This window comes from Anabrus simplex, chromosome X (genome assembly GCF_040414725.1).
Source record: "Anabrus simplex isolate iqAnaSimp1 chromosome X, ASM4041472v1, whole genome shotgun sequence".
NCBI lineage: Eukaryota > Metazoa > Arthropoda > Insecta > Orthoptera > Tettigoniidae > Anabrus > Anabrus simplex.
In genome coordinates, this window is record NC_090279.1 from 54,750,887 (window position 1) to 54,822,975 (window position 72,089).

The 72,089-nt window shown below is 39.0% G+C and overlaps 1 protein-coding gene across 1 annotated transcript; it reads right to left on the minus strand.

Annotated features, from left to right (window-relative positions):
- Positions 1-27,434: 27,434 nt before the first annotated feature.
- LOC137503053 (uncharacterized) lies at positions 27,435-59,607 on the minus strand. The gene is made up of 5 exons (XM_068230463.1): positions 59,592-59,607; positions 56,964-57,093; positions 48,743-48,838; positions 28,485-28,567; positions 27,435-27,565 (listed from the first exon to the last, which is right to left on the minus strand). The coding sequence occupies exons 2-5, from the start codon at positions 57,027-57,029 to the stop codon at positions 27,481-27,483; spliced, it is 330 nt and encodes a 109-aa protein (XP_068086564.1). The 5' UTR covers positions 57,030-57,093; positions 59,592-59,607; the 3' UTR covers positions 27,435-27,480.
- Between the last annotated feature and the right edge of the window lie 12,482 nt (positions 59,608-72,089).

Sequence of the window (72,089 nt, forward strand, 5' to 3'; positions counted from 1 at the left end):
TCGTATATTTGTGGTCTTCTTGAATTTGGAAAAATTTATTTACAGCGTTCCAAGAGATGCCATCCGGAGAAGACTAGATAAACTAGCCGTACCAGAATACCTTACTGGCAAGATCAAAATGTTATACAATATGTTACCGAGCTTTCGTGGACAACAGGGAGGTGAAAGAAGGTGCGGGCTGAATGGGTATATCTACTATATGAAAGATTAACATACATCTTCAAAAATAATGGTTATATATCTTTTCAAATCACAAACTTAACAAATTTTTCACTGAGTGAAATAACAAGGTTGCGGGTACAAATAGCAGTTTGGAAAATTACAAGTGCTGAGCTTCCAGCTCCACATTCACAATTTTACAAAATCCCAAATGTTGCGTTTAGTTAGACTAAGAGAGAAATCTCCCAATTCAAGAGCACCTTGCTCCAAAGGTTACACATTTGCAGCCTTCCGGAGGCACCCCTCAAATTACAGTAAATTTAGCAATGTCAGAAAAGAATTTTACATGTTTTCCAACTTTAACCAAGGAGACTGTGCTCCCGATATCTTACATCCCACTCAAGGTAACATTACACAAAAATCTTACAAATTTCTGGCCTCTCCTTGCCCAACCTAAAATTTACAATGTGTACACAGGGGTATCTATTACCCAAACTACTGGGCCTTCGTAGAACGGAAAACAGGTTAAATTACTGGCCCGAACAAAAAATGAATGGAGACGTACACATGCGCTCCTAGAAAATTTGGTTTCAAAACCCTACTTGAGCTTGTGGCCCGATGATGCAGAGGCTAATCCCACGCCACTGAGGTGACTAGAAGAACAAATTAGTTGGTAATTTACAGGAGAAAAGAGGATACAAAATCGTAGTCACCTCAAAATAAATTGAAGGGGAACTCGAGAGGGTAACGCACTCTCTATCCCCGATTTACAATTTAAGTCTTTATGAAATGTTACATTAGCCGAAAGAATGTTTACATTTTAGAAAACAGGATGTTACATAGTTAGAAATTCGAACCTTCCCCTCGTGTAAGTCTGCGGAGGTAGCTACAGAGATATAAAACTGGTGGCCATTACCTGGGCTGATACTGCCTGCCGAAGAACGAGGCGCCCCGCCTCCTATCTTAACACACACACTCTCAGAAATAAGGCGATCTATAAGACCAGGTAGCTTGAAAAAGCCTCAGCTTATATACCCGAGGAGATGGTTCGAGATGGTTCTGGACTAAATCCGGATACACCATCTGATTTTATTGGATAGTTTTTAAAGTTACAAGGAGCCAGTGATTGGCTAAAAAATAATTAAAGAAAATTGTATTGGCCAGATTCAAAAGCTGGCGGGATGAGAAGGAAGTGTTGCAAACCATGAAACATCAAAATAAATGAAAGTTCATTAGTTATGAAAACCTATAAACACAAAACTTCTTTGAATCACGAATTCTTCCGTCTTACACGAGAGTGCATAACCTCAGTTTTTTGTAAGGACATCTGTGGAAAAAAGATCAAACTTCTTGACGTAAATCAAAGCAAAACAAATAAATACAGACAGTTCAGGCAACTTCAAAATAACACATTACTCAATAATTCAATGCTGGCATCTTCTGGTCAATATCCTAACTTCATGCCGTAGCTGTTTCACGTTTTATTTGTTAGATAGAGTTCCTTCGTGCACTTCTTTTAAATGAGCGTTGTTGAGATGTGCCTCCCGCTACACGATAAATGCTACACTTGTAACAGAATTGGTGATGATCATTGAGAATATTTTGAGACAACTTGGGGAACACAACTGAGGAGTGCTCTTTCACATTTGCTGTTTGTGACAGATATGGATGCTCTAAAGAAGGATTTGAAAGAAAAGAACTAAATGCCTTGGTGTCCGCTGATGATGTAGCTATTTGAGGGGTGGAGGGGGGATGCAGAAAAGGAGGTACAAGACCGGCTCAAGAAGTGGGTAGCCAAAAACTATTGCCAAGAAAATGAGTAGAGATAAAACTGTTTGCCAAATACATCCTGAGGGAAATTCATTATTAATTTATAGAATGAGGAGTAAGTGACTGGTATCATTCATCCAAGGAAATGTTCGAAAAAATCTAAGTTCTTTGAAAACCTTCAAAAACCAAAAATCGATATGTAATATGCCACCTGGGCGAGAGCCCAACATGCAGATCATTGGTGATGAATGACAATACATTACAACACTCGAAGTACCTTGGGAGCGTGGTCTCAAACAAGCGTGGAGCAGGGAAATAAGTACGTAATAGAGTGGCCAAAGGGGCTAAATGCTGTAAACTCATACGTGCCCTACATGCAGATCATTGATGATGAATGACAATGCATTACAACCCTACAAGTGCCTTGGGAACGTGGTCTCAAACAAGGGTGGAGCAGGGAAATAAGTACGTAATAGAGTGGCCAAAGGGGCTAAATGCTGTAAACTCATACGTGCCCTACGTGCATATCATTGATGATGAATGACAATACATTACAACCCTACAAGTACCTTGGGAGCGTGGTCTCAAACAAGGGTGGAGCAGGGAAATAAGTACGTAATAGAGTGGCCAAAGGGTCTAAATGCTGTAAACTCATACGTCCCCTACATGCAGATTATTGGTGATGAATGACAATATATTACAACACTACAAGTACCTTGGGAGCGTGGTCTCAAACAAGGGTGGAGCAGGGAAACAAGTACGTAATAGAGTGGCCAAAGGGTCTAAATGCTGTAAACTCATACGTCCCCTACATGCAGATCATTGATGATGAATGACAATACATTACAACACTAGAAGTACCTTGGGAGCGTGGTCTCAAACAAGGGTGGAGCAGGGAAACAAGTACGTAATAGAGTGGCCAAAGGGTCTAAATGCTGTAAACTCATACGTCCCCTACATGCAGATTATTGGTGATGAATGACAATATATTACAACACTACAAGTACCTTGGGAGCGTGGTCTCAAACAAGGGTGGAGCAGGGAAACAAGTACGTAATAGAGTGGCCAAAGGGTCTAAATGCTGTAAACTCATACGTCCCCTACATGCAGATCATTGATGATGAATGACAATGCATTACAACCCTACAAGTGCCTTGGGAACGTGATCTCAAACAAGGGTGGAGCAGGGAAATAAGTACGTAATAGAGTGGCCAAAGGGGCTAAATGCTGTAAACTCATACGTCCCCTACGTGCATATAATTGATGATGAATGACAATACAATACAATACAACACTACAAGTACCTTGGGAGCGTGGTCTCAAACAAGGGTGGAGCAGGGAAATAAGTACGTAATAGAGTGGCCAAAGGGTCTAAATGCTGTAAACTCATACGTCCCCTACATGCAGATCATTGGTGATGAATGACAATACATTACAACACTAGAAGTACCTTGGGAGCGTGGTCTCAAACAAGGGTGGAGCAGGGAAATAAGTACGTAATAGAGTGGCCAAAGGGTCTAAATGCTGTAAACTCATACGTCCCCTACATGCAGATTATTGGTGATGAATGACAATGTATTACAACACTACAAGTACCTTGGGAGCGTGGTCTCAAACAAGGGTGGAGCAGTGAAATAAGTACGTAATAGAGTGGCCAAAGGGTCTAAATGCTGTAAACTCATACGTCCCCTACATGCAGATCATTGATGATGAATGACAATACATTACAACCCTAAAAGTACCTTGGGAGCGTGTTCTCAAACAAGGGTGGAGCAGGGAAATAAGTACGTAATAGAGTGGCCAAAGGGTCTAAATGCTGTAAACTCATACGTCCCCTACATGCAGATTATTGGTGATGAATGACAATAAATTACAACACTACAAGTACCTTGGGAGCGTGGTCTCAAACAAGGGTGGAGCAGGGAAATAAGTACGTAATAGAGTGGCCAAAGGGTCTAAATGCTGTAAACTCATACGTCCCCTACATGCAGATTATTGGTGATGAATGACAATATATTACAACACTACAAGTACCTTGGGAGCGTGGTCTCAAACAAGGGTGGAGCAGGGAAACAAGTACGTAATAGAGTGGCCAAAGGGTCTAAATGCTGTAAACTCATACGTCCCCTACATGCAGATCATTGATAATGAATGACAATACATTACAACCCTACAAGTACCTTGGGAGCGTGGTCTCAAACAAGGGTGGAGCAGGGAAACAAGTATACAGGTTCTGGGAGTCTGGTTGGTCCGACTGTATATCAATTCACCTCCAACCCCTCCCAATCCCTGCATTAGGCCTTTTGCAACCCAAGGTTCTTGAATGAGAGCCAGATCTCAGTCCCTCATCACCACACACAGTGCTGCCGAGGCATCCATACTGTGTTGAAGATTTATCTGGACCCCTCTTATTCACACTCTTGGACCTGGGTTTACCCGTTAGTGGTTTAAAGGTTACCTGATTTAGGCCGCAGAAGACCTTAAATTGGTTTGCTTCTAGCTTCTTATAAGAGTCGGGGTCCACCGAGAATGCCAGAGTTTGGCCTTTCTCGGTCACCTTCCGGCTCATAAGTATCCAGTCACTAACCTGAAGTCCTTGGTGCTGTGCCTTCATTTATTCTTGATGGTTTCCAAATCGTTTGTTGCTGGGACCCAGACAGACTCTTGAACTCCTCGGGAGATCTTTGGAGTCTACAACTTGCAACTCTATTCCCTCCCAAGGGCTGCCTAATCTGTCTACAGCTCTGGATAACCAGTGTTTAGTTTCTTCATTCTCAAAGATCATCCAGAAGATACCCTGTGAGAAAGTATTATCCCAAAATTGTGGTGAAACCAGTTCAGGGTTATCATCCAGCAATTCTAGAATATTCCGTTTCACCAGGTCTGCTTGTTCCTGGTTATGTTTTTGGTTTTTAGCCATTACGACTACCTTGATGCCTTTTACAGACTCCCTGTAGCTCGGAGGTTGCGTTGATTCGCTTCTTCGATGCTTTGGTTTAGGAATGCTTGATTCTGAGTGAGGTCTTTTGGAAGTTGAGGTCTTTTCGCTCCTGGGTGGTTTGTTTCCGTCTAGGTCTCTTCCCTCATCTTCCTCTCCTTCGTTCGCTTCTTCCTTTGTGCTCCAGAGAGGTTTTTGTGTTTAATCGTAGTTCCTGGTTCTGTAACCTTTCTTGGAGTTATTTCAGTCACCTCCATTTTCGAGTCTTCTGATGACGACAAGTCTGTGGATAAATCCACTCCTTGTATATTTGAGTTTGAGCTTTCGCTTACGGTTTGTTCTACGGTATCCGTCTTGGTCCCAGGAGTACCGGAGAAATAAATTGTCCACTCAGACAGAGCTCCATTCATCCCAGTAAGATTACTTACTCAGGGAGGTCACCCAGTTTCCCTGAGGTTCCGTTAATGACACATCACCCATGTGACATGCACACATTCGGCACGGATTAAGGCAAGCCACACTTAACACCTTGGGCTTGGGGAGGTGGCCCACGATCCCATATTCAATATATTCAGGGAAACACCTGTCCGGCTCGTCACTGGTCAACTGACGCTACCGGGCAAGTGCCGGCTATCCGCCACCCGCCGACGAGTCACGATACCTGCTCCAGGTCCAGCGTATGGGTTTGCGGGATATCACTACTCGTCAGGGAGCCCCCACTGCGGAAGTTAATGCAGTTCTTACCATGTTGTTATTCATGTGTTTTGCTCCTTCCTGAATTATTATCAGGTACTGTAATGAAGGGAAAAATTTCATCCATGCACTGTGTACAGTTTTTAATCTTCGCATTAGATCCATCACAATCATCCGAACCATTTTTAAATCGATGCTTGTAATCACGTTGACAGGGTTTGTATAAAGCTACATCGATTGACATCTTACAGTGGGGAGGAACGATGTCCCGAAAAGCATCTACGACAGGAGCAGCGTACGTATATAAGAATCCTGGTGGTAAACAATGAATCAGATGTTTTGGTATCTGATATAAGGTTCTATGTTTATAGAACATCTTAATAGCCTCACTTACTTGTGTTAGATCAATAGGATTTTGCTTATTAGCATGCGAACAGCGCGCATTTTCACAGTTTTGTTTGTTTTCAAGAGGATTGTTTGTAACCGTGTAGTCTTTTCTTCTTTCTGTTCCATAGTGCACGATGTAGAAGCACAAAGCAATGTTCATAATAAAGGGCTATCTTTATTTATAGTCTCAACTCATATGAATAATAAGACAATAGGCTGTTGTGTTAGCAGGAATGTTTTCAGATGTTTCAAATTGTAAATGAATATCGACAGGAGATTGTTTGATAGATTATTCATGATAAGAGGACTCTCATTCGGAGCTTTATTTTTAAATTCTGCAGGCGAAAATAGCGGACGATGATTGGAATTTACAAAACATATCATAGAGCAACCCAAATTTATTTTTCTAAAAAATAATGTCCATGTTTTCGTATGGATACGTAATTCCGTTGAGATATAGTCTAATATATCTTACTTTGCAGTGATCAAACTGTGAGGAATATTTTTCATGGTTGAATTTACGACGGGTTTGAAATCCAAAAATAATATACAAAGGCTTTTTTTCAGTAAAACGTGACGTTTTAACAGTCCAGCTATGCTTGTTTATAGGTGGTAACAGAGGATATTCCTGCAGCTCCCAACTCCGAAAACGTAGAGGTAAGGGTGTATCATTTTATGCAATCTTGAGCAATCGAAGTTTTTCTCGATCAGATACTGTTACACGTGGAATCCTGCACAATATACGATGAAGTGTAATTTTCGAGTCTACTGGTGATTCTGCTGCTTTAAAAGAAATGTAATCATTTCGATCACGGATCAGAATTAGCTGTTGTTTTGCGTTGATTATAATACGTTTAAAGTCTTCTGCCAAGCCGATAATATGTTTAAGTGATTATATACCTGTAAAAGTTCCGTCCTCATTAATCATCCAGTTGTTAGTTGCTTTTGGACACCACTCTGCCATCCGTAAAAGTTTACTTTCTTCATCACAAAGAGAAGAGTAGAGTCTCATTGCACGTGTAATACCAACTTTCTTCGATCTATGTCCACATTATTTACTTCATTTAGCGCTTCAGAAAAGAGTAGAGCTAGACCAAGGTTGATTAGTTGAGATGCGCTTAGTCCACTTCCATCTGACTTATTCAGTCGTCCTTCAATATAGAAGTAGCTTACATGTGGTAGGGTGTATACATCTTGCCGATTCAAGATAAAGCGAATTTCATCATTGTAATTCAATCCAAACGTAAAAGGTTGATAAGAATGAAGCTCACTTCGTAATACACCTTCATGAGTTTCTACTGTGTTCATAATGTCTAGCATTTTTTCCATTTTGTTGTAGTAGCGTATAACCTAAATCTTGGAGTATCTGCTTATGGTTAACTGTTAACTCGTTGAGTCTTCGCAAACATGTATTATGTCTTCGGAATATACACAGTGTTTTATAGATTTTTTCATACTAGTTTAAGATGAAGTTTGTAAGCTACGTAGGTGTGCCGATCTAAATTAATAAGCTGATTATATTTATTCACAAGCCTAAGAGTGATGTTACTAATGTGGCTTACAGACACTCGATGAGAGAGAATTACTGACGGTTTCTCACGAATAGTATAACCACTTTCCTCTGTAATAACAAAGTCGTGCAAGATGTGTGAATGCTGTTGATTACTATTCAAGTCTGTAATAATATTACAAGTAATGTTCACACGATGATCATCAAAGACTGTTATAGGCTGATCGGACTCGTAACGTACGTTCAGTATGAGCTCCCTTAGTAAAAATCCAAGCAATGGTCCAATCGAATTAGGTTGTGATTTGTAGTCAATCTTAAATAATGACTCAAGAACACATTTATGTGTGAGGTTACATACAGTAATTGAGAACTTGTAATTACTAACACTAAAACTCTCTTCAGTAAACTGATCAATGAACTTTCTCTTAATGTAGTCATGAATATCGTCTACCGAATAACTGCCTGATGGAAGCGTGAGTATATACTCATTGTAATAGAACATGTTTAAACCATCATGCACATTATGGATTTTATTGTAGCTTTCAAACGACACAAGTCGAAGACTATGTAGCTGATAACCGAGTTCGATCGGAGGATTAAAGTAGACGGTTGTTTCAGGTCCTTCTCCGCGTACAGCGAACGTTCTTTCACCGTTAGTCATCACGTGCACACTGTTGCTCTTTGTCCGCACATGCGTGTATTGAATTTTCGCACACGGTTTTTATTGTCAACAATGTTTGCACTTGTTCCGAAATAACGTATGAGCTCGAATGGAGGAGGTAAGTCTCGGTAGCTATCGAAAGACTGTACTTTAGATTTACGTTTTACGTAGGCAACGTAATGAGTTCCAGGCCCGCGACTGTTGTCTAAGTTAATTACAACACACTCACGTTCACGTGGGCATGCTAGTAGTTGATCGTGCATATACACACCTCGAAAGTAATGAATTCGTTTTTATTTACCAAACGTAAAGACTTCTTCGTGGGTTAGAGCTCGATGTGGCAGTGAATTCAGTGGACGTTCTTTGGAGATATATAGAGGCGACGCCCTTTTCTGTACGCCTATGCCTCGTAAAGTAATTGCCTCCTAGGAATTATGACGTTCACTCTATTTCAACCGTTGCTTCGCTCCTTCTACAGCTTTAACAGTTCCTGCAATAGCACTAGCATCACCCAGCTAAGACCCTAAAGCTGCTAGTCCAGCAAAGAGTGCAGGAAGTAATCCTCATTTTGGTACAGGAATAATTCGTGCACGTTTACAAAACAATGCTCCGCCCTTTGGAGAAATTCTCGCCCTTTCTACGCGTAAAGCCTTAGTAGTAGCTACACGCTGATTGTATTCCCCACGAATAGCTTTTTATGCAGCCTTTACAACATCTTTCCATCCAACAGTTTTAGTTTTCCTCTTCATATCGTTTGGATATCGTTGTTTCACAATTCTGTACACGACTTTACTCGTCAAGAGCAAATTATGAACTGCGAGTTACCTGTTGTTTCGTTTGATATATATTACTATTGCCTAATTTATTATTCAGTTACCATGAAGATTATAAAGCAGTAAGACACACTACCTGTTAGTGACATTGTGCTACATCTCTTACCTAGTTCTAGTACAACTCCTAAAAGACATCCTGGAACCTTGTTTCCTTTTACTATTCGATGTATTATATCTGGCCCATCGGGATGTGGGAAGACAAATCTTTTACTCACACTCATTACTTCTTTAAATGACATACGCTTCGAGAATATTTACTTTCTCCAAAGTCACTCTATCGACCGCTATATACTATTCTACAAATTGTAATGCACGATCTGGTTGATGGAATAACATATTTTGAATTTAATTTACACGAGTAAGTACCATTAACGGATAATGTCCTTCCCAATTATTTTATGATCTTTGACGATGTCGCAACAGAACAGCAAAACGTTTTTCGTGCATCCTTTAGTGTGGGGCGAAAAAAATTAAGTGAAATCTGGATCGGTATAAGATGTAATATAAAATGAATGATGGGGGTAGAAACTGTGAGTCACTTAAAAGAAAACAGTGCGTAATTTTATAAATGGTAGTACGGCACACGCAATGATAGGTAAGGTCTCATAATGTTTATGAACAGTGGAGAACGGTCAAATGGGTCAGTTTTTAAACACTGTACAAAGTCACAACACTATCGAACAACATATGAAGATCTATAAATATGTTGAAGTCGAAGACGAGTAGATTTCATATGCATTGTTTTTCATGCTTTTTATGTTTTGATCGGCTGACGATGACCTGGACTAGGGTCGAAACCGGTCCCATTTCTAATTACTATTAAATAAGAATGTAACCACTACATTTCTTTCTCTTATGTATTGAATAGGTTGAACCTCTTTTTCAATTATTCTATTTTAACGTTAATACTTTCAATACGGAACAATGAAATTTTTATCTTTAAATGCATGTATTTATATCAAACCTATTCTCGTGGGCCTAAGCAGTTGATACGCGAGAACGCAAATATTATTGTGCATTTTCGGCAAGATGAGCGCAACATGCGGCATGTGTATGATGATCATGTTAACACTGATACGACATACAATGACTTTAAACGTGTGTGTGGTACATGTTGGTCATCACATCGTTACGGCTTTTAAGTTATTGATAAAGAATGTGATGTTCAGTATGGACGATATCGCATGGGTATCGATCATTTATATGCATTAACACAGAGTTACAGTCATCACTCAATCAAAAACCACCATAATGTTAACATCTAGCAAGGAGATTACAAAACATATAATCCGTGCTCGAAACAATATTCGACGGGAATTTAAAGAGCTTGAACGTATTCAAGCAGACACTGATTTATTTTTGAAAACTCAACTAGGTACACAACTGAAAGATATTTTTAATTCTTCTTCATTGCCGCAGTCTACTACAAATTTTGTTTCTATGCAAACATCACATGATAAAGGGAAATATAAACAAGAAAAACATAAAGAAGAGAAGCATAAACAAGAAAAGCATAAAGAAGAAGAGAAGCAGGATGTGGGAGAGAAGCAGGATAGCGATGAAGAAGAAAATGGGGAAGAAGAACATAACGATACTTCACCATCTGCTATATGGGCCACTAAATCATGGCAGTTAAAAAGTTTATCTCTCTTTTTATTAAAACAGTCTTGAGTATAAAAAAATCTTAAGGTAAAGTATAATGTTAAATATGGAGGCCTTCTGCCCCACTAATAGACTTAGTGTTTCACCTCTTATTGTTCTACATATGTACAAATCTTCCCCTCTAGTAAGGTTTACCTTATTCCGTCACGTGGCAGCCATTATCTTAACCCCGCCTCCAACACCATGCCTGCCATCACACACTCACCCTCTATGCAGTCCGCCTCATACCAAACCTAAACGCAGAAAATACTCAACTCCCACTCTCCACAAAACAATCTCAGTCGGCAAGAAAATTGCTGTTTCAATGCCCTCTCTGGCATCGGCGGCCGAGTCGTTACATCTGGCGAGCGATGCTGTCGTGGGATGAGGGCCCACTCTGCTCTGGCCCAGTCTCCTTCATAACAGCATGCTGGAGCACCATCCTTCCCGGCGAGGGCTGAGGCCTACCCATCTTGGTGCAGTATCTCTACCTCTAGTCTGCCGTGATCTTCACCATGGTAGCGGGAGAGGTTTATCTGATGGTACTTGAGGGAGGGGGGGGGGTCCGGGGCATCGGCATCGGCGGCGACGGCCGACCTTGCCGTCAAATTTGAACCTTATACCCCAGACACCTACGACTTCAGGAAGACTTCAAGATTGATTTTGACTTAAACATTTTCTTCTAAAAGAACCTTTTCAAGAAAATCTCTATCTGCAAAAAAAGTTATTTTCCTCTAACAAGCAAATTTCAAAGTTTAGCCGTGAGGAGAGACCTTTCGGGCGTGCGGGGTTTTGTACCGCGAGGGTACACCCGCACAGCGCATTCAAATCAAGCACCTTCTGAACTGACATCTTACTCTTAAAACTTGAAATAACTAGTGCAAGTAGTTTGTACGTTGGTCAACAGATGTAACTACTAAAATGAAAAAAGTAATTTGTTACTTTAAGGTTTCCTAAACTGAGTTGATTTTCCGTTTTTTTGTGTACTATAGTTGTCAACACTTCAATCTCTTGCCGCCAACTTTAAAATTAACCAATCAGAAATTTTGGGTATTTAATTTTCAACCAATCAGGATATTCTTGTACATATTTAATTAGGCAATAAAAATTGACCTGTCTGGCCAGGTGTATCCTGCTACGATAATTGAGTAGACCATACAGCCAGCGTTTCAACGCCGAGTGTTGGGCGGCGGGAAATAACCCAGCCAAGTGATGGGACCAACGGCTTCGGGCGGAGGAGTCCTCTTAGTGAGGCGATGAAACCTCAGTGGAGGAAATGCCACTGGAATTCATAACTGCAAGGGTATGACCCATAGTGAGGGGCTTGTGGGCAGCGTCTGTTCTCCAGGTTAGGGGCGGCAGTTAACCTGATGTGCAGAAGGCAACGGTAAACCTCTGCAGAAGCAAATTCCCAAGATTAGCAGTCATGGAGAGAATCTTGAGCGAAACTGTACATACTGATCATGGGCTTTGGAACCCAAGATCCGGCAGGAGAGGGGATGGCTGCAAGGCCTCTCAGGTCATCATCCAACGAAATTCCTGCTAGAAAGTGCGTAATGAGTTCAATGTAGGGACTTGGAATGTGAAAACTTTGCTAAGAATAGGAAAACTAGTAGAAATCAAAATCGCAATGCATGAAACAGCACTTGATATTTTAGGAATATGTGAAACAAGGTGGTCAGGAAACGGGGACATCTGTTCAGACGAATTTAGAATAATTTACAGTGGAAGTGAAAATTCGCGAATGAATGGAGTTGCTATTATCTTGCGAAGAAAATGGACCAGTCACGTGATCAACACATATCATGTAAGTGACAGATTGACGATGATCAAAGTGAAAGCCACTCCAGTTGATCTAGTGATCATTCAGGTATACTGCCCAACTTCAAATATTTCCGATGAAGTGGTAGAGATAGTCTGCGAGCAAATTGAAAGCTTGTTGGAACTCATAGGAAATACAGATAATGTGGTCATAATGGGCGATTTCAATGCCTCTGTTGGTTCACATAGCAACTTGAAATATGCTGGTAAATTCGGACTAGGGAACATGAACAAAAGAGGTCTGAGACTCTTAGAATTTTGCGAACCGCATGACATGGTTATAACAAACACATTCTTTAAAGTACCTGTCCGAAGAAGATACACATGGAAAGCACTTGGAGATAAAGCACGATATCAGATTGATTGTATATTAGTCAGACAGCGATATCGAAACCAGATTAAATGCAGCCACAGCTATCCAGGACCTGATGTGCACAGCGACCAAAATCTTGTAGCAGCCAAGTGTGACATTAAGCTAAAGAAGAATATGAAACTGACCCAGCACAAATGGAACACATAAAGATTAAAGAACACTGACATACAGAAGGTATACAAAATGAAATCTAATCAATTAGCAGGCACTTTTCATGACAGTGCAAAATGGGAGGAAATAAGGAATGGTGTAACTTAAGCTGCTGAGGAAGTGCTGGAAGAAGACAGTTACATCCGAGGAAGCCATGGGTAACTGTTAAAATCATAAATATTATTCGCGAAAGGAGAGGAGAGTAGGGAATAAGGAAAGGTACACAGAAATTAGAAATCAGATCACAACAAAGTGTTGCAAAGCAAAGGAGAACTGGGTGAAGCAGACAAGCAACATTATAGAAAATGACATAATCAAAGGACAGGTGGAAAAGGCATATTTCAATACCAGAACCCTAAAACACAAACAAAAAACAGAAGCTCCATAGTCAGAGATGAAATGGGAAACCTCCTGTTCAACACCGAAGAAATCTGTGAACGTTGGAAAGAATACATTGACGACCTGTACCAAGGAAACGATGTAAATAATACAACCAGATACATTGAAAAAGAACACGAGGTAGATGAATGAAGAAGGGGTCCCTCAATCACATTTTCAGAGTTTAATGCAGCACTACACAGTCTCCAGAAAAAGAAAGCACCCGGTCCAGATAACATTCCAGCAGAACTTCTGAAACACTAATGTGATGATATGAAACATAGCCTTTTTCAGCTGGTGTCAGGTTGCTATGAGAATGGCATAGTTCCTCCTGACTTTATTAAAACCAGAACTGTTGCAATACCAAAAAAGAGGAATGCCACGGACTGTTCAGATTATAGAACTGTCACTCTCCTCTCTCATGCTTCAAAACTACTGCTCAATATCATCAAGAATAGAATTAAAGGGAAGTTAGAACACTATATCGATAATGGCCAGTTTTGATTTCGATCAGGGAGGGGTACTAGGGAAGCAATTCTGACATTACATTTAATTCTGGAGAGAAGAGAAGAGTAGGAAAGTATAATTGACCTTTGTCGACGTAGAGAAAGCTTTTGATCGAGTAGACTGGGAACAAATTTTCCTTTCCATAAAAAAAGCAGGAATTGATTGGAAGGAATACTGAATTTATCCAGAATGCAGATCAATGATTTAGAAATCAGTGGGACAAAGAAAATTGTCAAAATAAGAAGAGGAGTTAGGCAAGGATGTCCACTCTCTCCTTATCTGTTCAATATGTTCATCGAAGAAGCCATCGCAGTCATGAAGGAGAAAACAACGTGGATCAAAATTAATGGCAAGGAAGTGCACCCTATAAGATTTGCTGATGGTATTGCCATACTAGCAGAAACAGGTAAAAGTATGCAGAGAACGATCAACATATAAGCAGAAACTTTAGGCAAATGGATCCTCAAAATTAATACACGGAAAACAAAAACCATGACTATATGTGAAGACAAGAAAACAACCGCAACACACTTCAAAATTGGCGCCGATAACATTGAACAAGTGAAACAGTTTTGAACCTAGGAACGCTGATCACGAGAGATAAACGGACCATTTCAGAAGTCACGAAGAGGATAGCATTGGCAAAGAGAGCATTCCAAGATGAAAAGCATCTGCTAGTCAACAAACATATAGATATTCGAACTCGGAAGGCCTTTGCAAAAACCTTTGTATGGAGCGTGCTTTTGTATGGTTGCGAAAGCTGGACATTGGGAATGCAAGAAGAGAAAACCAGATGTAATTGAAATGCAGAGGATAAGTTGGACTGAAATGAAGAGCAATACCGAAATCCTTAGAGATAAGAGAAGAACGGAATCCGATAACTGGAAATGAAAAACGGAAAATAATTATTGGTCAAATTATTCGGCATGAGGAGTTCATTCTAATACCTTTGAAGGAAGAATTGCTGGAAAAAGAGGAAGAGGAAGACCCAGAGTGTCTTACTTCGAGCACCAGCTTCTGCGGATGAAGTGCAAGACCTACGCTGAGTTGAAAAGACTGGCTCAAGATAGACAACTGTGGCTGCAGGGACAAGGCTTAGCCTTTAGGATATGATGATTATGATGAAGAATAAAAATTGGGGGTGTATCGGGCATTAGTCCAGATCACTCTCGAACCTTCCTCTCGGGTGTAGAAGCTGGCAATTTTTCGAACAACTCTGTCTTCTTGATCATCGAGTGTACTGAGTGTATGCTAATAGTGGAGGTGAGGGCGTTTCGCCCTTCATTGAGCAGTCCAGCGCAATAAGGTAATGGCAGCCAGTTAATCATTAGGTGAGAGCCTTTGAAAACTAACATGATGGGAAGGTTTCTTGTCTCTAAGAACATAACTTTAACTTTCCGATCTTCAATAATGTAAACTTCTTCAAATGTAAATCTCAAAGTAGCCTAAAAACTTAGCTGAAATTCCGGAATAGAGAGTGCGACACCTTCTCGACTTCCCTATCAACTTTAATTTGAGAAGACTATGTTTTTGGGGTCTCCGAAGACCGTAGAAGTAGTTAGTGGGACGTAAAGCACATAACATTAAATAACTATGTTTTTTAACCGTTTTCTCTCTGTAGCCTTCTAACTTAAATTTTCTCCATTTAATCGCCTCAGTAGAATAGGATTAGCCTGTGTAACTTCGGGCCAGAAGCCCAAAAAGGGTTTTAATCTTGTGTGCATAATTCAAGGAGAGCAAATGAAGGCCTCCGCATCATTTTGATTTTTGATCCAGTAACTTTCACCTGTGTTTCTTTCTTCCAACCAAGACCTGGTAAAATGGATATTCGATACTCCTGCTGAGTGCTGAAGACAGTGAAATGACATGGGGAAATCCGTCTCCTTAATTCGTGAATGTATCAATCAATAGTGGTCTAGAAAGCCAAGAATAACGGCAGAGAGGATTCGCCGTTCTGACCACACGACACCTCGTTATCTGCAAGTCTTTGGGCTGAGCAGCGGTCGCTTGTTACGCCAAGGCCCTTCAAGGGCTGTAGTGCCATGAGGTTTGGTTTTTCATGGATCAATAGTGCTCGAGTATATTTGTAAAATTTCGTGCTCAGGTTGTTTATTAACTAATTTTGTTGATTTTCTCATTTATCCAGCTTTGTATCTAAACTACTGTACCTGAAATTTTGTTCAGTCGCTGAGCAACTATTTTGTTAATATTTTGGCACTTGAAAAATGGAAAAGAGGAAAAAAGTAATATAACCTTATTTTTAAAGATTTTAATGAATCTTTTGATTGTAGTAGGTAGACCCATTTATGCCCGCACGTTCCTTCACCTCTGTCCACCACGAAAACACCATAACAATAAAATTCATATTGAATGTTTGGCCTTCATAGATGGTCTAGTTAATCCATACAACAATAGGGAAGGATGAATTCAGTCCCTGAAAAAATTTCAGGCAATTGCATCTGAAACGAATCCAGATCTGATATAAGAAAACCCGATACATGAAAGGATCTACTTGATACTTACACAAACAAAATCTGGTAACTCAGTTTGGCAAAATTACTCAGGTAAATAATTTCAAATACTTAGGGAAATCATCCAACCATCTGCATTAAATCATGAGGCAACAGAGAGAGATTTCTATATTACAAGTAGGCCATAGAACCACATAGAAGAGGTACGACAAAAATCAATTTCTCAGAACGATAAATTAACACAATATAACACTGTAATAAAGCCTGAAGCATTACACACAACGGAAGCCATAATAATTGGAGAAGGATCACTAATCTAAAATTATCGAAAATCAAGAAACAGAAGTCCTAGGGGAAATCTTTGGCCCAGTATGCATAGAACGAGTGCGGATGAATAGCTCCCCGGAGTTATACCAACATACTCAGAAAATATCAGACATAATTGGAAAAAGCCGATTGAAATTTGATGGCCATATTCAGAGAATGGATGATGAAAGGCTCACTAAAAAGATATTTAATAATGCCTCCTCGATAAAAGTGAAAAATAACTCGATAATCAAAACTGAAAAAGACCTTCAAAACTTCAGCATATCAGATGACATTATATGGTTCACGCCTAGCTTTAGAACGTTGGTGAACATACATGAAATTGCTAAAAACCCAAGAAGAGAACACCACTGCATGGACTGAAGAACGGATAAAAACACAGCGAGAAGAAAATAATCTGTGAAGAGAAGAAAGCACACTCATTTGCAAAATATGTACGATCACGCTCTTGGTTGGGCACAACATTTTGATATAGTAATAGTAAGTAATGGAACATGTAATAGTTACAATCTGTGGGGTAAGCTTTGTTCTGTGAAAGGCAGTCTGCAATAGATTTGAAAGGAGGTGATAGCACGGAATTCGGTCTAATGAGGTTTGGGGTCGATATTGAAGTCATTGTCATATGCGTCTGAAGTACTGTATTTCCAACCAAAGTGAGAAACTTCGTAACTGACCGTAACTGTCGGTGGTAGATATGTTTTATTTGTCCATGAAGTTAAGAAACCATGTGACTCAGTTACTGAGACATGTTCCTAGTACATATTCCAGAGTTTATAGTGTAGATAATGCACAGGTTTCTTTGTAAAAAGGCTGAGGGAAAATCGTCAGGACAGAATATTTTGAAATATGGCAAGGTCCATGGTTTAAACATTGAATAGGACCCTATATCCAGAGGGATCCTTTGTTCATCTAATAACTCCATTGATATCGGTGAAACGCATATCATATTCCACAGATCCCATTAGACTTGAGTTCATTTTTGAAGGCAATAATGTTGACCGATAAACTGTCTGATAATACAAGGATTTGGAGGTAGATTTGTGCTGTAGTAAAGGGCCGTCCATGGCAAGATTTGTTGGCTCACCTGTAAGACAGTGGAGAGACCTGTTAGAGGAGATAACAGGTGTTCACATTTATATGAGGTGGACGCTGTTCAGAAATAGAAGGGCATGCTACATTATTGATGTTAAAATAAATGGGGAGTTATTTGAATTCAATTCTATTGCTTAGGGAAATGATGGAGTGGATTCTCAGTAACAGTTCCGAACATTTGACGTTGTATTCCAGTTTCGGTGTTTCTATAACACAGTCATACTTCATATTCCCACTGAGCATTTAAATAATTATTTTGGTGTCAGAAGGATGTCCTTAGATAATTAGGATTTCCACTTCTTGATATTTCCGTAGTGCAGCTATGTGTTAAATATTGTCGATGGTGTGTCCTCCAATGGAAACGTAGGATGGTGGTTGCAGTGCATGGAATGGATTCTTGGGAATTGCTCGAATGTGCTAGGACTGTGAAATGATTTAGCTAGCCAACTGCCCCTAGATGAGAGGTAAGTATTCTAGTCTGACACAAAGACTCAATATTGCCGGGTATTCCATAAAATGTAGCTGCAGTCGCTTATGTGCAGCCATTATCCAGTATTCGGGGCACAGTAGGTTCGAACCCTACTGTCGGAAGCCCTGAAGATGGTATTCCGTGGTTTCCCAATTTCACACCAGCCAAATGCTGGGCTGTACCTTAATTAAGGACACGGCCACTTCCTTCCCACTCCTAGCCCTTTCCCGTCCCGTCAGTGCAACGTAAAGCAACTAGCAAAATAAAAGATGTAGTAGCACTCTGCCATTAGTCCATAGGATACCCATCATTTATGGCCATGTTGTTCATAGAGGTGTTGTAATAGTTTGCAAGTTTATATTTTAATAGGACTATATAAGTGGATGTAGTTGAACTCCATGACCAATAATATTTAAGGGCTTCCCATGGGTCAAGTTTATTTTGAGGTTTGTTTGAACCTTATAAAAAATGAGAGCATGAGTAAAATTGTAGTGGTATAGGGTTTCTTTTCACAAGTTTTCATGGATTTATTCCAATCACTGACTTCATAATGTTGTTTTCGTTCATGATATAACTTCATACATTTTATATAAATAATACTATTTTATGATGTGTGATATTACACCATTAATTCACTGGCACTTGAAGTCCTCTTATTTTGGTCATCAGGCACGTTCAATTAACTTCAGTGAAAGGCCAATTTGGTCATCAGGCATGTTTATTTAATCTTAGATATTTATTTTATTGGATGACCATGATAGTTCAGTTAAGTGAATTGGAGGTTACTTATATTCAATTGAGGGTCCAGGTAAATCGTTGTATGCGGATGGTCAGTTAGTGGACAGCCTACATTAAAAAAGGTCTGGAGATCACTTCCTGATAATTAGACGATCGAGAAATCAGAAGCATAACGCACAGTTGTTTATGGAGGCAAGCAGATTGAATCTCATATTTTTGTTTTCTAGTTAACCACAACGTGGTTTTCTGTAAATAGAATTCAGGGCTTTCTTTTATGGTGGATATTAATTTTCATCCTGAAATCGTCCAACCACACAATTATATTGTTATTGACCCCAGACCACTGCTTTTGGCCATATATGTAAACACACCCGCCATCATATTTCATTGTTTTTGATTGAATAAACATAGGTTATGTAAGCTCTTAATTTCAGTAAGTAGGCATTCCTTGATACCCGATAGTTACGTCTGGAAGTGACGAAGAGTCATTAACATCCGCTGAGACACAAGATTTAACAATTCGAACTGAAGACCTGCAACAGGCAAATATAAGTTTGACATGACAAAAAGGGTTCAGTACTAAGTATGTCTCTTTAACACTAACAACATTGAGATATAACAGATTTTAGTGATTTGAGGTTTCATTAGCGAGTGGCCAATCATCTGCCACCCAGTAAACAAAGATGGAGAAACTTGGATTATACTGTAGCTCTCAACATACGAGTCTTTACTTGTAGACGCCTCCACGAGAACAACGGGATCTTCATGAATAACTATGGGCATTGAAGCAGAACTTTCAATTTGCATTCAGAACAGGTTGACAGACACAGTATTATCGTACCAGAGCCGAGGGAGCAGGTACAGTTTTGAGCTACTTGTCTACTCATAATTAAAGGAACACACTTGTGACATGTAGCAAAAGAGCAAAGGTGTGTTCAGTCATCAGCAACAATTTCATCAACTGTATACCATATTATGACTTGATTCGGTACTTATTTATTCCCTTGAAATGTTTATTCGAAGGTTTGAATACTTTTTCATGCTCTTCTAGCATTTCACCACTTGGTGTTGCCATATGACTCTTCTCTGTTCATGATGATTACTTCTTATCCCCGCATCTGAACGGCTCCCCAATGAGTGTTACTGAGCACATTTCTACTGAAGTCCGCAAACAGAAAAAGCGTCGTCCATGGCTGAGAACAAGAGGGTGTCATATATCTGTGATTGATGAGGAGATAACTTATGAAAAGTACTTTGATCTTTTCCCACACGGACCTGGCATCATGTTACCTGAAGATTCTATCTCAGCGAAAAAGACAAAAAGGGATGGACCGCACTCCGGCGTACATCAGGAGGTGTGCCTGAAACGTGCCGTTCTGGCTGAAGAAATTATTACTTCTCTGCTGTGTGCGATCGCATGTGCCTGGTTACATCTCCAGAATTGGAGAAGGTCTTGTGAAACTCCGAACTCTCTTGCACATGTTAGTTAGATGTAAAGCAAAATAACATTATTATTTAATCTCGTGTGGTTTCTTTCGTGAAGTGACGCTTGTGCGCCGTCTCGCCATTGTACACTGACACCGTGCGAACGATTTGCCACAAATCACGAAGCAGTGCAGTATCTCTCCAATGCGGTTCACATGTACTCGGTTAAGTTGTGTGATTCTTTGAACATTTTTCGCATTACTGAGCACTCGTGTGATATAACAAGCGTGTGCATTCGGATGAGAACTGTTGGATAGACTTTCTGGCTTAAGATTTACTACTGACATTTTCTAAATATGGCTTCTCGTCTGTATGTGTCTGCGTGTGTTTCGACAGCGCAATTAACCCGGAAATGTGCATTATACAAACCCTGCACCAGGTTGGCTACATGCCTGGGTGGGTCGCATGTGACCTACTATGTTGACACCTAGATGAAGGATTAGCCAAAGACATTGCATCAGTTTTGCTTGCCGCACGAGTGAGTCCGCAAGTCACGTGCTAGCTGGGATTTAGTGCTGAACGACTTGCCACAAACATTACAACAGAATGGCCTCACACCTGTGTGAATCCGCATGTGATATGCTAGGCTGGCTATCTGTATGAAGGATTTGCCACAGACATTGCATAGATGCAGTTTGTCGCCCGTGTCAGTCTGCAAATCACGCGCTAGATGGGATTCACTAGGCAATGAATTGCCACAGGCATGGCACCAGTGCAGCTTGCCGTCCGTGTGAGTGGGTGCATCACTTTCTAGCTGCGACTTGGTACTCAATGCCTGGCCACAGATATTGCACCAGTTTTGCTTCTCTCCTGTGTGAGCCCACATGTGATCAGTAAGATGGACTTTCCGGTTGAAGGATTTACCGCAAACATTACAGGAAAAAGGCTTCCCGCCTCTATGAGTACGCATGTGTTTCGAAAGATTACCTCCAACGGTGAAGAGAATACCACAGATATTGCATCGGTAAGGGTTCTCGCCTGTGTGTTTGCGCATATGTTTAGCTAAGCCTCCTTTCTGAATGAAAGATTTGCCACAGACAGTGCAAGTGTGCGGCCTGTCGTCTGTGTGTGTACGAACGTGACGTGCTAGGCTGGATTTGGTTCTGAAGGACTTAAAACAAACATTACATTTGTATGGCCTCTCACCTGTGTGAGTACGCATATGATATTCTAGGCTGTCTTTTCGGATGAATGACATCCCACAGACATTGCACAAGTACTGCCCACCATCTGCGTGGACCCTGAGGTGATTCGTCAAGCTTTTTCTTCTGCCAAATAGCTTTCCACAGTGATCGCACTTGAAGGGACGATCATTTCTGTGACTCTTCAGATGTCGCAAGAGGCTCAATTTCCCGGCCAGGATTTTTCCGCACGCACTGCACCTAAAGCAAGGTTCTCCGCCATCCGGAGGTTGATGATCTGTGTTGCTCACCTCGGGGCTCGATCTACAGTAAGAAATTAAAGCCGTGTTACCAGTAGTTCAACAGCCAACTCCACTACAACTCTCACACAAAAGTATTGCTACTTAACATTCCACTCACTGAGATCCCATTCAATTAGCTTGTTACTCATTAACATCACACTCTTGAGGGTAAACGTCATTTGAGGTCAAATTCAGAGTGTAGCCTTAAATTTCAATAAATCCCAATTTTTACAAGGATGTGGTGTGTCTTTTCTCTCAAATCACGACATCACATGCAAGAAACTGACGATTTAGGAATGTACGAACTCATAGACAACCTCAATTAAAGAATACAGGAAAAGTGATTCAGACTAAAAGGAGAAATACACGCTCTTTAATCCGGCACACATTTACCTATTGATACCCTAATATATCTGTACTCCTATATGAAGGTCGGCATATGCTTTGGAGTTTTGAATTTGTTCAACCACTCTGCGTTTTGTGGCAGGCAAGTAGTGACTTTTGTAAAAAGCACTTGTTGTTCAGGTTGCTTGAGAGAATCTGTTGTAGATATTAATGAAGTTGAGAACATTGTTTGCTGGCAGACAGCAAGATGGCTAATCTTTTATGAATGTTATTTACAGTAATGCAAACATACCTATTATATTTGTACAATATTGTCATATCAGTGTAGCATTCCATTACATCACAGTGTAGTTATTTCTAATTACATAGCTTTGATGTGCAATCAAACAGACCAACCTGCATACCGGACTGTAGGTTCATACAAGGAAGTTAATACTTACAACCATGTATTACATCAGTCTGTTCTAACAGCTGTCTTTAACAGAGTCCGTGTGCAACATGGCAAAAACGAATTCTGATGAAATCCTGGGAAATCTGGAATATAACAAGCAGATGATGGCACTTTCCCTAACACTGATGCTTTCTTCTCTCTCCCAGATACTGCTGTCATAGACATGATGAAGGTCACAAAGAATATGGTAGTAGTGTTTTATTACAATGTTGTGATACCCTGAATTTGAACCCAAATGCAAGCTATTGTATTCTTGAATATTCTTAACACTAGAAGCATAAAAATCAAGGAATGAGACAAAATTCGAAATGACAGGACATTGAATTTCACTGTAGTGGATATTGCTGCTACATAAAAGAAGGAATGAGATTTCTTTCATTTCCAAAGATCGCAGACAAATTGATAATTTTTAGTGGAATGATAACATCATTGGATAGCATCCAAGTCTGTGCCTGTCTCCTCACCGCAGAGTGGTTCTACATATTCTATTAAAGAAGAGCGAGAAATACAAATTTCTTGGTTAAAGGTGAGATCCGCTTACAACAGGCATGTGGGAAAATTCAATCATGCAGGCCAAAATACATTGCAACATGAAGTAGCACTTAACAATTCATGCTGATTTCACATGGCCCAGTCGAATGCATGACTTCCTTACAAGCAAAGTAGTGGGAGGCTCGAAAATGTGTCGTTGCTGCACTTTTAGGAGAAAATAAGTGGACAAATAAAAGGGGGACACTGATTCCAGGTACAACAGGCTAGACCTCTTGATCATCACACAAGATATTGATGATGACATCACTACACAACAGGGGGCAGAAAATACGACACTGGATTGTATGTCATATGTTTTAAGGAATATCACGCCTAGCAAAAGGTGCGTAATTTTGTGGCCATTACTCTTTACATGATTATGTGATTTTTGTCACAAGTGATTTATCAAGTTCACAATTAGTTTTTCAGTAAAATGGTATTTCATTCTGCCCTGATAAATATTCTCCAGGAATCAGCTACATTGCTGTAACACGTGGTGCGTCCCAGGTGAAAGGTACAGGTATCCCACTGATTTGCCGGCAGACTTGAGCGAAATATAATAGCTCTCGTGGACCAAACAATCACAGAGGCCTTAATGGCAAATTTGTTGGAGACTGAGATGTTCGGTATGGAGCAGTTCACAGAAGAGGTACTCTACCTTCATGGAAGTTAATGCAGAAGGGAGGATAGCATTTCTTCTCTAAAGGAGAAGCTGCAAAAGGCGTCTGTTTCCCATGTCCAGAGTGGCGTAACTACCTGCTCTCATGAGCTCTAAAATGCTTGAAGACAAGCCGGCCATAAAATAATACCGTCTCATGTTTACAGAGATATGCCTCATGGAATCAGAAACAAGGTTAGGCTATCCCCTGGAAGGGACGTGCATTGGCAGGGCCCAGGGAGTGTGAAAAGTATGGAAGGGTTACCGTCGAACGGGCTCTGACAGCTAAGCAAGCGATTACCCCTTATTGTATCACATCACTGAACTATGTGTGGAGAAGGTAGCAAATTAGCCACAGCACTTGAGGGAAGGTATACATCTGCGATGTACAAGAAAAATGTGGGGCTGGAGAAAATTCATGCAAAATGGGGTGTGGTTACTAACTGATGTGCAAAGGAAGCCGAAAAACAACTAATGGTGTTGGCATTGTTATATAAGCAAAATTTGATGGTTCAGTCCCCGATTTGCAAAAGTATGGCAACTGCTTGATGCAAACATTGGAGAGAGAAGGAAATTCTAATTTCTCAGTGGAACGCTCCAAAACTGGCCAGGGCATAGAGACCCAAGATGCCTTCTGGGCACTGCCTCATTGCTGGAGATATGAAAGGACACGTCAGATGCAGGAAAGAAGAACACAGTGTCCATGGTGGACACAGATACGTTGAGAAGAACGACAATGGCCAACAAATTCTCGATAATGCATAAACTGATCATCGCAAACAAACAGTTCAAAAAGCGTGAAATTCATCTCGTCATGTACTACTGTGCCTCCCATCCAACTGACATTGACTACATCCTCGTGAGATGAAGGAATCTGATAGATGTTCTAGAGACAACAGTTGTTAATTACGAAACCATTGCGAATGAACCTCGAGCAGTCATCTGTTAGCTGCGGATAAAGTCACCAAGAGCCCAATACTTTGCTGGAAATTGACCAAATGAGATCAAATGGTTATGCCTGAAGAAGGAGGCCAACATTGTTGCAGAAGTTACAGTGCACAAAGGACCATAGTTGAAGTGAGGCGGTGAGTAAATTGAAAGACGCTGCACACTGTATTCTTGGAACAACTAAGTTAGGGCGACAACAGCGAAGGATTAACTATGACACGTGGCATCAGAATGACGATGTTAAATATACAGTACGGTTAAATAAACAGGTGTACAATAGTTTCATGCTCATTGGAAAGCCTATAAAGCAGCCACTAGTAAAGTGAAGGAGATTGTTGCTGTAACAAAAGCAAACTGGTAAGCAGGTCTATATGTGATAACTGACACATGCAAAAATGTGCAGAATATTTAATGGCTAGTCAAATCTAGGCATCGCAAAACGGAAGAAGTCCAACGCTTTTACGGCATCAATGAGGAAACAGAAAATTTGCTACTCAACTGGCAGAAATACTTCGACAAAATTTCAATTTATGAATTTCCATATCTACTACACCCGATCACCTCCGCTGTTGTAGGTCCAATATAGGAAATTGATGTCACCAAAGTCCAGGCTATGCTGAAGGAAATGCAACCAGGGAAAGCCATCTGTCTCGAATATTTTCTGTCAGAGTTCTGTTTCTCTAAATGGGGGGATGGAGCAGTGTGGCTGAAGCAAGCTTTTCAACCAGATCATCAAACTAACAAGACAGCATAGGACAGGTAAAGTGCATGACATGAAAGCTGTGAGACTACATACAGACATGGCCTGAGACCGAACTAACTGGAGACAATGAATCACAACACTGGACCCTGCCACCAGGCAGGACTAACACTAAAGAAGCAGAATAACAAGAAGAAGATTGATAAATATTGTTATAAAAACGGGATACAATTGATATTTCCACATACTAACATTCAACGGAGTATGTTCAAGTTATCTCCCCTAAAGCCTATGTCCAATAATTAAAGACTTATTTCCACAAAATACAGTAGTGTTTGAATGACAGAATGCTTCTGGATTTTGTGCTTCAGTGACTCCTATAAATGCATTTAAAGAAAAACATGTAACTCAACAAAATAAAAATTTGCTGATTATCTGTGTTAATCGGGAGTGACAGTTTGAATATCCAGTGAAATGCTATGAGTACCAACAAAAGGGGAGTCTGTCAGTGTATTCCAGCCTGAATGGAATTTTGCAATTCATATTTCTGCTTACATCCATCATAGATAGCAAATGATCAGAATATTCAATTTGTTATTTTCAACCCAATCAAGTCTATAAATATGAAGACCATGGAAGAGTAGCACAAAGTGGTCAGCTCAGCACCCTTTGACACTCAACACTCTACAAGTGGAGGGAAACTGCATCACGAAGTGGTTAGTTCAGGACCATGTGTCTCTACAAAAACGGAAGTTAGCCTCATCACTAATTATTTAGCAAAGGCAATGTGTCTCTCCAATAATTGGTAAGCTCAGAAATATGTGTCTATCCATAAGTAAGTGATTAGGAAATTTTATGGATCTTGAAACCTGTTCTTATATAATTCAGTACCAAATTGACATGCACATCTTTTAGACATTTTAAAATAAGTCATTTATTTGCTGAATGATATTTGTGGACTGCTGAAATGATAGTCACAATAACATAACACCTGAGGTGAGATATAAAACAAAGTGGGAAACAGAAGAGAAGATCCAGTCGACTGAAACCTCCAGAAGCAGCTAAAATCTATGATATACAATGGACTAAGCTATATAAACAATCAACTGTACTCTTACTTATATACCAAGCAAAAGGAAAACACACAAACGGCTTGTTGCTTTGTTGCCTCGAGAGTGTTTCTGCAGATGATATCTTTAGGAAGAAGAAAGCTAATTTAAACGCCATCCAAAAATAGAAATATGCTATTTGTGTGTGAAAGGCAACATTTTTATTGGTGGTCATAATACAAGATCGTTCTCTAAGGTAGCCTACTGTGCCCTGTTGCACAAGAATTACAAACAAACAGTAGAATTTGAACAGTTGACATATTTGGGCGATCTTCAGTTGTGTGCATGGATCTACCTTGACTAATGAGAGCGTGTAGGCTGCTACTGGGCAGTTCTGAGGACTGAAATGAATATTCCTTGCAACTAGTTGTGAACGGACAGTAGGAACAAGTCAATGTATCACATAACAGTCGAGCAGACTCTAACCACACACAAAATCAAATAATCCTTTCAGAATTCGTAGTTTCCATCACTAATATGATTTGAAGTCAAACATTAGGCTATGACTAGCCATTGGAGGACCTGCCAATACAAGGGCTAAGTTAAGAGCACCAGTCCATGGTTATACAATAATTTCCCAAGGATTATCAAAGATCGTTTCACACTCTAACCAACAAAGGTGTGAGAGCAAAAAATTAATTAGCAAGAAATCCAATGGGACACCTAGAGTTCAAAAAACACTACCGTATTAAATGTTTGCAAACAGGATATACACTTGTGCTACTTTGTAATGTCAGTGATGAAAATTACAATTTTGAAATATGATTATATCATTACATTATTATTTACCTACTTTTACGTGATAATAAATTTACTTACTTGTTGAATTCTGAAATTTGTTTAGGCAACCTGAACTTCACTTTTAGCTGTCCATTTTATTACTTTATACTAACTGTGTACATGTGTTTCCAATCAACACACTACAAACACTTGACTGATAATGAGCACTAAAATGAATAGTGGGAATTGTAGACAATCAGCAAGTGTGATCACAACACTGGAACAGGCATAAATTCAATACCACAAGAATTTTTTTACACTTTCAACAATGTGGGAATTTTATTTGAAACCTATCATATCTAAGATGTAGCACTACGGATCTGAATGTTTCATTTCTACAACACATTATCTGCTTGGGATCCACAAATAGAGGTATCGGACTTAACACACAAGAGAACAGAAAAGATAATAAATAAAAAGAAACTAACCAACTAAATAACTTAAAAATGACATGTTTTGAGTTATCACACTATTGAACTCAGTCATCATTGTATTGATTAATGAACCTAATTATGTTGGTTTGAAATTATTATATTGTTTAAAATGAACATAAAACTTAACAAATTTGAATTTATATATTTAGTTTATATTCTACAAACATGGCTTTTTCTGTGTCACTGCTGGTACAAACGTACAAAATTACTGAGAATATCTGCAGATAATAGTTGCAGATGGCATTTCAGATGATAAGAATGTGATGAACAAATGATGCGGTGACAGTGACATTTCCACAATGACTAGCTATTATCCTTATCCTCATATATTCACATTCCCCTGTTACCATCTTTCGATACATGACTTGACTTGTCACCTCTTTGTTCATTTTTCATCGTTGCTTAAAGGTATTGTAAAGAAATATACTTCTAAAAAATCTAGCTTTACCAGATATTCTTTTTGTAGACATTTATTCAATAAAACTACATGAGAGAACATTAAATGTGATCTTATAGTTCCTGAATGTTTTAGATAATTATAACCAATAGAATTTCAAGATATAGTATTTAAATATAACGTTGTAAAGAAAGAATTAAAGTGATGAAAATGGCCAGTTTTTGGAGATAAACCAACCAATAGTGAACACAACTGTGAATAGGTACAAAATATTCCACACTGTATAGGATTTATAGTGTACATACTTTGTTTCTTCTTTGATGTATTGCAGCAGCTGATCATCAGTATGTTCTTCTATGAATATTTCCTCCTTAATATCTTCAGGTGGCTATAAGTAAGAAATATGAAAAGTACAATAAAGAAGTTAGGAAATAAAAATATATAGGCCTAAACAAGAAACAGCTGAGAAAATAAATTTCATAGTGGCACAAGAAGAGTATAGTTAATTTATCTCCCATTTCAAAAATATAAGAATGGAAAGGAAGAATCAAATCAAAATTGCTCTAAATGCAAAAGAGGTGTCTACCTTGGTGGCAAATGGTAAACAAAAATACATTATCATCAAGTACTAAATGTTAAGTGAACAGAGAAGAAGATAATTTCTTAAAATACACTATTATACATTTTACACAAATCTTTTCCTATTAAACATACAGCTCACCGTTAATAAATTTACATTATGTATAAAATTCTATTCATAATATCTTCTGTACTTACAAATATAGTCAACTCATACACAACATGTGTAATTACTTCGAATAATACTATACAACTGCTATTAGATTAAAATTTACATTACATTTACATAATGACCTGCTGCATCTTAAAAAACTGAGTACCTTTTGCCACTGCTTTTGAGAAAACTGATAAGAGAGATAAGAACGTGACAAGGAACACACTGTAGGATAGCAGTAGACAAGGTAGCAATAGAAAAGGAGGAACATCTGTAAATAAGAAAAATTAAAATATCATAGAGAAAAGGAAAAACCCGGCGTCTTAGTGTCCAGATGACTACAAATGAACATAATCATCAACAATACATGGTCCTAGATGGTTGAATCAAGATCCCTTGAGTAGCCCAAAATGAAAACGTGATGATCAATTAATCTCCTAATTCAAAATTTGCCACCACTGCTTCTTACAGCCATGCATGATGATCTGTTCGTGACGCAAGTTGTAATATTTTTTTTTGCTAGGGGCTTTACGTTGCACCGACACAGATAGGTCTTATGGCGACGATAGTTGCAAGATTAAACAAGCTACAGATTGTTTACAAATTATCAGAGATTAATTCAACAATGTTACAAAAGGTTACTGAGATCCACCTATTCAATACACACTTGGTTCTTAAATTAAGATTCACACCTTGTCATACTAATTTAACGGGACATGCTTCGCCCATTGTATGGGCACCATCAGCCGTGATCTTCCTAAGGGATAAAAATCAGGATCCTGATTACTCTATTCAAAATGTTACTGAGAGAAAAATATGTTATAAAAATGAGAAAACTTGTAGTAAGTTCACACTCCACAATTTACACAAATAAAACACGTCTAAAAAATATGTATGAGAATAATGGTTAATGTTGCTGCGGTATTACACTGATATCTTTAAAACATTTTAAAAAATAGCTAACCTGTGTATATTTACATGAACAACAAGAAAGTCTATGCTTAAAATTATGGTCTCAAGTTACAATTTCAAAGTATGAATGGGATCTGGTTTAAGGCAACTCGATTTGAAGTCGTAGAATGGTTACTATGAACCATAAGTAGTTTAATAATTGAAAAATGACATTGAATATTCTTGTAGAAAGGTTATAGCATTGTCACACAGTAGAGTATACAGCTGTGTGACGAATGGAGTTGTTACTGTTATTAAACCGGTATTTGTAAGGTGAGTCCCCAGTCTTCTTATTTTTGTTAAAGAAGTGAAAAAAGGTTCACAACTGTGTGTGGCCGTCTATGTCATTACTAGCTAATGTGATAGCTTCCTCCTCTACTGTTAGTGAAATGGGGAAGCTCGTGCTTGAAGTTGCCTACAGCTTGAATGTTGAAATTGACTACTGAGGGATGTGTGGTGAAGAATCTGTAATGAGAGGAGGGTAGGAGAATTTTTAAGATCAGGGCAAAAAGGGTTAAATTTGATGAGAAATGCTGTGTATACATTTACTTACCCCCTCAACGTTTCTGGTGTGAACTAGTTGCCTTTACAGCATCAGAACAAATGACACTTGTACTTCATGTATTGTATCGGTGCGGAATTGAGGGAACGGGGTGTGGCGGAGGATAGGAGGTGGCGGAGTCTTGATCTTATGGGCCGTTGAATGTAGGAGGTTGGTAGGGGCGGGCATGGAGGAAGTTACCTTTAATGGAATGTTGGGAGCTTTTGTGGGATGTTACTTTTAGATTTTTAAGAATTTTATTTTGATTTAAATTTAGTGATTGAAACAAGTTGGGTAAATTCTCGTATAATGGATTCTTCCTTCATATAAATCGTTGAGATTTAGGTCTTTGTTATAGTATTGGTCCAAACATATAAATGCTCTCTAATTCATTCATAAATTTCCCTTTGCCCACTCTTTTGATAATTGTAAGGTCCTGTTCAATAGTTGTGAATCAATACCCTGTATCTTTCATGAGGGAACTCATGGCTGAGAACTTATTTTATTTATTGGCATAACAATGCTTGTGATACCTTGTAAAGAAACTCCAGACCGTTTGTTCAATGTAGGAGACATCACAATGTGTGAATTTGAAGCTCTATATGCCCGAGCCGAATTAGATGCTACTGTTTGAGTTGACCGTGTTGTGATTGAGAATGAGGTATTGGTTGGTATTTGTTGTCCTAAAGGCAATGTTGATATTTTGCTTTTTTTAAGGGGTTTGTTATCTGGGAAATACGTGGATTATTGTAGGTGAAAGTGATGAACGCAGATTTTTTGGGTTTATCTGGGACGAAGTTAGTTGCTAAATTAAATTCGATCTTGTTGATTAATTTTTTAATTTAATTCAATTAATTGTTTGTTTTAAAACCGTTAAATTTTGCCAAAATCTTCTTGTAATTGATATCTGTTTTTAGGCTCTTAGATGTTAAAGGGATTTTTAATGCTCTATAAATTAAACTGTAAAAAGTGGCCTGTTTGTGGGAGTTAGGATGTACTGATGAGTTTAAAACAGTTAGTGGGGTATGAGTGGGTTTTCTAAACATTTGGAAATTGAATGTATTGTTAAGGTGTGTTATTGTGATGTCTAAAAGCTAATGGATCCATTGACCTCGTCCTTCTTCGTAAACTTTATATGTTGGTCGAGGTTCTTTAAAAAGTCCTAAATTTCATTACTATTGTTAAGACTTACTGATTATTGCAAAAGTATCGCCTACGTACCTCAGCCACTGGCTGAGTCCCCATATTTCTGACATTGTTTTATGATGTTCTAACGAATACATGTATATGGCAGCCAAGATGCCTGACAATGCATCACCCATCGCTAGGCCATCCCGATGATAAATTTTGCCGTTGAAAGTAAAATAGTTGTTCTTTAATACAAAGTTCAGAATCTTAGTGAACTCATCTATTTCAAATGTGCTAAGATTACGGAGTTTGGAAAGGTAATCCTTGATAATGTTTACTCTTTCTTTTATCAGTAAGTTAGAATACAAGTTCATTATGTCAAAGGAGCACACACAGTAAAACATCGTTAATTCGAAGTTACTGGGATGCAAAAATCAGATGTCGAATTATGTGATTTCAAACTAACTGCCAACTCATAGTTCAGATATTCCAAACCTTGCCACATCACAAAATATCCTTAGGACCTGCTACTGCATGCAATTAAACTTGATACACAGTTTAAACCTTTCAAATGCCATAGAAAAAAATTCTAAAATGTATCCAACAAGGTACAATTACAGTATTCAAATAATGCACTTGGACAACTTACTGACAAGCATAACCTCACACAAGGAAAGAAAAAAGCATGATTCAAGGACGAGAAGAAGTCTATGCTGGGTCCCCTGTACAAGTCCTTTATTCATTGAATTACTGTACTGCATGAATTTTAGATGTCCTGTACTTGAACAGAAAGTACATACCCAATGTCCTCAAAACATCGTGGTTTATCGAACTTTTATATGGCGAGGGGAGAAAGTCTCTTGCTTCAGTCTGCATTACAAGTTTACCACACAGTAGAGTGACTCTATCCTTGTACAATTTCCCACTATGGTACTTCCCTCAAAATTCTTCTTGTAATTGCCACGTCATGAATTATTCTAAGTCTCATTAATGCTTGCAATCACTGTGACTCAGAGTTTAAAACCTTCAAATGCCATGGAGAAGCAATTTCCAAAAAGTATCCAACAAGGTGCATTTACATTATCCAAATAATGAACTTGGATAAATCACTGGCAAACATAACCTTACACAATGAAAGAAAAATACTGTACCGGGAACACCGTTACGACAGAAGTCCGAAGTATGTTTGTTGAACTTCACGCGAGGTGGAAGGTAGGCAGCCCGCCGAACGCAGTGACGTACCCAGCGAGTGACGTGGCCGCCGTAAGCCAGCTATCCGCTACCATATAAGGTAATGATCCAGCTCGTCCTCAAAAGTACATTTTTGAGCTAATTCATCGCTATTTTGACACTGCCAACTTGAAAGCCTTTACAATGGACATCATATCTTAAGATTTCAAGAAAATCCGCCGAGTTTTATAGAAGTTATAAGGGTAGATAGTACCCAAGTTCTAGACACTTCCATGCGAACGTGTATAAAAGGAAGACCACCCGACCTACGAATTCAGTGTCTGTCACTCCGCCGTCTCTGTGACACGGGTGACAAGAGAGTGTTGTGCGTGTCGAACTTCTAGTCGACAGTTTGCGAAATCCAAGTTCGGTATTTACTCTAAGTGTTGTATCAAGACTTTGTCATATTCTTGAAGTGCCTGAATGGGACTTTACTTTTGAGAGCATCGTATTGGAACTTTGTCATATTGCCACATTGGGACTTTGTTTTTTTCGTGTGTCGTGATTGGACTTTGATATTTTCTTAAAGTGCCATATAAGAACTTTTTTTTTCTGAAGCGTCTCATTGGAACTTAGTTATTTTCGCCAAGTATCGCGATAAGACTTTATTATTTTCTTAAGGTGACGTACTGGAACATTGTCATCGAAACTTTATTTTCTTCGAGTGTCGTGTTGGGACTTTAACATTTCGACACGTTGGAACTTTGTTATTGGAACTTTGTTTTTTTTTGAAGTGCCACATAAGGACTTACTTATTCGACGACGATTGAATTTTCACGAGTGTTGTGTATCGCATTGAACTTACGTTTCGAACTTATATTTTTGAATCAATTTCTGGAACATTGAACTTAGGGGACATTCAACATTACGTTTAATTGTGAAATATGCAATGCTTTCCAAGTGCTGCACAGGGACTTATGTTTTGATTCTCAAAGACTGTGACAATTCAGAACACGCATATCGCATTTCCAGAAAGCCTAGAACTTTCCAGTATTTTGAGTGATCCATAATTTATGAAGTCAGACTTTTTCTTTCAAATATTACTTTCTTTAATGGCTATTCACTTCGCTTATTAATGCAACAGGACAGTTTCCGAGTGCTACTTATTCAGTTAATTGCCAATATGCTTTAAATCTTCAGAACTATGCATTTAGGACTGCAGGGACAGTAATCCTCTAGAACATTCTGACTTAACTTGCATTTCTACCAGTACTTGTTCTTCGAGTGATTATTCCAGAACGTTTTGATTTAATATTTAGAGTGCAGTAACCATAATTAAAGGGTCATATCTGTTCAGACAGTTCCCTGAATGTGTGGAGTGCCGTGCAGGAAATTCAGGTGTGAATTACGTCTCGAATCGAACCCCGGAACTTGTGCCAATCTTCGGGACATTCCAGAACGTCGAGACATTTCCAGAACCTCCAGACATTCCAGAACTCCTCATCCGAGCAGGTGTGGTCCCTGCCCAGTCGATGTCCAGCACCATCCCAGGACTTGGAGGTACAAACCAGCCACGACACTTCCACGCTGCTGTACGAAGGTGATATGAACTTGCTTTTGATGATCAATAAACTCAGTTTATCAAAATAATCTCTCAAATTGATGACTATACCTCTCTCTGTACCAGCTCCAATGATAAAGCCACTCCCTAGATTAAGAATCGTGCTCGTTCATTTAATATCAAGCGCCTTAAAGATATGAACACATTTTTACGGGTACAATACATACGATTCAAAGATGAGGACAAATCATGCTGGCTCCATTGTTCAAATGCTTTAATTTTTGGATTACTGTACTGTTTGCAATTTTTAGATGCCTTGTACTAGCACGGGAAGTGGCCGACACCCAAGAAACATCGTAGCTTGTCGAACTTGGCTACGACGAGGAAAAAAATTCTCTCGTTTCCTTGTGCATTGCAACACAGTACAATGACCCCCAACCTGTACGATTTCCCGGCTGGCAAACTCTCCTTTAAAACAAAGTCCATTTGGGCTCAGCATTAAAAAAAGAAAAACGCAGTTTCATTGGCATTTACAATATTGTTCGTTGCGAATAAACAGATTATATGCACGCTTTTTCCCCAACTGTCAGCATCGCCAGTGTTCATGGATTCTACTTCTCCGCATACTGCCTGCAACGTGATATTGTGGATATCTTTGAAACGCTGAATACAAAAGAATTATGATTTTACTCCAACTTAGCAAATATGAAGCACACTGCAGATGCACCAAAGTGAGTGAAAGTACAGAAAACTACACCAGCAAGTTCCAGAAGATGCATTCTATCATGACCCGGATAAATTTTGAATTTAAATTAACCTGGAAAATACTAACGCTTTTTAAATTTTGAGGTACTTTTGAGTTAAAAGTCTGAATTTCGATAATGGGGACCAACACTCTTTTTTGAATTATGAATTATCCGTTAAAAAGTTTAAATAACACACAAATCCATACCTCTTGTTTCAGGGAATGGGAGCCGCTTTGAATTAGGCAGGATTTTGAATTAAACAATTTTGAATTATCGAGGTTTTACTGTAATGTGGTTGGGTAGCCTTTAAGATACCACAAGAGCCAACCGAGTTCTTTAACGGAGATTTGTTATAAATCTATAATTCCTCTTGAGAAAATAGTAATAGTGAATGTACTTAGAAGTCTCATAATTCAGGCCATTTCTGCAATTGATGATGTGCTGAATGGGTGTGTTTTTCTTGTGTAATTTAGGTATCGCTCTGGCCATGGGGGTAGCAGAGTTCATGTAGATTAGTCTTTGCTACTCTTGCTCACTGAATAAGAAATCTGAATTCTTTATTAGTTTTTTAAACTTTGTTGAATTTTTGTTGTGGGTTCCTTGTTGACTATTGAAAATGTCTCATCCGCAAAAAAGTTTTCTATTTTTGTAACATATTCGTTCCTGTCTAATAAAACTGTGGTCCCTCCTTTTTTACATACTATGATGTTCTTGTCATTAATTTTGGTTCTTAATCCTTGAATAAGATTTGTGTGGTTGGGATCAGAAGTTTTATTTAATTCCTCGGTTACTGTCTGTAATTTCATTTTTATTTTGTACCTGGTATCGTTCTGTAAATCTAAGGGGAGTTTTAAATTATTCGACTCAACCTCTGCTATAGTAGTGTTGATCACGTCCCTTTCTTGTCCTGTCTCGGGCCAATTATGCTTTAATCCTTTGCTTAACAGCTCAGTTTCATTTACTGAGAAGTTTGTGTTTGTTATATTAACTATGGCTCATGAGTTGTTAAAAGGTGGGAAGCTTTTAAATTTTTCTAAGTTTTTTTGGGTAACGGCAACTGAGTTTCTTTTAAGTACCATAAGCAAGTTCATTATCTAAAGTCGTTTGTTTCCTGCTTAAGGTATAATTTAGTTTGTAATGTACATGTAGCTGAAAGGAACTCCATTCTACTGGAGATATGGGTTGAGATACTGCTAACTGTATCTTGTATAACTGCAAATTTAATTGTGACTTCTTTCGATTGAATGTTTTGATTTCATCCTTAAGCCAGATTTCACTGGTTCTATTTTGGGTTTTAGTTAAATTGGGAGCAGGTAAGCCTTTCGTCTGAGCATGTAACAAAATCTAGGGACCAACTTTAGTCATAGACATTCTTTCAAATAAGCTATGTCTTGACTTATTTTACCTTTAGGTTGAGGTATTTGTTTAACTTATAGGGAGCCTGGTCAGCTTTGACATTACATGTTACAAATCTCATGACTGATCCATGTTGAAATTTCATTAATTTAACAATGTTACAAAAGTTTATTGAGATCCACCTATTCAATACACATAGGGTTCTTAAAATTAAGATTTACATCTTGTTATACTAATTTAATGGGACATGTTTCGCCCATTGCATGGGCATCATCAGCCGTGATCTCATGCCTAAAAGATAAAAATCAGGATCCTGATAACTGTAGTGAAAGTGTTACATAGAGAAACATGTATGTTATAAAATGAGGAAACTTCTTGTAAGTTCACAAACCACAATTTACACAATAAAAAACACATCTAAAAAATATGAGTGTGAATAATTGTTAATGTTGGTGCAGTCTCACATTGATATCTTTAAAACACTTTTAAAAATAGCCAATCTGTCTATGCTTACATGAATGATAAGAAAGTCTATGGCTAAAATTATGGCCTCAAGTTGCAAGTTCAAAGTATGAATGGAATCTAGTTTAAGACGACTCAGTTTGAAGTCGTAGAATGGTACTATGAACCTTAAGTAGTTTAATCATAGAAAAATGACATTGAATATACTTGTAGGAAGCTTGTAGTTTTATCATAGAGTGTACAGCTGTGTAACTCATGGAGCTGTTATTGTTATTAAACCCATATTTGTAAGGTGAGTCCACAGTCTTCTTATTTTTGTTGTAGACGTGAAGAAAGGTTCACGACTGTGTGTTGCAGTGTATGTCTTTACTAGCAAATGTGATAGCTTCATCTTGTACTCTTAGTCAAACACGGACGCTCGTGCTTGAAGTTGGCTACAGATTGAATGTTGAAATCGACTATTGAGGGATGTGTGGTGAAGAATCTGTAAAGAGAGGAGGGTAGAAGGATTTTTGAGATTAGAGAAATAAGGGATAAATTTGACATGAACTTGCGTATACTTTTACTTAACCCCTCGACTTTTCTGGTATTAACTAGTTGCCTTTGCAGCTTCAGAATGAATAACAATTGCACTTCTTGTATTTTATGTGCGTGGAATTGAGGGAAGGGGTCTGGTGGAGGAGAGGAGATGGGCGGAGCATTGAGCTTATGAGCTGTTGGCTGTAGGAAGTTGATAGGGGCGGACAAGGAGGGAGTTACCTTTAATGGAATGGTGGGAGCTTTTGGGGAAATTAGTTTTAGATTTTTAAGAATTTTATTTTGATTTAAATTTAGTGATTGTAACAAGTTGGGTAAAATCTCATATACAATTAAATCATTGAGATTTAGGTCCTTGTTATAGCATTGGTCCAAAAACACATAAATGCTTTCTAAGTCATTCATTAATTTCCCTTTGCTCATTCTTTTGATAATTGTACGGACCTGTTTGATAGTTGTGAATTGATGCCCTATATCTTTCATGAGGGAACTCATGACTGAGAACTTATTTTGTTTATTGGCATTATAATGCTTGTGATACCTTGTTCAGAAACTCCGGCCTGACGGCCTGTTTCGCAGATGTATGAGACATCGCATTGTGTGCATTTGAGCCTGCATATGCCTGAGCCAGTATAGATTCTACTGTTTGAGTTGACTGTGTTGTGACTGAGAAAGAGGTTTTGGTTGGTATTTGTTGTCCTAAAGGCAATGTTGATATTTCATTTTTTTAAAGGGGCCTGTTTCCCAGTAAATACCTGGATTATTGTAGGTGAAAGTGACGAACTTAAGATTTTTTGGGTTTATCTGGGACGAGGTTTGTTGTTAATTTAAGTTTGATTTTGTTGATTATTCGGTTAATTGTTTCTGTTTTCAAACTTAAATTTCGCCAAATTCTTTATGTAATTGACCTTTGTTTTTAGGCTCTTAGGTGTTAAGGGATTTTTATTTATTTATTTAATAGTGCACAAATGTGCATTAAAAATACATTAAATTAAACTGTAAAATGTGGCCTGTTCTTGGGAGTTAGGGTGTACTGCTGAGTTTTTAATTGTTAGTGGGGTATGAGTGGGTTTTCTAAAAATTTGGATATCGAATGTATTGCTAACGCATGTTACTGTGATGTCTAAAAAGTTAACTGATTTATTAACGTTGTCCTCCTTGGTGTACTTTATATTTTGGGCGAGGTTGTTTAAAAAAAATCCTAAATTTTGTTACTCTTGTTAAGTCTTACTGATTATTGCAAAATTATTATCTATGTACATACGCCACAGGCTGAGTCACCTTATTTTTGAAGTTATTTTATGGTGTTCTAATGAATCCATGTATATGTCAGCCAAGATGCCTGACAATGGATCACCCATAGCTATGCCATCCTGGTGATGAATTTTGAAGTTGAAAGTAAAATAGTTGTTCTTTAATACAAAGTGAACTCATCTAATTCAATCGTGCTAAGATTACTACGTTTGGAAAGATTGTCCTTGATAATGTTTACTGTCTCCTTTGTCGGTACTTTACAGTACATATTCATAATGTCAAAGGAGCACATAATGTGGTTGGGTAGTAAGGTAAATTTCTTTAAGATATCACAAAAGTCAACCGAGTTCTTTAACGGGAATTTGTTATTAAATCTATAATGTATTTTGAGAAAATAGTGAATGTACTTTGAAGTCCTATAATTGGGGTTATTTCTTCAATTGATGATGGGATGCATGGGTGTGTGTTTCTTGTGTAATTTAAGTAAGGCTCTGGCCATGGGGATAATGGGGTTCAGGTGGATTAGTCTTTGCTGCTCTTGCTCATTGAATAGGAAAGCTGAATTCTTTATTAGTGTTTTTATATTTCGTTGAATTCTGGTTGTGGGTCCCTTATCGACTGTTGAAAATGTTGCATCTGCAAAAAAGTTTTCTGTTTCTGTAATATATTCATTCCTGTCTAGTAAAACAGTGGTCCCTCCTTTGTCCGCTTTACATACTATGATGTTCTTGTCATTAATTTTGGTTCTTAATCCTTGAATGAGATTTGTGTGGTTGGGATCAGAAGTTTTATTTAATTCCTCAGTTACTGTCTGTAATTTCTCTTTTATTTCATACCTGGTATCATTCTGTAAATCTACGGGGTGTTTCAAAATATTCGACTCAACTTCTGCTTTATTGTAGGTCATGTCGCTTTCTTTTCGTGTGCTGGGACAATTATGCTTTAATCCATTGATTAACAGATAAATTTCTATTTCTGAGAAGTTTGTGTTTGTCATATTAACTATGGCTGTTGAGTTGTTAAAAGGTGGGGTACTTTTTAATTTTTTCTACATTCTTTTTAGGTAACTGCAGCTGAGTTTCTTTTAAGTGAGCAAGTTTTTCAAGTTTTTTTTATCTAAACTCGTTTATTTCCAGCAAGGTATCATTTAACTTGTAATCTACATGTAGCTGAAAGCAACTCCATTCTATTGGGGATATGTGTTGAGATACTGTTAAGAATATCTTGTATAACTGTAAATTTAATTGTGACTTCTTTCGATAAAATGTTTTGATTTTGTCCTTAAGCCAGATTTCATTGGTTCTATTTTGGGTTTTAGTTAAACTAGGAGCAAGTAAGCCTTTACTCTGAACATGTCTCAAAAATCTGGGGAAAAACTCTAGTCGTAGACATTCGTTTAATTAAGCTATATCTCGACTCATTTTACAGATCCTTACCTTTAGGTTGAGGTATTTATTTAACTTATAGGGAGCCTGGTTGGATTTGACATTACATGTTACAAATCTCATGACTGGTCCATACTGAAATGTACATTAATTCAACAATGTTACAAAACTTTATCAAGATCCATCTATTCAATACACATTGGGTTCTTAAAATTAAGATCAACATTTTGTCATACTAATTTAACACGACATATTTCACCCATTGCATGGGCATCATCATCAGCCGTGATCTCATGCCTAAAGGATAAAAAACAGGATCCTGATTACTCTAGTCAGTGTTACATAGAGAAATGTTTGTTAAAAAAGTGAGGAAACTTCTTGTAAGTTCATAAACGACAATTTACACACTTAAAATACGTCTAAAAAATATGAGTAAAATAATAATGGATAATGTTGGTGCAGACTTACATTGATATATTTAAAACATTTCTAAAATTAGCCAATCTGTCTATATTAACATGAACGATAAGAATGTCTATGGCTAAAATTATGGCCTCAAGTTACAAGTTCAAAGTATGAGTGGGGTCTGGTTTAAGGCAACTCAATTTGAAGTCTTAGAATGGTTACTATGAACCTTAAGTAGTTTAAGAATTGAAAGATGACACTGAATATTCTTGTAGGAAGCTTGTAGTATTATCATTGAGTGTACAGCTGTGTGACTGATGGAGTTGTTATTGTTATATAACCCGTATTTGTAAGGTGAGTCCACAGTCTTCTTATTTTTGTTGAAGACGTGAAAAAAGTTCACAAATCTGTGTGCCGAGTATGTCTGTACTAGCTGAAGTGATAGCTTCCTCTTGTACTTTTAGTCAAATGGGGATGCTCCTGCTTGAAGTTGGCTACAGCTTGAATGTTGAAATCGACTATTGAGGGATGTGTGGTGAAGAACCTGTAACGAGAGGAGGGTAGAAGGATTTTTAGGATTAGAGACCAAAGGTTTAAATTTGACAAAAACGCTGTGTATAATTTTACTTAACCCCTTGACTTTTCTGGTATTAACTAGTTGCCTTTGCAGCGTCAGAATGAATGACAATTGCACTTCATGTATTGTATCTGCATGGAATTGAGGGAAGGGTGTGTGGCAGAGGAGAGGACATGGGCGGAGTATTGAAATTATGCGCTGTTGGCTGTAGGCTGAACATTTACAGCGATAATGGCACAAACTTCTCCGGAACAGCTAAAAAAATCAAGGCCTTTCTGCAAAACAACCCTCCAAAAACCAACTCTTCACACGACTGCAAGCATGGGATTGACAAGGGATTTCATTGGTCCTGCAGCACCACACTTTGGTGGAATCTGGGAAGCAGCCATCAAGAGTCTGATATATCACCTCAAAAGAGCGATGGTTTCTTATCACTTCAAAAATAAAGAATGGACCACACTTACAAAACATACTCACATCCTCTCACCAAATATTTTATAGGCGTGTTTTAATTGTATACATCATCGTTTGTGAACTTACAACAAGTTTCCTCATTTCTATAACACACATGTTTCTCTATATAACATTTTGATTAGAGTAATCAGGATCATGATTTTTATCCTTTAGGCATGAGATCACGGCTGATGATGCCCATGCAATGGGTGAATCCTGTCCCATTAAATTACTATGACAAGGTGTAAATCACAATTTTAAGAACCCAAAAGTGTAATGAAGACGTGTATCTCAATAAAGTTTTGTAACAACCCACGGATTGAAATTAGAGTCCACTGTTCGTATTGGAGTCTAACCCTGTAAGCAAATGTTAGATTAATGTTGTGTAGGAAACTATCAACTCATATTAAGACTATAAATACAATCATAGTGGAATGGGAAGATTTTAAATTCTGTATTCATATCATCCCACTAATATAATTAGGATAGCGGAACACCTTCGACTACTTCATCCTGGCACTCAGCTCTCTGAGAGAAAAGTTTAAGATCTCGTCAGCAAGGGGGAAGGAAAGAAGTCACACTCATGCATGTCTCAAGTATTCTAAGTTGAATGCAGATACCTCAGAACAATTAATACAAAATATACACAGGGTGCATGCAAACCCAACATACCCATTCATTAAAACTAGCAGAGACTCTGCCAGCCCAATACTCATGGAAAATGGTGTGAGTTCGAACAACACAAGACTGCCTAGCTACCAAGGCTGTCTACATAGATATGATACCTGATCTCACCACAGCATTTCTCTCCACACTTTACAGTGATAATGGCATGAACTACTTTGGAGGAGCTAAGGAAATCAAAGCTTTTCTGCAAAACAACCCTCAGAAAACCAACTCTTCACACAACTGCACGCATGGGACTGACATGCCATTTCTTCCCTCGTGCAGAACCAAACTTTGGTGGAATCTGAGAAGCAGCTATCAAGAGTCTGATATGTCACCTCAGAAGAGTGATGGATTCTTATCACTTAACCAACAATGACTGGACCAGTCTTACAGCACATACGTCCTCTCACCAAAGCTAAATGATAACCCTTTTGACACTTCTTACCTAACTACATCCCATCTCCTTATAGGAGAGCCAATTACTACACACCCTGGTCATGATTATACTTCCCCTCCCATCACATCCTTACCCACATGGCTATTTACAAAGGGCATCACTAGGAAAGTTTTGCAATATGCAAAAACGGTTGGCTGGACACCCCTGTTATGGTGATGGATGAAAAGAGGGGTGAAAAATGGTCCAGAAGACAAGAAGGCATGACCTTCTCACCAGTTGTTACAAAGCAGTGGAATTGAAAGCAAGTTAAGATGTCAGTGTGGTCTAAAGGTAAATATCGCGCAATTATATACTACAATTTTGCTTGTGGATTAACTGATGACCACTGCCTAGTGGAAATTACTCTTGTGCTGGGAAAAGACTGTCCACATCAGACAACAATTTTCCGCTGGTACAAAGAGTTCCAGGGGGAAATTTTGGGGTTGAAGATGATCCTCGTACTAGGCGAACGTCTGAATCAGTGACTGAGGAAAACATTGAAGCTGTGAGGAAAATGTTGCAGCAAGAGATGCGGTTGACATATCGGCAGGTAGAAGAGACCTTCCACATCCCTGCACCAGCTATTCATTCAATTCTACATGACCATCTACATGTTAGAAAGGTTTGTTCCCTTTGGGTGCCCTATTCACTTTCAGAGGAACGAAGTACACCTTAAGTGAAATGTGGACAAAAAATGCTAAAGCAATTTGAAAATGGGACTTCGCGTAATGTCAATAGCATCGCATCAGGTGATGAAACTTGGCTTTGAAGATGAGGGTACTTCTGTGACTGTGCGAAAGTCAAGGTCAGTGAAGAAAAGGATGATTGCAGTATTCTTCACTAAATGAGGCATCCTGACTGGGGTTGTGCTAGAAACACAAAGGACAGTTACTCCTAAGTGGTACAGTGAGACTTGCCTGCATCAGGTCATCCAGGCTTTCAAGCAGCTCCGTCCAAGTCACAGCTCAACACTTGGCTCTTGCATTACGCCAATGCTCCAACACATCGTGCTAATGTAACAATGGATTTCCTTACCAGATCAGGGTTGACTGTGCTTGATCACCCTCCATACAGTTCTCTCTTGCCCCATGTGACTTCGCACTCTTCCTAGAAGTGAAGATGAAACTAAAAGGGCGGCGTTTTGCATCCGATGAGGAACTTCTGGCAACATGGGATCAAGAGTGTGAAAATGTAACCGAAGAAAAGTGGCAAAGTTGGTTCAGTGACTGGTATCGAAGTATGGAGAAGTGTATTGAGTGTGGTGGAAATTATTTTGAAAAAGTCTAAAGCGTTTACCCACATTGGAAAACTTTCCTAGTGCCCTTTGTATTCAGTATGTAACCTACAACTTCTGGAAGAGATGGTCAAATGAATATATCGATAAATGGGCAATGGCAGTGATGAAATGTGTACCCTGTTAGCAACGAATTTATTCATGTCATGATTGTTCAGATGAGTAATGGTGAACTTACAAGGCCTATTCACAAACACTATCTCTTACGGAGTATGAAAAAGAAAGGCAAGATAACTCTTGAATGGCTTATTTATTTCAAGTTTAAATAATATTAAAAGTCACAATGGACTAGTAACACCAGACACCACATTAGGAAGAATAAGAATGTTTTTCACTTGCCACGAGATGGCTACAATGTGTGTAGTATATAGGTGAATGCTCACAGTAAGCAAGCATATCACCTGCAACTTGTATCTACAAATAATTGTATTATCTAGAAAACAATCTATATGTATAAAATAAGAGTTTTGTCTACAATGCTCAGAATTTGAAAAGAATGGCATTTCTGTATCGGTCATGTTCACAGTAACAAGGAAATGCAATTTTTACTTTTCCATAATTTCTGTCTGTCTGTCTGTCTGTCTGTCTGTCTGTCTGTCTGTCTGTCTGTCTGTATGCATGTACACACATCACGAGAAAACGGCTGAAGATAATTTAATGAAATTCAGTATGTAAAGTCAGAGGATGAGCCACCACAATCTAGGCTATAAATTATTTTATTCACACTGAGTGTACTTGTAGTTTAGGAGAAGGCCTAAAATTTAAATATCAAATATTTGTATTATTAGTGTTCTTATCAATAGCCCACCTGGTGGCCATGATTGTTAAGGCCTTGAAGTCTGACACCGAGGTTAGCCGGTTAGAGTCCCATTGGTCAAAAAAATTTCACCATCAGAATGTTGGCCGGCAGGGTAGGGGAGGTGGTGGTATGCAATTTCTAATCACTAGATTGCGTGCCAATAGCCTGGATTACATTCTGAACCTCTCCGCAGTGCTCATAGGAGTGAGAGCATATGACGGTGTTGATAGTGATTCGTCCATCGGATGGGGACGTTAAGCCTTGAGCAGACCCCTTGGTGCTATTCAACAGGAGTAGGCTACGTGCCAGCATTGGGTTTCACCCTCTCCCTACTATCATATATCACGTCATTCATTTCATCTCATTAACTCCTCTGATGAGGTTGACATCAGGAAGGGCATCCGGTCATAAAAATCCGCCACAACAGATTCATCTTACCTCATACCCGACCCAGTAGGGAAATGGGACAAGGGTTGGACAAATACAAACATTAGTTGTCTTATCAATAAATGCTACATAACTAAAGTTATATAGAATTAAATTTCCGATCATTTATGTCTTATACATTTTTACCGCACCGGCTATGATAACACAGAAATTCATGGATTTGTATTTTTGTTGCTAAGTCCATATCAATGCCGAGCCACGAAAATATGGGTTAACAGAAATTATTGAAAAATCAGTATATAGAGTCGGGGAATAACGAATTAGAGTCTAAGCTATAAACAATTTTATTCATCCGGGATTAAATTGTAGTTTAGGGGAAGGTGCCTAAAATTTAATTTGTAAATACCTACGTTATTGGTCCTATAGAAATGTAATACATGACAAAAGTTATGGAGAACACATTTTCCGATCATTTATGTTTCATTCAGTTTTACCGTTCCGTGTATAACAGGGGTATTTCCGAGTCGGAAGAAAATTAATGTGAATGCCTAAAATATCAAAAGCGCACAACATTGATCAACAATAACAATACATTGACCATTGTTTGCTGTGCGTACCGACTATACCAGCGAGACTGAATATTGCAGCGAAATATCTGGGGAGTTAGAAAACTTTCTTATTTAGCATGCCATTCCTCTGGTTCTTAAATTTTCTGATATTGCTGGTACGTAATACATTGGTTCATCATAGTATTCCAGATATTCGATCCCTACTCTGACATGCTGTTTTGAATGAGCAGTGTGCACATGTAAGGCAGAGGCTCACTTAGTAGTAGCTAGAATTAGAATTTAGGCCTGTTTCAAATTATAGCAAATTAACTAAATAACTCAAAATTCAACTCTGAAAAGAGCCGTTTCTTAAGAAAAGCTTTTTCCTCTTCACTTTCATTAAATTCTACATTCATTTTATTCCAAATCAGCAGGAAAAATTTGCTTCCAAGTCAGATAGATTTTTCCTCCACCAGTGTAATGAATTGAGATTATTTGACTCATCGGGTACTCCTAGGAAGCAAATTAGTAAAAGGGCATAGTTTTTCCAATGAGACTCTCCACTACTCAACAACCTCCCCCCTGAATAAAGACTAAGAGTGTTCACGGACCACGCCTGTCTGGGGCTTGGTCATCCGAGCTCCGGAACTTTGGACTGTTAGATCACCAGTGTACTGCTGTTTGTTAAAAGTGAGAAAATGTGTGGTTTTTTTGTTTAGTCGAGTGTTTCATATGAAAGCATTCCTCTTAATTGCGCCATAAATACTGACGTAATTGTAATGGCCTATGTTAATTTCAGTTGGGGAAACCACGAAGACAGTTTTTCTGAGGATGTAAAGAGAAGGTGGAGAGTGCCTGCCATTATAATGAAAACTCCCCAACCTGATTGTAACTGATGGTAGGCAAGTGGGCCTACCATTACAATTAATATTCCCTAACCCAGTCTTCATATGAGAAAAGATGTTTGGTAACTTCCCAGTCGTATTTCTACGGTATTGTTAAGAACTATTCACTTTAATACAATCTTGGTCACAACATGTACAACAACATGTACACCACCTAATCTAGAATTCTGTATACAATGTAAAATTCCATAGCGAAGCATGGGTAAATCAGCTAGTAATTAATATAATCAATAAGATTACAAAGGTGTTTCATTTGGAAACAACTAGTAAAATATCCTGTAACAGGAACAAAAGATAGCTACTTTGTGTTAGAAAACATTTATGAAGTAAAAGTACTACTAGGAATGATACCAGCTTCCAAATGATGTAGAGTAGAGGTCTTTGGAGCAATCCAAACTGCTGCACAATTCAGAATGCAAGATCGTGAAACAACTTGAAGGTAAAGTGAAAATTAGTTAAGTAAACAGTCAATCTCATAAAAAAAGTATATTTACCATGTTACCATGTTAGTTGAAGAAGGGTATATAGAAGGAGAAGGAGAAGAAGAAAAGGAAATTAAATCTTGTACAGGAGGATTAGGTAACAATAAATTGTTGGGTATCGGAGAAGATAATAAAGAGGAATCTTCCCCTAAAGGGAAGTTATCCGAAAAACAGGCCATAATAAAGAACACAAAGACAACCAAGGAGATAGAAAATGAAAACACTAAAACAGAAAGTAGTCTGCTACCATTTGTTAAGATTTTATATCTTCAGCATAGATCAGTTAAAAAAAACACATTTTCTCAAAAGAAAGGAGAGGAGAGTCTCCCTCAGTAATATGACAGAGCACAATGTTTACGTGTCAGGCCAAGCAGAGCAACTGGAAGCGCGCACGAGGCAGTGCGCAGTTAGTCATGCAGAACACAATTCAAGGCCTTTCCCCAGAGGTATTCCGTAGTAGGAGCATAGGAATAAAAAGGGGACACCAAACAAATAATAAGCCCAAGGGATCAGGTTTTAAGAATCATGACATATATTGTAACAATATCAAAAGAAAGCTTATAAACACGATACATAGCAATTAAAACTCATAATCTTTGGTATAGGTCAGGTACTGGAATAGTAGACATGTTAGGAGATTAAGTTAAGAAAATAAGGCGTATGTACACGTGCTTTGTGAGAATTATAACCAGATGACAAGATTCAAATAGTTACAATGGTATCAAAATCGTAGCAAGAACGTACAATGAATATACTCAAAAAAATGTATTACTAGTGAAATGATACATTCAGTAAACATTTGGATAACAATGCGAAGAAACCTCCACATCGATATTACACAATATTTAATGCCCCGAAAACGAATTTCATTTAACTAGAAGAACAAGTTGACATTAATTTTAAAACCATCAAACAGAAGAACAGTTATGAAAATTCACAGACCATTACTAATCTTTTAGTGCGTTATTAATTTCTCATAGAAGAAGGATAGGAAGCAAAAAGGGCATACACCGGTAGAAGGAGAGGTAGGGAAAATAAATAAAGAAAAACAAAACACAGCTAAGGGCATTAAGGGAACAGGTAGGGATCAGGCTGCAAAACCCCGTTGAAGGTTAAGTTCATTTCAACACACGATGTAAGGTTCGAGCTCACTTATTGGTCCACCAAGGAAAACTCCCCAATCACAGTTGTCAATGTTCACAGAAAAGAAGGAAGTGCTCCATAGTGTAAGTAAAGTCCAAAAGGGACCGAAATTTTCATAGCTTGATATTCATAACAAAGTCTGTGAGGAACTAGAAAGAATATCCACATGAGTATGTAAAATAAAACATGAGTCTGCTCACCCAGCGAGACGTAGAAGGTTCCCACACAGGTTAAATTAGTCAGCACGGACTAGCCGCGGACGATATAAAACTCCCACTGCTTACAATAGCATAATGCACACACCTGATCGCCGATCAAGGCGAAACGGCAATTTTATATAGGCCGGAGAGTCAGGCGTGGAATGTGCGGGAACAATGATGACGTCGGGGGTGGCGGGGAGAGGAAAGCAAGCACACACACAGTCATGAGGCAGACAAGGCAACAGATGGATGGTAAACGTAGCAGTCCAATGTCACTAGTGACGGATATGCATGAGGTAAGAAAACATATATATCGGGAGCACGTTACAAACATAGGACTATCAATCGTGTGCACTGAAATGAAGGGTCAAACACTGATATCTATTGAGCCATTTTATATTTTCATTACCTGACGATGGCTTATCAAATTATGTACATTACCTCAAGAGATTTTTCCTGCGCTGACCCTGGATCTGTTAACTCTGATTTAACTTCTTCTTTCAGAGCTATCACTTCTGATATATGTTCAATATTTTCCTGTGGAAAATAAGATATATTAGGTACGCTCATAACACACATCTACAAATACAGTCACCAAAAAATGAGCATATTAATTCATTAATTGCCAGTATTACAGTTACTTTCCAAATTTCACTAATGTTTAAGGAAGATTTCTACCAGCAGAGGTTTGTTATAACCAAAAGCTGTACTGAGGGTGGTGTTACTATTCTTGCTCACTCCTTATGTCAGAGAAAGGATGAGACTGAGAACAAAATATAAACTGATAAACATTTCCTAGCCACTTCAGAAGATATCCTACCAGGGATGGAACTGGGGCCATCTTGCACAGAATTTGGAAAGAAGCACCCATAGACATAAAACCTAAATTGTATGTGTACCGGGCGGTACACATCCACGTCGCTAATTCAAACTTTGCGCCAGTTGAAACTCCCCTACTGGAGGAAGTCTGAACTTTATCTAATGTGTTAATTTTCAAGTTTCTCAGAAGATGTCACTACTTGGAAATTTTGAAGTTTCTGAACTGGGTCGTTTTTGATGTATTTTTGTTTTGCCTGTAGTAAGAAGTGTGAACATTCTCTTCTAGAGGACACTACTGAAGAACTACAATGGTGCACCCTAGTGCGAAGTGAAAGAACTGTTTTTTGGAGAAATTTTTATTTCAAAAGTTTGTTCCTTGTTAAATTTCTTTCTGTTATTGTTTAAGTTGGCCGTATAACACTTTCTTTCCCCTTGTTTTGAATTTAGCCAATCCCGTATTTCTTTAATTAATTTATGACCAATCAGGTGTATCTTCTCCAAAGGGGATATGTTGCTTAACCCTAGCCAATAAAGTTTTTGTGGGAGGGTATTCTCATTCCTGAAACGCCTCGAACTTTCCGCGAGAGTATATAAACTGCTGATTTTCGGGTCTCCGCGCCACTTCTGTAAAATCTTTCAGTGTGTAAAGTACGTAGCAGGGGGCGGGAAGCGCCTCTTTCTTCGGGCAGCAGTTCAACCACAAGGTAATGGCCTTTTAATAACTTCTTTTCTTGCTAGCTCAGCAGTTTAACTCTCGGGGCAGGTCCGAAGCCTTTTCCATGTAACTTTCCTTTAATAATGTAAAGACACTCGGTGTCAATTCTTTCTGTTTTAACTACATATTGGGATAGAGAGTGCTTAACCCTCTTGAGCTCCCACTCATATTGCATTGAGGTGAACTTATTTTCACAACCTTTCTTCCTTAACGTAATGTAAATTGTTTCCTTCTATAAGTCACCTCTCTAGTATGGGATTAGCCCTTGCATTAGCGGCCTAGAGCCAGATTAGGTTTTAAACAAAATGTATTAGGAGTGCAGATCGCCTCCTCTCAAATTGGTATTTTAGAGGCCATGTAATTAACCTTTTCTCACTTAATAGGCCTCAGTAGGTTGGGTATTTTACCCCTGTGTTTATGTCCTTAGAGGACAGCTTGAAGGTGGAATTTCGTGTGGCCTTTGATAGGCTAGAACTTTGAGAGCTAGTTGCTCTTTCCAAAATAAAAATTGTGTTTTCTGCGCACCTCGAGGAGGCTTTACTGTGTAATTGGGAGCAAGTGCTCCTGGGCATGATTGGGGTCTTCTGCCCCTTTGTTGAATTCTGTATATTGTAAAATTGGGCTAATTGCTCAAGAATTGTGTGTCTGGCTCTCGGAGCCCAAATCCTGTAACTCTGTAATTGTACATTCTCGAATAGTGGCTTTGCTACTCTGTACCTGCCATTCTTGTTATTTCTTGATTTTGCAAAGAAAATATAACCTTGTTAAATTTTAAATTAACTTTAATTTCGTAGCCTGAGACCTGTTCACCCCCGCACCTTCTTTCACCTCTGCTGTTCCACAGATAGCTCGGAACAGTATGAACTATTTTCATATGTACAATCATATCAATCACATCTTAAAGGTTATTTCAACTACTTACAAGTGTTACAACTGTTGTAAATCATTTTTGTTCTCAGCATAGAGTAGGTTTACAGACAGATTAAAATACCTTGAATTATATTGAAATCACATTCTCCATTCTGATTTTGCCTAGCTCACAGGGGCTATATAAAGCATTAAGGCAGTTCTGTTTCAAACAGCATTTTTCAATGCTTCCAAGTGTAAAATAAAAGAATTAATATGAAAGAAGCAGGTTCATCACAGCCATATACCAGCAAAAGAAGTGATGTAGCCCAAAATCAAAGCAACAGCAAATTAAATATTTTACTACTACAATGATTTTATGTGGTGTTCTGTGAAGAACTGTGGGGATGAGAACACCATCAGTGTACATCTGCAGTTTCAGAAGCTCTTTCATGGTCTACTCCAGAATTTCAGATTTCTCACTTGGATTCATAAAACCTTGCTGGCATTAAAGGGGTGGTGGGGAGGGACTGTGATCAAAAGCTCATGTTTTAACCCTCGGATACTCGCGCGGGCTACAGGTGTAGCCCAGTCATATGTTTTGTTGTAGCACAGAGTGTATTCGTTGCTAGGAATGTTGATACTCTCTATAGCTGCCTGTAAATGTTGCAATTAACTAGTGACTGTGTTTCCGGCTTGACTAGGCGTGCCATTTAGGTGCCAGTGGTCTGGGCTACAATAGTAGCCCGCACGAGCATTGCTGTTTCAGTGCTGACAACAGCCGAGCAAGGGAAACTTCACTGCTCAGGTGGCCAAGTAGATTACTTTCAAATCAGACAGTGGTTAGATGAAAGTAGTGATAATGTTGTTAGTGACGATAGTGACGATACGTACACACAAATTACACCAAACTGAATCGAGCATTTTCCTGGTCATAAGGGAATTGCTGATGCTATGAAAACTGAACTTGAATGCTTAGAACTTTCTATAGATAGCAATATAATACAGATGAGAACCACAGCGACACATATGTATATAGGTGAATTATGAGACAAGTTTGAACGTGATCGTGATGCAAAATTTACCGATACTACAGAAATACCTGTTTTGATAAAGTGCCAAAATTCCTTAAAAACTCACAGAAACCCTAAGACAGTTTTTAACCTGATATTGTTTTTATTTATTTACCATGCAAATATGTTCTAATGTAGGTATTTGGGTATGCATATATATAAATTTTAAAGCTGTAATTCTTTTATTTCTGTTTCCATGGCAGATTTCCCTTAGTGTGAGATGCAATCAAATTTTTCTTCAAGGATTTTAATTTCGTCTTCTGAACAAAAGATAAACCTATGTATGGTCTTCAAATTTGGCTTAGAATATTAATATATACTAATACTTAAGGTATTATTACCAAAGAAACCTAAAAATAGCGCATAGGAGTCATTCCGATTGCATTTCAGTTTGGGCTACATATGTAGCCTGCGCGAGTAACGCTGCGTCCATTCCTAGCGCGAGTGTCCGAGGGTTAAAATAAGTTAACGTACTAAAAAAAGGTGAATTAAAGTATAAAGTTCTAGAATATACCAACTTACCCCATTCAATACAGAAGGAAGAGAACAGTAGCCGAACTCAGGAATGGATGAAAATGATGCACAAAATGAAGAGGGAAATAATGACAAAAAGGAAAGAACTTTCTTAATGTGCCGTAAGTCCTCAAAGTGTCTGTGCCCACTAAGAAGGGGCATATTAACTCTTATACTGCGCTGTTTTTAAAAAGAACACTTCCAGAAAAATTTAATATCTTTCGTATTTTCCAATTGAACTGAAACATAATTTTTTTTAAATATTAGTGATATTCAACACAATCGCACCATTTTTTACTCAACTTTGGCAAACTAGCAGTGACATTTGACCTTGAAACACACATTACTGTGATACATCTTGAAACATGGAACTGGAGACATTGCAGGCGGTCCAGGGCAATTACTGCAAAAAAAAAAAAATGTCAGTTTCCTCTTGCACAGTCCCCTTCCTTTCTTTGAACAGTTTGCTGGTAATAGGGAACAAACAACACAATTAGGTTCGTGACTCTTGTCCTGCTGCTGCCCAAGAGAGTGCCTCTCAGTCAGGAGAGCTTGAGGTATGTAATCAGAAGGTCTTCCTCGTTTAGCCAGCGGACTGTGCTGATACTCTCGTAGAAGTCCCATTATGACAGATTTTCTGCCCTTTTTTTGAAGCTTAATGTACAATATTCCTCCATTTGTTAGTGCAGTTTCAATAAGAAATTTTTTTTTTGCTAGGGGATTTACGTTGCACCGACACAGATAGGTCTTATGGCAACAATGAGAAAATAATACAAGACCTGATACCACTTGAGTTTCCTGTGTACAAATGCATAGTTTTCGGTAGATCAAATTTATCAACACCGTTCACAATTAACTTGGGTTTTTCAACAGTTACGTAGCCACTCTCACCTTTTTTTCAACTCTTTTGAATCTTCACAATCTCAGATGTGTGAACGGTTGATAACATGTTTACCCAGCCAGTATCTTACCATGTGCACACTAGCATTTCTTTGGATGGAAGATGCCAGAACTTAGGTTTTTGCCCTTTCTTCATTTTTGGGGTTTTCTTCTCATGAGATAGTACTCTGCAGTTACATCTCACTGTGCCTTAGGCACCTATGTTCTTCTCAGAAAGCTGGGTGAAAAGCGCTGGTATTGAAAAAAAATTGACCACATACACAATTCTGCCAGTATTATCAAAACCCTCTGTCAGGCTTCTTACCACTTTCTCTCCCAAAGTTTCCCCAGGCACTGACTCTTCACTGTCCTTTAATATATTAGTCTGAAACTTACAAAGGTAACCTCTTTTACTGTCGCATAGTGACCACAAATTTACACCCCATTTTGTCAGTGGCTTTGAAGGAAGGCATTGCTTACACCACAGCCTTCCCATAAACTTCAGCATAGACTCATCAACTGATAAGCATTTTCCAGGTAAAGCACGCTTCAGGTATGAATTTTCTACAATAAAAATGACAGGTCTTATCTGAATAATGGATCATAACCAGGTGACCCCTTAGCAATGCGGTTTTCATTGTTATCGAAATGTATAAAGCTTCAAAGAAGGCAGTACTTGTCTTGCGACATCACTTGGCCAAAATTAGGCACAGCAGTAAGCCAATATTGTTCAGAAAAGTCAGCCTGTAATGTTGATTTACGCCACAATCCCATCCCAATAATAATAGCCACCATTGCCTGAATATCTTCTATTGTGCATTCAGTCCATCGATTATACCTCGAAAGAGGAGGAAAATCAAATGATTTATCTAAACACTGCTAAGCATATCTGTTTGTTTCCATTGCTGTATGCTCAAACACTGAACGTGACTTAAACTGAAGAACTGCCTTGTATGGGTCATCAAAATTCGAAACTTTGCCCACCAGACCAATACAAAATGATGATCTGCCTTGTTGGCACTTTCTTCCGAACAATCACTATGCACATCATCACTTGTTTCATTGTCCAAATTTACTGAACAGTCTGATTCATAATCAGCCACTAAAAGATTGAAGATTTCTTCACTGTCATTACAAATGTTGTTCCGCGCGCTCACAGCAGCTGAGTGAAGCCTGCTATTGGTGAGACAGATGACAGGAATGTTGACGGGCAGGCAGGTGAAAGATAACAAATAAACATACGTCCAGTGTTGGCGGCAATGTTTTCAAACAATGCTTAGTACATAGTCAATACATGACTATATATATATATATGTATCCTTAAATGCACCTTTATTAAAGAAGCAAGCGGAAACTAAAGCAGGAAAGTACAAAATCGACAAAAGTCGATTACCGTAACAAATTCTATAGTGAAGTAAGTCAACAGAAGTCAACTTTTGCAGCTAAAGATTTAAAGAGAATTTTCTCAGAATCATTCAACATACAGTTTGACCTGTATTTGAAGAATAAAATGTGATAATCACCATTCTGCCTTTTTAAATGAATTCAATGTCTGAGCAAAGTACTTATTTTGTGAGAACGCACATTCAGATTTTTAGCCATTTTACCTCTCGTATGCCATAAGCAAATTTGCTCTTTCCTTAACATACATATCTGCCAGCACATTGTGGTTGTAAGGGTAAAACAGAGTAATCACACCTGTGTTTATATTTTGTTTAGCAGACTGGTGTATCCAGTCTCAAAAACAGTGACGACAGACTTGTGATTTAACTTCTTCTACACTAATTATGATAGGAGTATAATTTTTAACATGTGGTGCTAATGGTGGTGCAGTAGTGTACAATGGGCCAACCGTCTTCTATTATAATCACAGGGGGAAAATAGAAGATGTGTAACCCCTAAACCAACGTAATTTCAATACTGACAATAAAAAGTACAGATTAATCCAACCCCAACCTGAACACACTCAATACCAGTTTCCAATATTGGCATACATTTCTTTAACATAATTTTCATATATGTACAAGTTTGACACAGTAGTGTTATTACAAATATTAAACCTAGAATTCTTGATCAGGAGTGCGCTCATATACCAGGTTCAAGTCTAACACAGAACATAACAAGAAATATCAAAGGAAGAGGTCTTGAACAGCAGTACACTCACATCTTGGATATGTTCAGACACCATTCTCTTCTGTAGAGCCTGTAACTCAAAACTCAGGAAGTAAACAGTTATTCTGAGAATAGCGCTCATTAATTGCAGAATTTTAGCTTGAAGCAACTATTGGGCAATATCTCACCTGTAAATTAGCAGTTCACAGCGTTTGCAATAGATTATCACTGTCAAGTCACAGTTATTCATTGAACTTCTGTCTTCCAACATTCAAAGTTTTCAAAGACTCTGAGGTGCAAGAATGATGTGCAGGAATTCACTTTCTTGCCAGTAAAACTACAGACATGTGCTGAGATAATTCAGCTTCTTCAAATACCTCTAGACCGAACCTGAATCACACTCGCCGACATGAAATTAGCATCAGTTTAGCCTCTGAGCTATGAGACGAAGGGCCACTGAACTGAAAGCCACACACTCAGACAATTGCAATGGACTGTAATTAGAGTAGCAACAGATAGAGCAAGAAAAGAAGATGAAAATATCTTGCATCTTTTCCTAAATTTTCTACTGCATCTCCGCCTTCATCAGGGTGTTTTTCTTTAGACGAGCTATACTCACAGTAAGTTTCCAAGGCAGAATTATACTACGTGCTCACCAACATTAGTGTCATTGTAAAGAAGTTCAAATTTTCTCCATGAGAGCCATGGACATACTGGCCATAACCTAATTCAATCTAGCACCCACCATTTTCCATCACTTCAGCAACTACTGGCACTGCAATTGGCTGAAATGATCGGAATTATGTCAGTCCCACAAGGATTCCATTACCAAACCATGCAGAATCAATACATAACCACACACCCTCCTGAAATCCATTTCAATAGCCAACAGAGGAAATCAGTTAACAACAGACAGTCAGTCAATGGGTGCTTAACACATGAAATGCTCTGAAGCCTCAATCCTGAGACACTGCTATTCACAACTTTGCCACTAGCTTGACCTAACCAAGGCTTCTTGTCCGGCCCCGCGGTTTAAGAGGCAACGGGTCAGCTCTGTCACCCGGCGGCCCCGGGTTCGATTCCCGGCAGGTCAGGGGTTTTTAATTGAAAATTATCAATATCCCTGGCCTGGAGACTGGGTGTTTGTGTCATCCTTAATGTTCATTTCCTCACATTCAACATTTTACACTTCCACCATTTTCAAATACACACAGGTTCACAAAATATGGTGCAAAGGAGGGGCAAAAGATCTTCATAGGTCGACGCCTTGAATAATAGGATTTTGAAAATAATACCAAGGCTCCTTCAATATCAAGCCCTCAAGATTGATTCAACTAGCTTCATGCCACCATCAAACATAGAATGCATTGCCATCTCCCTAGTAAATACTAAAGGCCAACTGTCCACTCGGCGGCCCTTCCTTGTCCCACGAACAATGTTTCTGTCACTAGTTTGACCCACAGATGTACACCAATACTGTGGATTGTAGTTCCTAAGAGTTGGCAGCTTTGTGTAGTGCGTTGTGGCATATTTCCAGACAAAGAAACAAAACAGAGTCGTACTACACCTAGATGCCCATGCAGCAAATGGTGACTGCTGGTGTTAATGTTGGGTAAGCACATAGTAAATGTTGCCCCTGCCAAACTTATTCAACTACTAAGGGTTAAATTCTGATCTTTATAAAATTATCTGGAATGAGACTTACAAGTGATGCATTTGTTGTTTCTTCAAGCCAGGCTGGTTCCTCTTTGATCTTAACTTCTAGGTCCATTTCACACTGCAATTGAAGTAGTTGGAAGGTACTGGGGTTGCTGATTCTTTCCAATGACCTTACACTGAAACACAGGCCAGATAAATATATTACCTTATTGCAGTCATTGCTACTTAGGTTATTTGTCAACAGACTAAGCAACAAGCTTGTAATTTTACATGACTGTCAATATTAGGATCATACCAAAAAGACCCGAAATTTTACATGACTGCTGATGTCATGATCATACCTATAGGACCTCAAATTTTCTATGACTGATACTACGATCATAGCCAAGGACCTCCAATTTTATATGACTTCTAATACAGTGATCACTTCCACAGGATATCTAATTTAACATATCTGTCAGTATCAAGATTATAGTCAAAGGACCCCTAGATTTACACGACACCTTATATCATACTCATAGCTACATAACATACACTTTTATATGGAACTGAAAACACAGTAAGATGACTCTTCTTTTTAAAAATCCAATGTACATTAATTGTGATCAAAATGCACAAAATTTCTTGAAAATTCAGAGACTATTCCCTTTGCATATCACTCTAATCACCAGGTCCATATCTTGGAATCTTTGTACCATGTGTATCCTCTGCACTCGCTTCAAAACTAACAGAACAAGTTCACAGTACCTTGAGATTTGTTCTATCAAATTCTACCCTCCTAGGATCAAATTCTCACAAAATGTTCTCTTCTCATCAAGCTGATTCACTATATCTTTATTTGAGAAATGTTCTACCTATCTGATCTTCAACAACTTCCGATAACACGGCATTTCAAAGGCTTCAACTCTGTTTATCTTGGCACCAGTTATTATCCATGTTTCACTTCCATACCGTGCTGTACTCCACACTCAGTGCAAACATAATAATAATAATAATAATAATAATAATAATAATAATAATAATAATCGTATGGCCTCAGCTACCGTGTGCAGACATTTCAAGATGACGCCATCTGGCTGTCTGCTCGTCAATTTCGACGTTCCGTTTTACTCTAGCCCTCCACTAGATGGCAGACCGAGTAAACCGAAACTCTCTTGGGCGTCTGTGGCTGAGATTTAATGAATTTTGTCGGGTAAACACCAAATGTGTCACCAGAGATCTTTTACATGCCGACATTGTACGACATGGAGTGTCGAATGGACTTTTTTCCGCCCTTCAAAAATCCGACTACCTCAGCCGGGTTTGAACCCGCTATCTTGGGATCCGCAGGCCGACACTCTACCGCTGATCCACAGAGGCAGCAAGTGCAAACATATTTTTTTTAAGTTTTTCAATCCGTTGAAACTAAAGAACATTATGCAGAAGAAATATGAGTTTTGGCGGGATTTAGAGATGACATTTATATATATTAAGGAGGCATATGACCGTGTAGCTCTGCAAGTGGTCTTGGATGCAGTGATAAAAAGATGACAGGGAGAGGAGAAGAAGCAGTTAGCCAAAAATGAAATATGAGTAGATAATGTGTGAAGACTACGATAGGACAAAACAAACTGGTTCAGAGTAGGAGGAGGACTCAACAAGGATGTGTATTATCCCCTCTACGCTTCATTACAGTCATGGATGAAATCCACAAGAGTATACAACAAAAAATGGGAGCCAAGCCGGCAAACGCCTTGCTCTTTGCAGATGACATTGTAATATGGGGATAAGGTGAAATGGAAGTACAAGAACATGTTACTGTATGGAATCACAAGATAGAGAAATATGGAATATAAATAAGTGTGGAGAAGTGTACGATAGTAGTGGTGACGAGAGGTAATAGAGAAGGAAGTGGGAATGTTGAAGTAAATGGAAGACCATTAGAAGTTGTGGAAAGCTTCAAGTATTCGGGAAGAGTATTTCAGAAGATGGGAAAACAGTTTAAGAAATTGGAAAGAGAACTGAACAAGCCAATGGGATTTTACCACTGTTTGAGATGTATAGTCAGAACTGGGACATCCCAAAGGAATACAAGAATAATCTGCGCCCGATGTATTACACAACAATTTTGACATATGCAACAGGCACGTGGAAAACCTAAACAAAACAACTCTCCACATTTCATAACCTTATACCATGATTCGCAGCCTACAGTGTAAAGAAATACTGAACATTCACAGCGTCACATTTAAATTGCACACAGAAGTAAACAACACATCAACACAATAATTAAAATTATACACTACATCTTGTCATTTCTTTCTGAAACTACCACCTGCATTTCTTCATCTGAATAGCTCTTCAGAAAAAATCCTCATTCCACTAAATTGAAATGGGGCCTATATCCTAAATATTGCTACAATATACGAGGGTTAGACTTGCTGGCAATTGTAACGCAAAAGCCTACGAGTTTACAATGAGGGAGCTAGTTATACGGGTATACATTTTTAATGCTTAAGTAAAAATGAAATTGAAGAAAATTAAAAATAAATTAAATATTAAATTATTAAATATTATTATTACATATGAAAAACATGTAGGCTAGAATGCTGAAACTGAGAAAGATTAGTATTAACTTATTACGGTTCTCAATTGAAATCTTTTCAAAAGTAAATTATTGGATCTTGAACATTACCGGCAATATGTTAGGGGTTGCGGACACAGTGCAAAATGATAGAAATCACAATTCCTCAATGAAGAAAATCTGTAACATAACTAACGGAATAAGCTGTACAACCACATACCTACCACTTCGAAACAAAACCGGATATTTGAACGTAGTTTAATCACTTAAACGCTTGAAGAACAAATTTGATATAAATGAATCAGTATAACAGGCTGCCACCTCCGGAGCGTAACGGTTAGTGTTATTAGCTGCCGTCCACGGGGGCCCGGGTTCGATTCCCGGTACAGCCAGAAATTAAAGAATGGCAGGAGAGCTGGTATGTGGTTGAAATGGTACATGCAGTTCACCTCCAATGGGGGTGTGCCTGAAAAGGGCTGCACCACCTCGGTATGAGGACACGAGTTTACCTTTTTTTTTTTTTTAGTAGAACAGGCTGAATTTATAAAGGATTTATTTCCTCTGACAACTCCGAAGAATAACTTACGCCACTTCTTCTTCTCCTCCTTGAAATGGTTGTGGGATTGTTATGTCACCCAGGTACAATATTTATAAAGAAACGTACGATTGCTACGCTCACACCAAACTCCTATAAATGTGTACACAGATGAGAATTTCATAATTGCTTGATGGACAAGGACTTGCAAATTGAGGTACGAAGGGAGTGCATTGACATAAAAAGTGGTTCCAAAGCACACGAAATAGTTCACTAGTAAAGGTAGCGCATGTACAACCGTTTGTAATAGAATTAGTTATATCACTATCATTATCAGCCATATTCAATCTTTTTACGATGTGGCCCAAGGGCGCCCATACCCGGGGGCAGGGTGGGGCCGTGCCCCCCCCCCCCTACTAGCTCTCAGTGAAGGGCAAAACAATAATGTAGTCAGGTGTTTTCCTTTCAAGAAAATGGTTTTAAAATCAGTATTACGTAGAAGTTGTAGTACCGTCCCCCACCAACAGGCAGGGGATACCGTGGGTTATTGTACCGCAGAATACAAGTCGTCATTTATCTTCCAAAATATTAAAAATACTACGTAACCCCAGGTCTCGGCCCCTCCGTACGAGCTGTCATATAGGCGCCCATGATGTGGCCTCTTTAAGTCCGAAGCAAGGTAGGTTTTCATGGGGTCTCCCCACCTGGGACGGTCTTGAGCGATGTTCTGCCAATTGATCCCAGTAATCTTCCGGATGTCTTTATCCCATCTGTCCGGTGGTCTTCCCATAGGTCTCAGATGATCTTTCTGACTCCACTCAAGCACAAGCTTTGTCCACCTACCATCAGTTCTCCGAGCAACATAGCCTGCTCACTGCCATTTTAGGGTAAACACCCTTTCTAAAATGTCACTGACCTTTGTGACTGACCTGATATAGTCTGCTCTCTTCCTGTCTTTCTTCGTGAAGCCTAGCATAAGCCGTTCCATAGTTCTTTGGGTTGTTCTGAGTTTTAGCTTAACAAACTCGCTCAATGTCCAGGTTTCACAACCGTAAGTCAGTACAGGAAGAACACTCTGTTCAAAGGCTATCTTCTTTAGGTGGGTAGGCATGTTGGATTTGAAGATTGAAGAATTTCTTCCGTAGGTTTGCCATCCTAGTTTGATACGTCGGAGGATTTCCAGTCTTAAGTACCATTTCATGTTCACAAGCTGCCCAACATACTCACTGACGTGTTGTAATGTGGAGTTTCCCACATGCAGCTTTCCTGTTGGGGCCCGTTTGTTGAGTACGGTATTGCTTTGGTTTCAGAAAGGTTCATGGATAGTCCCACTTTTTGACAGGCTGAGACAAGATCTTGTATTAGAGTTTGTAGTTCATCGATGCCGTTGGCTAAAAGTGTAATGTCGTCTGCAAACCTAAAATTGTTTAGACTTTTCCCATTGATTTTGATACCTGTACTTTGCCAGTTGATTTTTGACATGGCCATTTCTAATACTGCTGAGAACAACTTGGGAGAAAAGGGGTCGCCTTGCTTTACACCTCTTTGAATTGGAAAATCCGTGGTTGGCACATAAACGTTCACGAAGGCTGAAGAGGTTTCGTAGATATGTTGGGGTACTCTTATGTAGGCAGCATCGACGCCGTGTTCAGCTAAGGCTTGCATAACAGCAGCGTGGCTCACCGAGTCAAAAGCCTTTTCAAAGTCCACAAAGGCTAGACAGAGCGGCATTTGATATTCATTATTTCTGCTGATAACTTCACGAAGGGTGAGTATGTGGTCGATTGTTTCAAAACCTCGGCGGAAACCTGCTTGTTCAATTGGTTGGGCAAAATCAAGCGTTGAACTGATTCTATTTGTAAGTACCTTGGTGTAAACCTTGTAAAGGACAGAAAGCAAGGTAATAGGACGATAGTTTCTGATGTCATGTATGTTCCCTTTTTTTGTGCAGGAGAATTATCATTGCTCTGTTCCAAGACGGAGGGATGAATGCATTGCGTAGACAAGACGTGAATATTTTTGCCAAGTGTCTTAAAGTTTCATCACCAGCAAGTTTGAGAACGCTAACTGAAAGGTTATCGCTACCTGCGACTGATTCCTTTTTCATACTGTTTATAGCATATCTGATCTCAGATGGGAGAACTTTCTGGACTTGGGAAATGTTGGATAAGTCAGGCAAAGACAGGTTATCATCAGCCTTCTCGTACAACTTGCTTTAAAAGTTCCTGATGAACTCAAGAAGTTCTTCCCTATCGGTAATTCGGCCGTTGTCTCCATCTAATGCAATTTATTGCTTCTTCCCGATCTGTAGCCTCCTTTTAGTAGACTTCAAACTTCATTTTTCAGATAAGCAAGTTCTTAGATTAGGTATCTTCATTGAATTTCTTTAAGTCGGTTTTAATTCTCATTCTTAAGGTTTTGCACAGCTCAGAGTACTGTATTTTGTCACAGTCGGACTGAATTTTCATTTCTCTCTTCTTCTTTAGTAGGTTCCTGGTATCATCTCTGAGTTTCTTATCCCGAGTGTTATTCTTTATGAACCCGCCAATTACTTCAGCCGTATCCATTAGCATTTTTACCAAATTTTCACCAGTTTCATGTAGGCTTTGTTGAAGGGCTTGATGGAATTTCTCTTAATTTTCTTCTAAACGTTTAAGATTTATTTGTTTCTTTTTCTACCGCACTAGTTTAAGTCGATGTTGCTTAATGTTTAACTCGGCTCTAGCCCTTACTAATCGGTGGTCACTACCAGTATTGAATCTGTTGAGGACTGATATATCTTTAATGATTTGAGGGATGTTACAGAGAACAAAATCGATCTCATTGGTGTATTCAAAATTGGGACTTCTCCATGTCCATTTACGCCCTGGGTGTTTCTTAAGGAATGTATTCATTATACGCATGTTGGTGTGTTCGGCAAACTGGACCAATCTCTCCCCTCTCTCATTTCTCTCGTCTACCACATAGATTCCAATAACAGTTTAACCAGTCTTACAGGTTCCAACCTTCGCATTGAAGTCACCCATTACTATCTGAAAGTGACAGTCACTTCCCTTCTCACAGGTTTCATGTAGACTCTCATAAAAGGATTCTAACTCCTTGTTTGAATGGCTTGATGTGGGGGCATATACTTGCACAATGTGCATTTCGTATCTCTTAGAGAGTTTTAGAACTAATCGCGCAATTCTACCTGAAGTACCTTCCAATACAGAGACCTTGTTTACGAGATATTGATTGATTAGGAATCCTACTCCATTAAGCCCTCCTTCAGGTTCACCACAGTAATAGAATCGATTATCAGAATTCACAAGGTAACACCCTTCACCTTTACGGCGTACTTCAGATAGACCGATTACGCTCCAGTTGATCTTTCTCAGTTCATCTTCGAGCTCTTCCAACCTGTCATTGCCTAATAGAGAACGACAGTTGTACGTGCAAAGCTGGTAGGTTTGGATTTTTCCTATGGTTGTTTCTCTTTCATGAGACATCAAAGTAGCAACCACACGGAGATCCGATTGTGGGGCTATTTTACCTCCGGAATGTAGGAATTTCACCTTAATGTCACTCATTGTCTTTTGACTTAAAGGATGTGAAGCATAATCACCACGCCTGCTTCATTGACGGATTGGTGATCTTCCCGCACTGATCGGCTCGCCGACCCAGCTTCCCGCTGGGATTGGTTACCCGAACCTTCCACTGGGTTGCTCGGCTTAACGGGGGCACCTCTTGTAGGTTACCTGCTTGGAGTTGGAGTGTGAGAGGCTAGAGGACTCAAACTTGCCGAGTCCTTATGTTATTGTTGCAAGATGAATTGCAGCGACGCGTCACACTCCCCTTGAATTACAAATATAATGCTCAGGATATACCGGTATAGGAAACACACAAGGACACAGGGTGCTAATCTTCACGCTAGAGTGACCCACCTCAGCTACTTTTTACAAGACGAACAAGTCCGGGTCAACATTTATGGTAGAGAGGATTAATGGACATTGAACGACATATGAGGTATATATTAAGGGATGGGAGATGGCTATAGATGTAGAACAGCAGGAAGAACAGACTGATGTAATGGTGATAGATACAGAACCAGGTTGGTAAAAACGGGTGGACAAAAACCTAACCTGACAAATACTGGAAGTAATGTCATTGAAAACAATAGAAGTACGCACCCTCATTGGAGGAGAACAGCTAACAAAAGACAGTAGAAATGCAAAAAAGGAGAAGTTAAACCAGTAGCGAAGGAAAACAAGACAAAAACAATGCGTGAAATGTGAAGTATACCTTATGTGTAGTCAAGAATTTAAAGCCAATAATATGATGGGATTATTGTAATACGCCAAAATAAGAGCACTTGGTGTAATGTCTTGCTATGTCTGGCCCAAAGAGGATCTATAATAGAGAAGGAAACTCCGCGTACAAATATACGGGAATACACATATTAGACTTGAGTTTCTTCAAGGGAGAAAAATATTATTTTTCGTTATCCTAGTATTGGCACTTTCTGGAAGCACTGTAAAATGATTCCGTTTCAAATGATCTCTTAAATTGGAAGTGTTGGTTTTGCACTTGAACTAATTTTTACACACTAGACATTTAGCTGAAAGTTTTCAAAATGCACCCAAACCACAGATCTATTCCATCTATTCATTTCAGAATTAAGAATTGCATGCACAATAGAATATTTATGTTGTTGTTGTTGTTGTTTGAGTCATCAGTCCATAGACTGGTTTGATGCAGCTTCCATGCCACCCTATCCTGTACTAACCTTTTCATTTCTACGTAACTATTGCATCCTACATCTGCTCTAATCTGCTTGTCATATTCATACCATGGTCTACCCCTACCGTTCTTACCACCTACACTTCCTTCAAAAACCAACTGAACACGTCCTGGGTGTCTTAAGATGTGTCCTATCATTCTATCTCTTCTTCTCGTAAAATTAAGCCAAATCGATCTCCTCTCGCCAATTCGATTCAGTATCTCTTCATTCGTGATTCGATCAATCCATCTCACCTTCAGCATTCTTCCGTAACACCACATTTCAGAAGCTTCTATTCTCTTTCGTTCTGAGCTAGTTATCGTCCATGTTTCACTTCCATACAATGCCACGCTCCACACGAAAGTCTTCAAAAACACCTTTCTAATTCCTGTATCAATGTTTGAAGTGAGCAAATTTCTTTTCTTAAGAAAGCTCTTCCTTGATTGTGCTAGTCTGCATTTTATGTCCTCCTTACTTCTGCCATCGTTAGTTATTTTACTACCCAAGTAACAATATTCATCCACTTCCTTTAAGACTTCATTTCCTAATCTAATATTTCCTACATCACCTGCCTTCGTTCGACTGCACTCCATTACTTTTGTTTTGGACTTATTTATTTTTATCTTGTACTCCTTACCAAAGACTTCATCCATACCATTCAGCAACTTCTCGAGATCTTCTGCAGTCTCAGATAAAATAACAATATCATCGACAAATCTCAAGGTTTTGATTTCCTCTCCTTGGACTGTGATTCCCTTTCCAAATTTCTCTTTGATTTCATTTATTGCCTGTTCTATGTAAATATTGAAAAGGAGAGGGGTCAAAATGCAGCCTTGCCTCACTCCTTTCTGGATTGGTGCTTCTTTTTCAAAGCCCTCGATTCTGATCACTGCAGACTGATTTTTATACAGATTGTAGGTAATTCTCCGTTCTCGGTATCTGATCCCTATCATCTTCAGAATCATAAATAGCTTCGTCCAATCACCATTATCGAATGCCTTTTCTAGATCTACGAATGCCATGTACATGGGCTTGTCCTTCTTGATTCGATCCTCTAAGATCAGACGTAAAGTCAGGATTGCTTCACGTGTTCCTACATTTCTTCTGAAGCCAAATTGATCTTCTCCCAACTCAGCTTGATCTTGTTTTTCCATTCTTCTGTAAATAATACGTGTTAAAATTTTGCAGGCATGAGATACTAAATTAATGGTGCGGTAGTTTTCACACCTGTCAGCACCGGCTTTCTTGGGAATAGGTACAACAACATTCTGCCGAAAATCGGATGGAACTTCTCCTGTCTCATACATCTTGCACACTAAATGAAATAACATTGCCATGCTGGTTGTTCCTAAGGCAGTCAGTAATTCAGAGGGAATCTCATCAATTCCAGGTGCCTTCTTCCTATTGAGGTCACTCACAGCTCTGTCAAACTCTGACCTCAAAATTGGGTCTTCCATTTCATCAGCATCAACAGCCTCTTCATGTTCCAGAACCAAATTATCTACATCTTTACCTTGATACAACTGTTGGATATGCTCCTGCCATCTTTCTGCGTTGTCTTCTTTCCCTAGAAGTGGCTTTCCACCTGAGCTCTTAATATTCATACACCTAGATTTCCTTTCTCCAAAGGTTTCCTTGATTTTCCTGTATGCAGCATCTACCTTTCCTACAACCATACAACCTTCGACATCCTTGCACTTCTCCTTCAGCCATTCTTCCTTAGCTACCTTTCACTTTCTATCCACTTGATTTTTTAATCGCCTGTATTCTTTTCTGCCCTCTTCATTTCTAGCATTCTTGTATTTTCGTCGTTCACCAATCAGGTCTAGTATCTCCTCAGTTATCCACTGATTCTTAGTTGATCTTTTCTTCCTTCCTAACATTTCTTCAGCAGCCCTACTGACTTCATTTTTCATGACTCTCCACTCTTCCTCTATAGTGTTTCCTTCAGCCTTTTCATTTAGTCCTTGTGCAACATGTTCCTTGAAACAATCCCTCACACTCTTTTCTTTCAACTTGTCTAGATCCCATCTTTTGGAATTCTTTCCTTTCTTCAATTTCTTCAACTTCAGATGGCATTTCATGACCAACAAGTTGTGGTCAGAGTCCACGTCTGCTCCTGGAGAAGTTTTGCAATCCAGCACCTGGTTTCTGAATCTCTGTCTAATCATAATGAAGTCTATTTTATACCTTCCAGTGTCTCCAGGTCTCGTCCACGTATACAGCCGTCGTTTGTGGTGTTTGAACCAAGTACTGGCAAGGACTAAATTATGATCAGTGCAGAATTCAACCAGCCGACTTCCTCTTTCGTTCCTTTGTCCCAATCCAATTTCTCCTACTGTACTACCTTCACTTCCTTGGCATACCACTGCATTCCAGTCTCCCATCACAATTAGATTCTCGTCACCTTTTACATATTGTATTAAATCTTCTATCTCCTCATATATTCTTTCGATTTCTTCATCATCCGCTGAACTAGTAGGCATAGAGACCTGCACTATTGTGGTGGGCATTGGTTTGGTGTCTATTTGACGACAATAATTCTTTCACTATTCTGGTCGTAGTAGCTTACCTGCTGCCCTATTTTCTTATTCATTATTAAACCAACTCCTGCATTTTCCCTGTTTGATTTTATGTTGATAATTCGGTAGTCGCCTGACCAAAAATCTTGTTCTTCCTGCCAACGTACTTCACTTATACCAACTACATCTAACTTTAGCCTATCCATCTCCCTTTTCAGATTCTCTAACCTACCACAACGATTCAAACTTCTAACATTCCACGCTCCGACTCGCAGAATGTCAATATCCATCCTCCTGATGATCGCCCCCTCTCGCGTAGTCCCCACCCGGAGATCCGAATGGGGGACTAGTTTACCTCCGGAATATTTTACCCGGGAGGAAGCCATCATCAGTACATCATTCATACAGAGAGAGCTGCATGTCCTCGGGAGTTAATTACGGCTAAGTTTCCCGTTGCTTTCAGCCGTGTAGCAGTAGCAACACAGCTAATCTATGTTGAATATTATTACAAGGCCGTATCAGTCACACATCTAGACTGCCGCCCTTGCAACTACCGAAAGGCTGCTACCCCCCTTTCGATGAACCATTCGTTAGTCTGGTCTCTCAACAGATACCCATCCGATATGGTTGCACCTGCGGCTCGGCTATCTGCATCATTGGGACACGCAAGCCTCCCCACCGCGGCAAGGTCACATGGTTCGCAGAGGAGGAGAATATTCATGACGCAAGAAATATTCTACACACACGTCCCGATGGCGACAGCGAGAGAAAAAAACCCGCCAGACTAATTTTTTAGTATGGTTGACAATATTTTGAAATTAAGACAATATTTACTGCAGGCCGTCTAGTTTATAATCATTTCCAAATGTTAACATCGCTCCTTACACATACTTTTATTCATTTCATTTCGCAAAATTTGCGCAAGCTTTCAAGTTTGTTCTCTTCTGCGAGGAGTGGGTTTGGGGGGATAAACGCGAACATATTCTTAGCTTTATTAGTTTACTACTGATGTGCCCGTGCTTCGCTACGGGATTCTCAGAAAGACTGACTTTGTGATTTTCCTAACTGAAGCCAACATAGGTCATTACAAAAACGTCAGTAAAAGCAATGTTATCATAATTATAGAATACTTGATCAAACATTCCTCAACAATTTCTTTAAACCCATCCCAGAGTCTGTTTACATTTTTATTTACCGTTTTCCACCGATCATAGTTACTTTTTAGAAACTGCCTCATACCTGCTTTATCAGCCATATGGTACTGCCTAACAGTCCTACTTTTAAGACCTTCCTTTCTATCGCATTTATTTTTAACTACCATGGCGGCAGTGAAGAAGTGCATGTGAGAGAGCTCCGTAAACCACCTAGCAAATCAGCAAGTTTAACTGCAATTCGTGTGTACTAGGTCAAGTTTCATAACTAAATAACACTCAGTGGCTACATACATTCATTCACAATGTCTCTAAAGTCATTGAACAAGCGGATTTCTTCATTCGAAGAAAAGCTAAACGACATCCAAGCTCGCTTCGAGAAAGCAACGCGCGCCGCCAACAGCAGTGCTACCAACCCCGGCGATGTTTCCCTAGACGCACTCGCCCTTGAGTTCCAGTCTTTCAGAGTTGCTGTCACCGAGGAGCTCAAGGAGGTGAAGTCCGAACTTACCCAAATGCAAAACCAGATCTCCAAACAGGACGACCTAATCGACGTAGCAGTGCAGTACAGCAGGAGAAACTGCCTATTACTCCACGGGGTGGCAGAAGCTCCGAACGAGGACGTCTATGACAAGGTGTTCGGTGTTGTGAAATCCCACCTAGGAATAGACTTGACATTGGACAATTTAGATCGCTGTCACAGGATTGGGAAACCAAGGAGAACAACAGCTGAGGTAGTGACGGGGGGGAAGAGGCCCATCATAATAAAGTTCACGCGATATCACGAACGTGACCGTATCTGGCGTGCAAAGAAATCGCTGAAGGGATAGGGTATGCTGATAACAGAATCGCTAACAGAAACGAGAAAGGACATACTAAACGCCGCGCGTGACCACTTCGGTCAGAAATCTGTATGGACTAAGGATGGACGTATCATTATTCTAAGCTCTGATGGGAAGAAAATTCAAGTGACCACACGAGCTGACCTTAACAATGTTATTCAAGCAGCTAGGGGGTGAAACAGTGTGAAGTAACGACAATGTGGATTAGTTTAAGTTTGTATTATAGTGTTTCATTATTGAGTGTCAATGTGATTGAGTGCATGAAAAGCCGGCGCGATATCAGAGGAAATACGCAGGTAAGAAGGATGTATTCTTCTTGGTATTCTGTTTTGTGTGATGAATACTGTTATAACCACTACCAGCTGTGGACCTGACTGTCCCGCTACCCCTAACCTCTCCTACCCGAGAACGAAGACACCCCGCTGCCAAGGCTCATTAGCGAAAGTATTTCAGGCCAACGCACGTTCATTGAACTGCATTCATTTAAATTCTCAATCCCTACCTCCTCACCATGAGGAGCTAACAGCTCTCCTTGAAAACGGTCATGTACACGTAGCTTGTATCAGTGAGAGCTGGTTACGCGCAACTATCCCTAGTAGTATGGTACACATAACGGGCTATAATATTTACAGGCATGACCGAATAGATAAAAGAGGTGGAGGAGTAGCCTTGTACTGTAGAGATGATATTAAATGTAAAATCGTATGCACATCTGCCCACTGTCCTGACCCGAGACCTGAGTTCATTTTTGCCGAGATAACTGTGACAACAGTTAAAGCCCTAATAGGAGTTGTTTATCGGCCACCACGGGTAGGTCACCTCTCAGACATTGAAGACTTCCTGCAGAGACTATCACCTGCTTATGAACATATTTTAATATTTGGAGACTTCAATACTAATTTACTGGAACAGACTGGAGATACAAAGCAACTCTTAAGTATTTTCCAGACGTGTGACATGACAATACTTCCACTAATCATACCTCATCTTCACATACACTAATTGACTTAATGGTCACTAACAACCCACAGAAAATAGTATCACATGGACAAATTCCTACCCCTAGTATATCGACACATGACTTAATATACTTATCTTACTCGCTCAAAGTACCGAAGTATAAGTCCAGATACATCACATTCAGGGACATTAAACATATAAACTTAGATCATCTGAGAGTTGACGCCTTGAATAGTCCTTGGGATGACGTAAAAAATATAAACGGTATCGATAAGAAAGTTGAAACTTTAAGTTCACTTATACTTGGTCTCCTTGATAAACATGCACCTAAGCGTACGGCCAAAGTCTCCCGACCTCCTTCTCCATGGCTGACCGATGACATTAAACAAATGATGTCTCACCGTGACGCGTTACACCGGCTCTACAGACGCACACACTCTTCCAGAGCGCTTGAACAGTATCGACAACTTCGGAATAGAATTAAAGTAATAATTCGAAATAAGAAATTTTCTTTTTACAATCACCTGGCTGGAAATTTAAATGTGTCAAACACTTGGAAACAACTTCGTTCCATTGGAATTGGGAAAGCTTTGCCCCAGCCATGTAATCCAGACATCTCTCTGGAGAGATTGAATGTTCATTTTTCTGAAGTAAAAATTAAACCGGAAATACGCACAATATCACAGACTATAAAATCTCTTCTGATCCAGCCACCACCAAATAGGCCATTCTTTGAATTTCGCGAAGTCACAGAGATTGACGTGAAACGCGAGGTATTATCAATTACATCATCTGCTGTAGGACCTGATGAAATACCCATACTCATAATACAACACATCATTGACATTATTCTTCCTGCCATTATTCATATATACAACAATGTGCCTCACAAGTGGCCTCTTTCCAAAAATGTGGAAAAATGCCATTATAAATCCTGTTCCCAAAACTTCCTCACCTGTACTTATAACAGATTATCGACCTGTTTGCATACTTTCATCTCTCTCCAAGCCTCTTGAACGCATAGTACACGTGCAATTAGCCGATTATTTAAATAAATACAAACTACTTGACCCTTTAAAATCGGGTTTCAAAAAGGGACACAGTACGGCCATTGCCCTGCTGAAAGTTACAGACGACATGAGACGCGCTATGGACGAAAGGCAGGTGACGTTACTTACACTTCTTGATTTTAGCAGCGCTTTTGACACAGTAAATATAGACGTACTGGTTGCTAAATTGAAATCGCTTCACCTTGGACAGACAGCCCTAGAATTCTTTCTCTCGTATCTTACGGAACGAAAACAACGCGTAATTATTCAGAATAGGTCATCCGAATGGGTAATGAAATTTTCAGGAGTACCACAAGGCTCTATACTTGGACCACTTCTCTTTGTTATCTATATTAACGATATATCGACACGGCTTAGACACTGTAAATACCACTTGTATGCTGACGATCTGCAGATCTATTACCATTCCAAAATTTCAGACATCAATCAAGCAATAGGTTATATGAACTCTGACTTAAATAATATCTGTGCATACGCCCATGAAAACTGTATTTTAATTAATCCATCAAAATCTAAAGCTATTATTGTTGGGCAGACGAAACAAATCAGTGCGGCAAAAAAAAAAAACATTCCTCCACTAACTTTATCTGGTAAAATTATTCCGTACGAAAACTCGGTAAGAAATCTTGGTGTAATTATAAACGAGAATCTTAACTGGGGAGAGCACATTACAAATATCTGTAGAAAAGTGTACGCGTCCCTTCACCCACTAAAATATCATCAAAATATGCTGCCACTAAACATGAAAATTAGGCTTATAAATACTCTTA

Bases quoted from the DNA above. Each gene is read 5' to 3' on its own strand.
- LOC137503053 (XM_068230463.1), bottom strand. From the start codon at position 57,029: ATGGACCTAGAAGTTAAGATCAAAGAGGAACCAGCCTGGCTTGAAGAA. The intron at 48,839-56,963 runs GTAAGTCTCATT...TATTTTCCACAG, and splicing joins AAACAACAAATGCATCACTT to GAAAATATTGAACATATATC. The intron at 28,568-48,742 runs GTAATGTACATA...TCTTACTTATAG, and splicing joins CGCAGGAAAAATCTCTTGAG to CCACCTGAAGATATTAAGGA.